The 63,294-nt window shown below is 45.4% G+C and overlaps 3 protein-coding genes across 3 annotated transcripts in view; 1 reads left to right on the top strand and 2 right to left on the bottom strand.

Moving 5' to 3' along the window:
* Positions 1-7,882: 7,882 nt before the first annotated feature.
* LOC116077744 (myosin-3) lies at positions 7,883-31,656 on the bottom strand. Its single transcript, XM_031352507.1, has 41 exons — positions 31,635-31,656; positions 30,806-30,859; positions 29,768-29,979; positions 27,518-27,661; positions 26,886-27,042; positions 26,428-26,455; positions 26,007-26,115; positions 25,437-25,529; positions 24,783-24,846; positions 24,600-24,698; positions 23,126-23,229; positions 22,908-23,046; positions 22,222-22,340; positions 21,988-22,137; positions 20,796-20,966; positions 20,403-20,709; positions 20,216-20,286; positions 18,897-18,984; positions 18,695-18,812; positions 18,206-18,329; positions 17,932-18,068; positions 17,197-17,452; positions 16,776-17,018; positions 16,502-16,678; positions 16,227-16,372; positions 16,037-16,127; positions 14,912-15,301; positions 14,695-14,821; positions 13,661-13,779; positions 13,258-13,454; positions 12,693-12,876; positions 11,888-12,053; positions 11,467-11,591; positions 10,658-10,966; positions 10,369-10,572; positions 10,171-10,296; positions 9,221-9,391; positions 9,007-9,111; positions 8,767-8,862; positions 8,535-8,672; positions 7,883-8,033 (listed from the first exon to the last, which is right to left on the bottom strand). The coding sequence occupies exons 3-41, from the start codon at positions 29,969-29,971 to the stop codon at positions 8,007-8,009; spliced, it is 5,823 nt and encodes a 1,940-aa protein (XP_031208367.1). The 5' UTR covers positions 29,972-29,979; positions 30,806-30,859; positions 31,635-31,656; the 3' UTR covers positions 7,883-8,006.
* A 13,200-nt stretch (positions 31,657-44,856) lies between these two features.
* On the bottom strand, positions 44,857-58,690 carry LOC116077457 (protein SCO1 homolog, mitochondrial). The gene is made up of 6 exons (XM_031352016.1): positions 58,397-58,690; positions 57,452-57,542; positions 54,335-54,532; positions 53,617-53,709; positions 51,713-51,828; positions 44,857-46,268 (listed from the first exon to the last, which is right to left on the bottom strand). Exons 1-6 carry the CDS (start codon positions 58,616-58,618, stop codon positions 46,134-46,136), a joined length of 855 nt encoding a protein of 284 aa, XP_031207876.1. The 5' UTR covers positions 58,619-58,690; the 3' UTR covers positions 44,857-46,133.
* Adprm (ADP-ribose/CDP-alcohol diphosphatase, manganese dependent) overlaps positions 58,576-63,294 on the top strand; it is a 15,491-nt gene continuing 10,772 nt past the window's right edge. Inside the window, exons 1-2 of the mRNA XM_031352015.1 lie at positions 58,576-58,779; positions 59,547-59,645. The gene's annotated coding sequence lies outside the window, so the exon portion shown is untranslated. The remainder of the gene's footprint in view (positions 58,780-59,546; positions 59,646-63,294) is intronic.

Here is a 63,294-nt window from a genome sequence, read left to right as displayed (position 1 = left end):
ACAGCCAGGGCTACACAGAGAAACCCTGTCTCGAAAAACAAAAATAAATAAATAAATAAATAAATAAAAGTAAAACATAGACTGGGGATATAGCCTAGTTATAAAATATCTATGTAGCTTGTGTGAGGTCCCAGATTGGACTTTCGTGATGGAAGGCAGGGGCCGCTTCCAGAAACACGTCAGAGTATGCATTGGTGGCTGGGCTGGTGTGAAAAGACAATCCAGAAAGGCTAGAATTTCAGCAGACGGAAAGTAACCATGTTTATGGGGAATCAAGTGAGGGTACTTTCTTCCATCACAGGTGGGACCCAGTGAGTGTCATTCTGAGACAAGGGTGCTTGACCAACTGTAACAGAGGCCATGAGTGTTTGGACAGGATTGTGGCATGTCAGACAAGCAGGCCTCTAAGGAGACCTCTGTTGCTCTACACAGACTCAGCTGTGACATGATTACCTTGGAGACTGTCCATAGTTCCCAATTAACTATGGCTCCATTTATACTAGTGACAAAAGAAGGTGCATTCAGTAGAAATCATGCTTGGACTTTGAGATGTTGTTGATCCTTTCCCGGGCTGGCAGCAGGACCTTTGATGCCTTTCAGTAGCGGGTGGCAGCAGCAAGCTGTTCCTAGTGAGCCTGATGGCCATGGAGGAAGTGACTAGTCCTACTGTGTCCCCAGCAAGCGAGCCAAGATGTTTGCCAGACTGGGTGATTAAACACATGCTCAACGGCAGCCGTTTTTAGTTTGTTATCGGTGTGGCCCAGGTGCACTTGAACCAAACAGTTAGTAGGGCCATGTGCATCTCAGAGCATAGGATTTTTTGTTTTGAATATTTTGTATTTATTCTTTGACATTTTACACATGTTCACAACGTATCTTGATTATATCTACCAAACCTGAAGCAGAGCGACGGAAAAATCAAGGCCTGGTAAGCAAGCCAGCCTGAGCAACTCAGTAAGAACTTGTTGTAAAAATAGGAATTAAGATGGAGGGCTGGGGATGTAGCTTGTCTCCTTGCCACCTCCTGTTCTTTCCTCGTCTTTCTTCCTTTCCTGTTTGTTATCCATTGAGTCCAGTTAGTGCTGCTTAGTGGAACACTGGCTAGTCCTGTTGGTTTGAGTCACTATAACTGCAGTAAGTCCGTGACTACAACAGACATAGCGTGTTCAGAAACCAAAACTTCACGGCGCTCTGCTCTGTTCTCGAGCTCTTACATTCTTCTCACGCCTCCTTTTTTTTTTCTTTTTTTCATGATGTTCCTTGAGACTTGGGGAACTGGGGTTAATGTAGAGGCCCCCATTTAGAGCTCAAAAGTCACTTACTCTCTGAGCTTTGTTCAGTCTTTGCGTTAACGGCTACCCATTACAGGCAAAGTTCTCTGGCCCATGTGGAGAACAACACTAATATATATATACATTATATATTATATTATTATATATTGTATATATTATATATAATAATATGATAACATATATAATACATAGGCATATATACCCATGAAAAGTACTTGTGTTCAAACTCCTTGAAAATTTTTATTTTTACAATTTAGCTGCAAAGTAATGTATTACCATACGGGTTTTATATACACCTTTAGGTTTTTATTAACCCACACCTACCCCTTCTCTTTCCTCCCCCTCAACCCCATCCTCACTTGAATCTTTAATCCCTGGTATTTTTCTCTCTTATGTTCATATTCCAAGAGATTATGCGTTCTTCTTCTCACCAGCCTTTAAAACCCAAAGGGAGAGTTCAATGAAGTCATGAAACACACTAAGAAAACCTGATCAAAATTGCTCTTTTCATGTAGAGTGATGATTAATATTCAAACTGTCTTTTTAATCTCTGGAGCTAGCTCAGGTTGGATTAGGCCACAGAACCACTATTAATATTTTCTTACAGATGTCAAGAGCCACAAAAAGCCTGGTGTGCACTTCTTGTCAATGCTTCAGACAATGGAGCAAAGTCGATAGATTACTACGGTATTATGAAACAAGACAGAACCTAAAAGAGAGGAAGAAAGGACATTAGCGCTGTGCCCAGCACCAAGCATTCAAGCCTGGGTCAAGGGTTGGAATCTCAGCTTAGGGAACTATTCTGACGACAGGCTAGAAGACGCCTACCAAAGCCAAGGACTCTTGCGGCTGGTGCCCATTCCAGTGTCCAGGTAGGGGGGCTGGCACTGCCGTGCAAAGGACATAGGTAACTGGAATGCATCCTAGCAAAAGCTGCCCCTGATCCTAAGGATGAAGTCATAGTCAAAGTGCTGATTTTTCCCTAAAAGATTAGTCTTTATTCTGCAATGTTTTGGACACAAAGTGTCCAATGTGTGCTTTTGCTCCTACTGACCAAAGATAATGTCAAATCTTATCAGTGGGAACTTATGCACCACAAAGCCCACGGAAGGTCCTGTTAGTGTAGGAATGCTAAGCCTGGGGCTGGACAATAAATCAGGTGAGTTAATCTCTGCTCCCTATCTATGCTCGCTCTTACTTGACTCCCTTCCGTGGGCTCCTGGGCATGGAATGTGACTGACACGGACTTTACTCCTCATTAGCTCAGGAAAGGAAGAGTGTGTGCATGTATGTGTGCCTGGGTGCCTGCGGGCCTGCGTGCGTGCGTGCGTACGTGCGTACGTGAGTGAGTGCGTACGTGGGTGAGTGCATGCGCGCTTACTTGAGTACATGCGCCTGTGCTTGCGTGAATATGACCAAGCCAGCAAGACCCAGAAACCACAAACGCTACTTATGGTGCTGAGTCCTAGATCCCTGAGGCTGGCTGGGAAAACGGAGAAAGAAGACTCCTACGTTTCTAGCTTAAAATGAGTTGTTAAAAAGGGTGAATTGTGCCCTGGAAATGTGCCAGGAAATCTTAGGTCTTCACACCTGTTGCCCGGGGCCTGAGACTTCAGGCCCAAAATAGGTGCAGCTGCTGTAGATGCTCATGTCACCCAGGGCAGAAGCTGAACCACATTTGGATATGTATGCCTCTCTTCCCACTCTCCCGCCCTCCCCACTCTGAGGACTTAAGACAAGGATTTCTCCTCTCCCTATTTTTCTATCTCACTTTCCAAGAGATTTCTGCTCCTGTTTCCCAGTTCTGGGCAATAGTAGGCATTTCGTAAATGACTGCTGTGTGAAAACACAGACCGGAAGTGCCTAGTAGACAACCAACGTGTAGGATGGAGGCTCTGACTGGGTCTCGGGTTCTCAGAGGCAGCACCTCAGCCCCAGGCATCCTCCCTCATACTTGAGTCTGGCTTTCAGGGGCCTGTTGCTTGAGAAGCCAACAAAACAGAGTTCATGACTGTCTGAAAATTTATAAGGAATCACTTCTGAATTGTATTGTCTCTTCCTTACTGATTTGGGAGTCAGAATAACGAGGCAAGAAGTGGGAGCAGAGAGAACAGGTTTTTCCCAAGGGCATCATATTCTCCCCGTTGTTTTCCTTTGACCTTTCCTACTTAGAGCTGGATTCGGCACGGGCATGATATGCCTGCTGCATACAAAGCACCTTGCTTGTGTCTAAAGCTTCCCTTTTGGTCTTTGTAAAACTGCCTCCGTCCTCAATTCTCCACCGCACTAAGAGTTTTCTGTTTTGTTTTTGTTTTTCACTTCTTCTTATCTTTACTTGGGTACTTACTTTCTGTTTACTGTCCTTGGAATTCTGTCTTACTTGTCTTTGTACCATGGGTTATACACCATATAGTTGCTGGGAAGCCCAAGGAGATGGGAGTTCTCCATTTTCTTCATTCAAGCCGAAACTTTTCTTAGTATTGTCGGGTCTTCTGTGAAGAGAGCCAGCCCTATGGGGGTCTACCCTCGCTTGCTCACCTAATCCTCCCGAAAGCTACCCCCAAAGAGGACCATGCTTCCGTTGTTAGAATATGCCCTTAAGAAGGGGCTTCTTGCTCCTATGTGCCATAGATAGCATGACCATCTTGAATAAAAATAGTCAGTACCATCTTGGGCTTTTGGCTCCTGGTGGCGTGCAGCCGAGGACACAAGAGCCTCTGGAATGTCTCAGCATAGCTCCGGGTAACTGGATCGCTGCTCAGATCCAACAAGCACTCTGGGGGCCTCTCAGCCTCAGCTGTTTTTAGCAGTGAGATTAGTGGGAGGGGTGCAAATAGGCCTTAGTGTTCTGGGAGGCCTGCTCTCCCCCGTAGTCTGAGGTACATTTGCTTTATTAAAACTCAGCTGTTGAAGTGACCCAGGCGTGAAGAAATGAAAAGCTACCCTCACCAGCTGCCAATGGCTGCAAGCTGCCCCAACTCCCCACATAAGGACATGTTACTCCTATTAGAAACTGGTCCCTTGGTCCCTTCAGATGGGGGGCACCTGCCAATCATAAATCAACCCTCCAAATAAAGAGCTCTACCATCCCAGCTGGCCTTGACAGCCCTTTTAAAAATCCTATTCTTGAACATATATTTCTTTTATAATTAAAAAAAATACAAAAGGTAATAAAAATAGAAGAACTCTGCAGCTCTGAGATTTGAGACTCAATAAAGAACTGAGCAAGTCAGAGGATTCTGGATCATATAAGGATTACAGGGAGAAAAATAAATCAGTTCTTTACCCAGATAGCAGAAAAAATAATAATGAAAGAGAGAATTGGGGTTTTTCAAGACCTGGAAGGAAAAGCTGGCAGAGGAAACACTTCCAGCCTCTGCCTCATTGTGACCTACAGTTCACGTGACTCACAGTTCTCGTGACCTGTGGTTCACATGAGCCACGTTTCACGTGAGCCACGGTTCACAGGCAGAAACATCAGCGGATGTCATGGATGGGCTTAAAGGTCATCATGTGCCAATGAATGATCCAATGGTCTGTGTGAGGGCAAGTCCCAAGGATGCAATGTTGCATGCGGGTGGACAACAGAAGGCTTGTGATGCAGCGCCTGAAGGAGAGACAGAAACAGTAATCAGAGGAGAAAAAGCACATTTCTAGTCCCATCAACCCCTCCTCCTTGGGGTGATTCCCCTGAGGATCTGGCTGTTGTTCCTGTAGATAGACTTTGCAAGGTAAATGTAGTCTTCGAATCTCAAAAAATACCCCAGCTCTGCCATTTTGACCTTGGGCAAGTTACCATGTGTCTCTGCTTTTTCTGTAGCAAGCAAGTATAAAGAGGCCCGTCTCGTCACCTTTGGATCTTTATACGACGATGTAAGAAAGAGCCTGCAGTGTACACTGTAAGAGTTCAATAGTCGTGCTGAGTTCATCCTGCTGTCCCTTGACAGGTGGGCTGACTCTCTGAGGCTCATGTGCCATGGCTGAGCCTCACTTGGAGGGAGATTTCTGTTCTCATTTTTCTCTGTTCACTAGCAGGGCTGATGTCCTCTATAACTGAGGGTGTTCTTTGCTTTATGGAATAAACAAACTGGTAAAAATTCACCATATTTATAGTTCTTAGAAAGTGATTTTTTTTTTCTACTATCCTTCAAAGAATCACTGCCTAGCACCAGGGTAGCTTCCAGAACTGAACTATGCTTTTGTGCAATGTTCCACTGGTGAGTGGACAAGGCACAGCCCACAACCTCAGGGATTTCCAGGAGTGTGTGTGTGTGTGTGTGTGTCTGTCTGTCTGTCTGTCTGTCTGTGCGTGAGTATGTGTATATGTATGTGTGTGCGTGTGTGTGTAAGTGTGTGAATGTGTGTGAGTATGTGTATGAGTGTATGTGTGTGAGTGTGTGTATGTGTGTGTAAGTATGTGTGTGTATATGTATGTGTGTGTAAGTGTGTGCATGTGTGTGAGTATGTGTATGAGTGTGTATGTGTGTGAGAGTGTGTATATGTGGGTGTGGGTGTGACTGTGTGTGTGTGTGTGTGTGTGTGTCCATTCTTCATAAAGCACATCAAGAGCTTCTTTGGTGAATTCTTAAGTTCTGTCAGCACACTGACTTCCAGCAAAGCTTGCTCATTTTCCCTTCCTTTCTCATCTATAAATGCAGCATAGACTTGTAAAATATAAGGACTGGTTCCAAAACAGAATCACAGTGTCAGACTCTTCCCTAAGGATGAGGTTACTATTCAATGGTGTGTCTCTATATTTTAACAAACTGTCATACAAACTTCTTGGATCTGCAAGATGGCTCAATGGGTGAAGGCACTTGCTACCAAGCTTGAAGGCCTGAGTTCGGTCCCCAAGGCACACATAGTGGGAGAAAACTGACTTCCACAAGCTGTCTTCTGACCACTTCATACATGTTTTGAGCATGTACACACACATGCATACACACACACACACACACACACACACACCACATTTTAAAATAGAGAACAATGCTAATGTTTTAATCCATACAGCACAATTGGCTTATAAAGCCTGTTAAATCTCACTTAATATATAAGTCCTTTCACTAGTCTGTATTTTTATATGCAATGTACTTTTTAAACTCTATTAATTGTTCAGCTGAGCTCCCCATACTGTGGATTTATTGGCTGCGTCTTATATCCCTGATTTGGTAGCAGTCCCATCTGGAGGCCTGATCAGGCCCAGTGTAGGGTGTTGATCAGGAATCCTATTCAAGCAATAGAGTATATGCCCTTAGCCAGGGAGACAGAGAATGCCTGGCAACCTTAGCTTTTTTCACTTCTGATAGCAATTCATTAAGGGCTCCTACTTTGTATGAAAACTGGGACAGCCCAGGTCTCCCATTTCTTCTGCACTCACTACCTAGAATTCCTGCGAACCAGGCTTGCTTTGCCTTCTCCACTGCCACTTCCCACAGAAGGCAGTGTGGAGCAGCCCTCCTGACTTAGGAGAGGAGCGGAGTGACCGCTGTTCTCCTGGCCCCACCTCAGCTCGTGCTGTGGACCAAACCTTTCCTCAGTGCAGTGACTTCCGCTTAGCAACAGCCACCTTTCATGCCACTTGTCAGCCATGGCCTTACCATGAAGATATTGAAGGCAAGTCAAAGAAACATGTTCTTCGAAAGTGATTGGGGAGTCACCAAAATGGCAAACCTGACCCGAACATCACCCTCCTTCCTTCCATGGCCTCAAACCCTAGAGATGGCGACTCGGTTCCCAGCACCGTCAAAAGCCCCTTGGACTTTACTACCCACCTGAGTCAAACTGGGTCACCCAGAATCTTCTAGACCTCAGTAAGGAAAGAGACTAGACAACGCCCTCTGATGAGTGTGCTCATGGCAATCCAGCTGTTGAGCTGATCTTGGATAAAGAATTCTGTCCTGCTGGCTAGTCAGCATGGCAGTTATTCTGTCTTTCTCCACATTTGTCCTCTTCAGCTTGGAGATGTGTGAGGGGCCTGTTTATTTGGGTCTGGAATAAGTTGGATTGCACCCAGGATAGCAAAACTTCGCAGGGGAGGCATATGGAATTCTTTTTCTCTCCTTACTTTTTAAAATGTCTTGTTTGTTTGCTTGTTTGTTTGATTGCAGTGCTGCAAGTTGAACCCAGAGCCCTGTGTATCTGAGATGAGAACTCTACCACAGGCCTCTGTGCTCATGACAGGACCAGACACTGTGGCATTCGTTCATATCTTGTATGGACTCCAACCATTATTTACTAGCTTTGAGACACATTTCCCTAGTAAAATATGAAGTAGAGGAATCCTCCCCAACTTCTAACAAGGTGTCCCTGACCCAAGCTTTGTGTCTCTCTTATATGATATTAATAGATGACTTTCATAAACTCGCCCTCCCCATCCCACTGAAGCAATATTTAGCTGGAAGTATTTTAAATTTTTTAAGTTCAAATTTAAACCAATGCCAACCCTCTACACACACACACACACACACACACCAATTTAATCTACCAAGACAACTGCTTATTAATATTTCAGCATTCAGCATAGAAATCACCAAAAGAGGTATAAATTTCTCTTCTGGAATGAGAGGAAGGCACAAGACAAAACAAACCAACTTGAAACAAGGCAAACTTTATTGCATGTGGAAAAGGGATACATGGAAATTAAGTAGGATTGTCAGGAGCCACGAAAACATACATTCTGCATATCTTCTGCCCTGCACCAGGAGGGCTTGCTCACTCCTCACCTTCATGGACCACCATCTAGAGAGAATGTGGATGCTCTCAGTCAAGTCAGGCAACAGAGACACTTCCTGAACCCCTCCTCCCGCAAGCATCAAGGAGTTGTTTATGTATTTCAATGGGATGCAGGGAATTTGGGGGTCGTTTGGGAGGATGCATGATGGCCCACATGAAGTTCCTCCATAATCTGAGAAATTGGACCTCAGAGAGAGGAGCCACAATGGGCCTGTAGGTACAGTAACTGCAGACACCTTCAGCTACCTCTAGAGGGTGCTCCTGAACAGCTTCTCTCATACCAGCAGGGGGCGCTGAAGAGACAGCGCGGTTTTGCTTTGTTGTTTGTTTGTTTGTTTTTTGTTTTCATTATAAACGTGTTTCTAGTGCAGCTCCACCCAGGTAAGACGACTATAAAGAATGTTTTCTTTGAACTTGAGAATCTCTGACTGGGAAGTAGAGGATCCCCTACAGCAACTTCCAACTCTGACGTGTCTGCATCTCTGGGCATTCCCCAGGTCAGCTTACCCGGCTAGAGGTGAAGTCCCGGGTCTTAGCCCGCAGCTTATTGACTTGCGATTCTGCGATATCAGCACGTTCCTCGGCCTCCTCTAGCTCATGCTGGGCTTTCCGGAACTTGGTGAGATGAACATTGGCTTGTTCATCCTAAAGGCAAAGAGCCCAGAGGGTAAAATCTGCATGATCCGCTCTCGGGTCTCCCCGTGGGAAATGGGCCAGGCCACATATGCGTTGGACTTACAGCCTCCTCAGCCTGCCTCTTGTAGGACTTGACTTTCACTTGAAGTTTATCCACCAGATCCTGCAATCTCAGCACATTCTTCCTGTCCTCCTCACTCTGCAAATGAAGGTAGGGATGTCGTTAAAGGAGAGGGGGCAGTGTTGTACAAGGGCCTAGTCAGCCTGGGGGTGCACACGTGTTCTGTCCAATTCCAAGCTTTGAGTGGTATTCAAACCTTGGACATGTAATCTTTCCACCTACCTGATATGTGAGCTCCTTAACACGCCGCTCATACTTCCTCAGGCCCTTCACAGACTCTGTGTTCCTCTTCTGCTCCCCTTCTAGCTCAAACTCCAGCTCTCTGATCTGGAGAGATGTTTGGGGCATTATTCTAGTGCTGAGCCCTGAATGGGGGGTAGTCTGGGAAGCTGGGCTTGGCCAGGCAGAGGTTCCCCCGCCTCCCCCCAGCAAGTACCCGCGTCTCCAGTTTCTGGATCTGCTTCTTGCCGCCCTTCAGCGCCAGCTGCTCAGCCTCATCCAGACGGTGTTGCAGGTCCTTCACCGTCTGCTCCAGGTTCTTCTTCATCCGCTCCAGGTGGGCACTGGTGTCCTGCTCCTTCTTCAGCTCCTCCGCCATCATGGCGGCCTGAAAGGCAAAACGTGTGGGCAAGGCTCAGAGATCTTGCAGCTGTGGAAGCCGGCATTCCATGGTGTGCAGAGAGCATGCTTTACAGAAAGGACAGCGGGTAAGAACATGAATGAACACACTTTCCTCGTTGAAAGAGGACAAAAGCTACATCTGGGATATACATTTTATAAAATAAACTCTAGAAGGGCTGAGTGAGAAACAGTATCCTGAAACTGGTCTCCTTGGGACCTGCCCAACGCCCAGGTTTTGTTTTGTTTGTTGTTTGTTTTTTAATCATCACCAACACACAGTTGCAAAAGCGCCTAAGGCTTAGAGGAGATTAACCTGAGACGGTAGAATCCCGTCAGGGAGGGACTCAAGAAGTAACACCTACAGGAAAATAAAATAGCACTAGGGTGACATTCCCATACAAGGCAGTAGGTGGCGCCATTATAGCTACAGAACTAGAAAGCCTGGAGGAGACCCAGGAAAGTTCGAGAGGAAAGGAGCCATGTGATGGAATAGCACCCCCCGAGGGCCTCATTTCCAGATGCAAGTGAAAGAAACACCTCTCCAGGGACAGGAAAGAAAAAGTATACTCCTGTCCTGCCTTTCCCCCATCTGCTGGCTTTTAACAGTACAAGAGGGCACAGGCGAGTTTGACGGGAGATGGGAATAGTCTGATGTGTGTCCCAAAAGGGTAGACTTCTACCGGGTATTTGTGGGGTTAGAGGAAAGTAGGGCTTTAATGAGACATGCTATCAGCGGCCACAGTGGGGAGGAAGCAGGAGCCTCACGTCAGTGATGGCCTTTTTAGCCTTCTCCTCTGCGTTCCTTGCGTCCCTGCAGGCATCCTCCACCTCGCTCTGGAGCTGTGTGAGGTCAGTCTCCAACTTCTTCTTGGTGTGGATGAGGCTGGTGTTCTGGGAAAGAGGAGGGAGTGTCATACAGTGCATCTGGGGCGGAACCTCAGACCCCAATCCTCCCGCCCTCACCTGGGTGTGCAGCAGCTGAACCCTCTCATTGGAATCCAGCAGCTCCTGCTCTGCCAGCTTCCGGGCCCTCTCTGTCTGCTCCAGCGTGGCCCGTAGCTCCTCCACCTCGGCCTGCAGCAGGTTGGCTCTGCGCTCCACAATTGCCAGCTGCTCCTTCAGGTCCTCCTGGCCCCGGAGAGCATCATCCAGATGCAACTGGGTGTCCTAGGCAGAAGACAGAGTGTGTGAATCCGAGAGCCAAGGACCACAAACCGTGCCTAGTTCCCCCACCCCAGGAAGCTCCCTCTACCTTCAGCTGTCCCTGGACACTCCGGAGGTGCTTGATGGTCTCTGCGGCCTGGCGGTTGGCATGGCTCAGCTGGATCTCGATCTCATTGAGATCACCCTCCATCTTCTTCTTCAGTCGGATGGCCTCATTCCTGCTGCGCACCTCAGCGTCCAGGGCACCTTGCATGGTCTCCACTGTTCTCTGGTAGTTCCTCTTCAGCTGCTCGATCTCTTCATCCTTCTCTGCAATCTTTCTGTCAATCTCGGATTTCACCTGGGTCAGTTCAAGCTGTATCCGGAGGATCTTGGCTTCTTCATGCTCAAGAGCTGCCTTTAAAAGACAAAACAAACAAACAAAAAAAGAAGAGTTTTAGTGCTGCTCTAGAGCAGATCACTCACTCAACCTTGGGTCAGAAAAGCTCCAAGGAGATATTCCTAAATCAAATTCCATAATAGTCAAAACTACCTTTAAATAAACTAACTTACCTTTAGTGCAGAAGTGAAACATTTTATGCTTATTCATTTACAATTGTGCACTCAAACACAAAAAGTATTTACAATCTTCTGGCCATTTAAAAGCAAGCAGCACCTTACAGCTATTCTAACTTCAGCTAAGGGGTTTGTACACTTTCAGGTGTAAACCTATTGTAATGTAATGATTTTCCCCAATAAGTTAAGTTAAGTTAAGTTAGCTCACAGGCATGGTCTCACTCAGCTGCACAGTCATAGGGAAGGAGCATTAGGATCATGACTCCAGAAGTGTGAAGTGTGAACATCTCTGGCACAAGCTGTCGCCTCTGCTCTGGCTTCTGCCTCCCAACCCATCCTCACCTCTGCTTCCTCCAGCGCCATCTGGATGTCAGCCTTCTCCAGCTCCATCTGTTTTCTGGATTTCTCTAGCTCATGGATGCTTTTACCGTTCTCGGCAATTTGTTCAGTGAGATCTGCTATCTCTTCTGCAATGAAATGGGTCTGCATTGCATTTGGACGCCTCTGCACAGGCTCCTGGCAATGTGAAGCGCCCACTAACTGCCTGTTGATAGCACTCTGTAACTCTAAAGACCTCTGCTTCTCAGAGATAAGACATTGTATAGGGTCTCAAAACAACAGCTTGTGAAGAGTTCTATAGGTGCATCTGCAGGCCCTTGTGGAGGAGCCTGAAGAATGCAGTCTCATCCACTCTCACACACTCTGGCCGTGATGCATGAAGCAAAGGATTTCCCACAACCTCAGACAGTTCAGATTGGCTTACGTTCTAAGTTCTTGTTCTCCCGTTTCACGGTTTCAAGTTGATCCAAGGCTTCCTCATAGGCATTTTTCAGTTTGAAGAGCTCAGTGCTCAAGGACCGGGATTCCTTGAGAGCCGCCTCCAGCTCCGCTTGGCTCTCCTCACACTTTGTCTTCCACTCAGCTAACACCTGCCACAGCATCGTGGAAAGGCTCTGTTAGTGAGCTCTCTGCCAAGCATCTAACATAATGTCACCCCTGAAGGGGCTACTCCCAGAGTTAGGGTTCTCTCCCGTTGCCTGGTCTAGATTACTGAATGAGCAAGGTTCTCATTCCATCAGCTTACTCAAGATGACCTATCAGTAACTACTGTCATATCCAGAAAGCAAATGAATTCTTAAAGAAGGAATTAGCTAGACATGATTACCCTTTTCCTAATTAAAAAAAGAAAAAGAAAGAAAAGAAGAAAGAAAAATGGCCCTGAATGAAAGTATTTCATTAAAGCACTGCTTCAAATCATGTTTGTCTGTCACAGGGAGGGACCTAAGTTGGAGTCTGAGCCACGTAAAGGCACGTGTATGCGGGATGGAAAAGATCCTGTCCTAGTGGAAACGGTTTCACTGCTACCACAATCCTCAGAAGGGACTTCTGCCCCATCCCATTCCCCGTCCATGTCACATATGGAGAAACAAATTGCTAGTGAAGTCCGGGGAATTTTTTTAAGGCCACTGTGCTAAAGAAGGGGAAAGCGGGGAGCCTATCCCTTCCTCCTACAGCCCCCACAACATACCCACACTGTGGAGCCCAGCCAGCACAGAGCGTCCCCGCACCTTGTCAAAGTTCCTCTGCTTCTTGTCCAGAGCAGCAGCCAAAGAGTTGGCTCTCTCCACGTCCACCATCAGGTCCTCCACTTCCCCTTGCAGCCTCTGCTTGGTCTTCTCCAAGGAGGCACATTTTGCGTTCACAGCCTCAACCTGCTCCTCTGAATCCTGAAGGCGCTGAGCAAGCTTTTTTCTTCAAGAAAAGGAGAAGAAAGCCGACGACGACATTAAGTTTCAATCTTCTCCTCAAGCCTCAGTGCTCACCAAGCTGGAGATACCAACTGCGTGGCTCACATGCCTCTGCGCATAAACCTTAAGGGAATCCCCCATCTGCTCAGAGTCTCTGATCAATGGCCTTTCACCGGGTCTAACCGGGATCAAAGCTGGTGTTTAAATGAACTAAGTTCATTCCGTTACATTTTACATTACAGCCAATGTTACATTTAAAGACTGGGGTGATGGGGAAATCTCCAGTAACAAAACAAATTCATTCATTAGATTCACCCCTGTGTTACTCTGGAGTCAGTGTGCTAAGCCATGAGTTCTCTTACGGGTTCTAATTAGAGACACATACTTGGCTTCCTCCAGCTCCTCCGTGCGCTGGATGGCATCCGTCTCATATTTGGTCCTCCACTGGGCCACCTCGCTGTTGGCCTTGGACAGTGCCCTCTGCAGTTCGGCTTTGCCTTCCTGCTCCTCCTCGTACTGTTCCCGCAGCAGGTCACAGTCGTGGCGGGAGGACTGCAGGGCGTGGGCCAGTGCATTCTTCGCCTTAAAAAAAAAAATCAAAAGACACCCCGGTGGATTAGGAGTGCGGGTAGCACACAAACCAGATGTGCCCTGCTCTCAGCAACTGGCTGAATCGTCATTTTTTTTTTCAATCTTGCTTCTATTTTGCAGATGCCATTTGAAAACAAAAACAAAACAAAACAAAACAAATAAACGGAGATCAAGAAAGCATCCTTCAGAGTGGGTACCTTGTTCTCTTCCTCCAGCTGCCTCTTGAGCTCCTCTATCTGTTGAGTAAAGGCTTGCTTGCTCCTGGAAAGCTGAGAGACTATGCTTTCCTTTTCTTCCAGCTGACGACTCAGCTCACCTGTGCCAGGAAGAAAACAGTTCATTCAGTCAGCCATTCATACATTCACTTGATGACCAAGTGTGAGACATTGGACCACATTGGGGGGCTGTGCAAGTAATAAAGGTGAGGCACCCACACACACACTCTCTTGAGAGCAGGGGTGTGTCAATGAAAAGGAAATAACAGCCTAATAAACGATTGCTATAAACCCTACGAAGCCAGGAGTGACCTCTGCCAGTAAAAGCTGAGAGAACCATTATGCATTTGCACATCACCAGGGTGCCTCTCCGCTCCCCGGAGCATCCCCCAGTGCCTGATGATTCCTGCTGTGTCACTAAGGAAAATGCTTAGGGCTTCGTCTCCTCTCTGGAAATGTGAAATTATACTCGGGCAAATATGGTCAGCTGGGGCGTATGCAGAAGTCAGAGGGGAAAGGCGGGCAGGTGGTAGAAAAGCTGGGCTCCTCCCTGCCCCATCCAGGTTTTGTCAGATGGAAGCTTGTGTTACTCATGGAAGCTTGACCATCTGCTTGCTTCCTGTTTTCTCTGAGGAGACTCGGTGTTCTCCTCCAGGAGGTGTGGGGCAGCCTCTCCTGTGTGTTACTTCCATTTACTTTTTCTCTGAAAGTGTGTTTTTAGAAATCCTCCCTCACCAGGGGTGGTGATGCAGGCCTTTAAAAACAGGGTTTTGCAAGTAGAAGCAGGCAGACATCTCTGTTAAGTTCCAGGCCAGCCTGGTCTACACAAGGAATTCCAGGCCAACAGAGTGGGGAACCCTGCCTTTAAAATAAGCCAAAGCAAAACAAAACAAAGCATTCTCCCCCCGCCCCCGCAAAGGGGTGCTGCCCCTGGGAGGGAAAGCCTTCTGGCATTCCAGGTTGGCATCTGGACATAGCATCCGGAGCTTGATTGAACTGAACCAAGCTTGGCTCACCGGCCTCTGTCTGTAGCCGGGACTTCTGTGTGGTCAGCTCACTTAGGCTCCTCTGTGCCTCCTCATTCTTGCCCCTGGCCTCACTTAACTGGTCCTCTAGAGTTCGGCATATCTTCTCCAGATTGGCCTGCAGATTGGAAAGAGGAGGGAGGTCGCAGGTGGCCTTAGGTTGACCCACTGCAGGTGCCCCTCAGGGTCTGCTCAGCCGGCCCCTCACCTTGGATTTGGATACGCTCTCCACACTGCTGGAGAGGTCGTCAATCTCCAGCTTGAACTCGCTCTTCTCCTTCTCCAGCTTCTGCTTGACCCGCTGCAGGTTGTCGATCTGCTCCGCCAGCTCCGCCGCGCTGTCCGCGTGCTTCTTTCGCAGGGTGGCCACCGTGGCCTCGTGCTGCAGTGTGGCCTCCTCCAGGTCCCTGCGCAGCTTCAAGAACTCAGCCTCACGCTTCTTGTTCAGTTCAATCTGGGTAGAGGTGACACCGCCCGCCTCCTCCAGCCGTTCACTCAGCTCCTCCAGCTCGCGGGCATAGTCGCTGCGCTGCTTCTCTGTTTTGGCCCGGGTGGCCCTCTCTGCCTCTATCTCTTCCTCCAGCTCCTCGATGCGAGCCTATAGAGAGCAGCCCAAGAGACTCTCAGGGTCACAGCAGCTAACTTGGCAATTGAATAGGTGTCATCAACCCACGAATGCATGAAGAAGACATCCTTTACTTAAATGGCACATGACTCATCTAAAAAAAAAGAATGGAGCTCTACCATTTGCAGCAAAATGGAGGACACCAGACACCGGAAAAACAAGTGGTGTATATGTGAAGAATTTGTTTAAGTCGATCTGAATATGAAACAGTGATTATCAAAGGTGAAGAAGAAGGTGGGGAAGGTGGTTAAGATGGGGCTGGGTCAGGGAGTACTATAAGCACGTGATGAACTAGCACATGGAAGCCTATTAATATATAAAAATTGATGATGATGATGATGATGATGATGATGATGATGATGATGATGATGATGATGGAGAAGAGGTTGCGTTCCCACCAGATGAATCTGCTCATGGATGTTCCCCCAGAGAAACATAAATGCTGATGATTTTTCTTCCAAATGAATCTTTTCCTGCACCAATATGGTCACTAACTACCTTGGGAATTTCTCCATCCACCCCCATGCATTCTGTTGCAAGTTTAAGGGACTCGGTCATCGCTGTCATCACTGCTAAGTCAAGCCTGTCAGAGTGAGGTCCCATGAGGCAGCCACACAGTCCTACCTTACCTACTCTGACTTTAGCAGACACCACTCAGCTTTGTGAGCCACCCACACGGGCAGGGGAGAGCTGACCACCTCTTCCTACCTGTAACTCTTTGATTTTCTTCTGAAGCTGGAGGCTCAATGTCTGCTCATCTTCCACTTTGCTTTGCAGCTGACTATATTCAAAGTCCTTCCTGCGGAGGGACATAGAGAACTCGTGAAGACGGGATCCACAGCCACTCAGAGAACAGCGGAAACTGTGTTTGGCGGGGCGGGGGGAGGGGGGAACATACTTCTTGAGCCTCTCGTCCAGCTGTTGCTTGTCGTTCTCCAGATCTAATATGGACTCTTGGGCAAGCTTCAGGTCTCCCTCCAGCTTCCTTTTGTTCCTTTCTAGGTCCACACGCAACTTCTTTTCTTGTTCGAGGGAGCTCTCCAGCTGCAAGAGGGCATCATTTCCCCGTCAGGATCAAATGATTTCTGATTGATAACCCCAGCCCCGCCCCTGCCCAGGGCTCTTCCGCCCTGAAGCCTCGGGAGACTCCAGAGACTGACACCCAGTGCTCACGTCATCCACTTGCTGCTCCAGCTTGCTCTTGAGCTTGCTCAGAGAATTGACCTTATCTTCCTCAGCCTGGAGGTCGTCCAGGGTCTGCTGGTGGGCCTCTTGGAGGGCCTTCTTCTCCCGTGTTAGCTTTGCAATAGTTTCATCCAGGCCTGCCAGTTCTTCGGTAAGGTTTTTTACCTAAAAGAAACCGCAGCAGTTAGAACTAGTAGAAGCAGAGCGCTTGGTTAGCCATGAGTACCTTGAGCTGGAGAGAAACCGCAAGAAGAGCGAGTACCTTGTTCTCCGTGGCGTGCTTCTCCTTCTCAACCTTGGCCAGTGTCAGCTCAAGGTCATCGATGTCCTTCTTCAGCTCTGAGCACTCGTCCTCCAGCTTCCTCTTCTTGGCCGTGAGCTCGGCGTTGATCTCCTCCTCGTCTTCGGCTCTCTCGGTCACCTCTTTGATTTTGGCCTCCAGCTGGAACTTGGCTTTGATCAACTGGTCGCATCGTTCCTCAGCATCCAGCAAATTCTCACTCTCCTTTAAAAATAAATCGCAATTCCCTTTAAGAGGTGAAGGTTTGAGAGACACTGCCATCTTTCTTTGTGAACTCCTCCACGAAGCACCCCAATGCCCCACCCTCGGTTTAATCCAGATTTCCTAAAATTGTGATCGAATCTAGGAAGGATTTGAAAAAGCAAGATTCCTAGAGACATACAGCCTGTACTTGAAGTTGCAGGTCATTCTTCTCTTGTACCAGAGTGACCAGCTTCTCCTCCAGCTCCTTCCTCTTTGCCTCAGACTTGGCCAGCTCATCTTTGGTTTTCTGGAACTCCTCCTTCATGGTGGCCATCTCCTTCTCCGTCTCCGCGCTCTTCAGCAGGGGCTTGATCTTGAAGAAGAGTTTCATCCAGGGCCAGTGCTTGACGTTCATGAAGGCGCGGATATTGTACTGGATGCAGAAGATAGACTCCCTGCAAACAAAGCCACGATGGCTCAGCAGAGAAAGGTGCCCAATCCCATGCCTGACAGCCAGAGTTTAATTCTCAAGCCCCACAATAGTGGAGGCAAGAACTGACTCCTGCAAGTTGTCCTCTGACCACTGAAAGTGAGCCTTAGCATACATACTCACACACATAAACACAAAGCATACATAGACAGACAGACAGGCAGGCAGACAGACAGATGGGTAGAGCATAATTAAAAAAAAAAAAAGAGCAGCCTGGCAGTGGTGGCTCATGCCTTTAATACTAATGCTTGGGAGACAGAGGCAGCCAAATCTCTGAGTTGTCAACTTGGTCTACAGAGTGAGTTCCAGGACTGCATAGGGCTACATAGAGAAACCCTGTCTCAACAAACAAACAAACAAAGCATTGCTCCTATAAGGAATTCTCTCTCCCCTCTTCCACCTTCTTCCAAAGAGCTCATGCTTAAACCAAAGACCCCACTCCACCTCCTCTGCATCATCTTCTGGAATTCCACACGCATGAGAAACCCTCTGCACACGGCTTGTGTCCGAGTGATCAGTTTGGCCAAACGCTCATCCCGCATCTCTTCCAGGGTTCCCAGCAAGCCAGCCTTAAAGAACACCTTCAGAAAAAGTAAAAGAAAAAGAAAAAAGAAAAAAAGAACACCTTCAGAAGGATGGATAAGAAGAATGAGCCACCCGGCTCATTGTGTTAAGAGGATGCAAAAGCCAACAGCACAAGGCAGAACTGATGCATTACCTTGGTGTGTCCAAATTTGTACTGTGTGTGGTCGATGTCGATGGAAGCCAAGAGCTTCTCACAAGCTTTCTTGCTGTCTATGAACTGGCCCTCTGGGATGGCACTGGCGTTCAGCACTCGATATCTGCCATTGTGGACACAGAAGTGATCAGGATGTTGGCAATGATCGGTGATTGCAGGCCTCCCTTCCTACAGACCAGAAAGCCTAGTTCCCAGAAAGTAAAGAAACTTGCCCATAGTCACTTTGCCAGAATCTAGGCCTTGGGACTCTTGGGCCAGGGCTTTTTCCCTCCCCTGTTATATATCAGACAAGTTCCAAAGAAATGTAGATGACACAGAACGTGAACCTTGACCAAACCATAGGTTATTTCACATGGAAGACCAACCACAACTGCTCTTTTGAAATAGGCCTTTTCATGTGCTATTTTTTCCCTCAAATCCCAGCCCTTATCCATGTCAAAGGACAATCAGAGAATTTTGATGATGTACCTCTGTTTAAAGTCTCCATACAGGATCCTGTTGGGAAACCCCTTCCTGCAGATGCGGATACCTTCCAGGACCCCGTTACACCTCAGCTGGTGCAGGACCAGGCTGTGTTCCATGGCCCCTAAGAACACAGGCAAGACACCTGAGCTTCACCCAGAAGTCCTTAAAGACTGAGCAGCAACTTCAGGGCTGGCAGGTGGCTCACCTGGGGTCTTGGTTTCATTGGGTATTATACAGCGCACAAAGTGTGGGTGAGTGGTTCTTAAATTGGACATCAGCTTGTTCAAGTTTTCCTAGAAAACAACAACAACAACAACAACATTTCTTTTGGCAGCCTACTGTAAACTTCCACAGAGGCAACTAGTTGCATGGTGGTGAAACTCAACTATATGGCTTCAACTTAAGAATTGTGAAATTGGGCTGGTGAAATAGCTCAACGAGTAAGAGCACTAACTGCTCTTCTGAAGATCCTGAGTTCAAATCCCAGCAACCACATGGTGGCTCACAACCACCCATAATGAGATCTGACGCCCTCTCCTGGTGTGTCTGAAGACAGCACAGTGTATTTATTTATAATAATAAATAAATCTTTGGGCCGGAGCAAGCAGGGGCTGAGTGAGTGGGTTTGACCGGAGCAAGCAGAGGTCCTAAAATTCAATTCCCAACAACCACACGAAGGCTCACAACCATCTATACAGCTACAATGTACTTGTATACATAAAAATAAATAAATAAATCTTTTAAAAATTGTGAAATTAACTCTGTCCTTGAATAGCCCCAAACCCAGAGATGTACACACTTGCCATAACTTGGACATCTCCATCTTGAAAATCTAAAATCTAAAATGCTCTAAAATCTGAAGATTTTCTTCTATAAATCTGAGAAAATTTTTTGAGTACCAACATGACACACAAATAGAACATCCCATCTCATGTAGGCAAAACAGTAGTATGCTTCGAATATGTAGAATGATCTACGTCCTTCCTGTAAAAGCCATATGTGGAACACATGAATTGTGTGTTTAGATTTGGGTGCCATACTTATATAATAAGTATGTGTATAATCTCATTATATATGGATTAGTCAAAAAACAAAAACAAAAAACTGAAGTCTGATTTTTGGTCCCAAGCACAGGGATGTGACCTGCCTCAGTCATCTTTCTCCCAGGTTGCAAGATGGTCACCAACTACAAAATGATTTCCAAAATTAAGACAGAAAATGTGTCTGACCCTACCAGGGGCCTGGGTGCTACCATGGGCATACTGAAGGCAGCGAGATAATTGGAACTGAGAACGCACTGCCCCCAGCCTGCCAGACCTGTTAGTTACAGTGGAACAAACCCTCACCCCAGATTTGTTAAACCTCATCTGTATATTGTCAGACGGTCCATGGGTCTCACCCCGAGAGAGCCATCGGGCAGCATGACTAACTCACCCTTGAATAAATCAAGCCTAGGATCTCAACATGGCTCATTCTGCTATGACTCGGGTGAACTGTGAATGGATTAACTCAAATTTGTCCTACCCTGAACAGCGCAGACACCGTTTGGAAGGAAGAGCCTTTCTTCTTAGCGACTTTCTTCTTCCCACCGTCCGCTGCAAAACACAAAAGGGCCCAGTCACGGTGAGTGGGTGTACCGAGACTTCTGTGTGCTGTGGGAAAGGGAGATTACGTGAAGACAAAGCTCCTGTCTAGGAAGTCTGTTAGTTACCATCTGTTGTAGCAAAGGTGGCATAAAGATGTGCCAGGAGTCTGTTGGAGGATTTCTGGTAGAGCCCCACCACGGTCTCATTCAGGGGGTCCTTATTCTTCTCCAGCCAGCCTGAGACACTGTAGTCCACAGTGCCGGCATAGTGCACCAGGGAGAAGTGGGCCTCGGCCTTGCCTTTGACCACCTTAGGCTTCTGGAAGTTGTTGGATTTTCCCAGGTGCTGGTCATACAACTTGTTCTTGAAGGAGGTGTCTGTCGCCTTGGGGAACATGCACTCCTCTTCCAGGATGGAGAAGATGCCCATCGGCTGGATTGAAGGCGAGGCAAAGCAGCTGAGTAAATAAGAACGGAAAGTACATGGGAAGGGGGCACAGAGCGGACGGAGTGGGATACCTTCTCGATGAGCTCGATGCAGGCCGCCAGGTCCATCCCGAAGTCGATGAAGGTCCACTCGATGCCTTCCTTCTTGTACTCCTCCTGCTCCAGCACGAACATGTGGTGGTTGAAAAACTGTTGCAGTTTCTCGTTGGTGAAGTTGATGCACAGCTGCTCCAGGCTGTTATACTGATGCCAAAACATAACGTTCATGTGAAAGAATTAGGCATCCTTCAAAATGGAAACGCCATCCTCATTCCTCCTCATGGGTCAAGTCCCACCCGCTCCTCTGTGTTTTCAGAGCCAATCATGAGTCTTCCACTTACATGGTTCTCCGCTTCTGCGTCCCTCTTGTGCACTTATTTTGTGTTTATGCTTCTGCATGCCCTACAGGCTTCTGTTTCTTCTCAACTAAACTACAAGCTTCCCCTCTCTCCCCCGCCCCTTGCATGTCCCCTCTTTCCCCCGCTCCTTGCATGGCTGCCACCCCGCAAACACTGAAAACACATTCGCTTCTAACTCAGAACCAGCCAGATAACTATATCAACTAGTACACAATTGACAATATCAACTTCTCTGGCCCTCTATTTGATTTTTTTTTTTAATTTTACCTATTTGGTAGTACTTTTGAAAGTCTGTTTAAAAGACTATAAGTCTATAGTCCCGTGTGTATCAGCATGTATGTGTATATTCACATGTGCACAAATATGTGTGGCTGCACATGTGTGTGTGTGTGTGTGTGTGTGTGTGTGTGTGTGTGTGCATGCACGTGCCTACAGGGGCCAGATGACAACTTTGGGTGTCATTTCTCAAGCAACATCCACCATCCAGCTTTTCTTTCTTTTGGACAGGACCTGTTTGCCTGGAAATTTCTAGGTAAGTAGGCTGACAGGCCAGTGAGCAGCAAGGATCTGATTGTCTCTACATCTCCACTTCTGAGAACACATCACCATGCCCAGCATTTTTGCTTTTTCATGCAAGTATTCTGGATATCATACTGAGCTCTCCCTACTTTCACAACAGGCAGTAAACCCTGAGTAAACCCCGGCTCTCCAACTGTCTTAAAACAACACACAGTGTCCTGATAGGCTATCTCTCTCCTATCCAGCTTGCTCTTTCTATCCTTCCTGCAAGAAAATCATCCTAGTGCTCTTGTTAGGGTTGTGAAAACTCCCATGTGAAGATATAAGAAAACAGAAACAATACAAACCTCAAAAATCTCAAAACCTGCAATATCCAAAACCCCAATGAAGTGCTGTCTTGGTAGCTTTGTATCCAGCTGCTGGTTAATACGAGTGACCATCCACAAGAACAGCTTCTCGTAAACGGACTTGGAGAGAGCATTCACAGCGTGGTGAACCTAATGGAGGAGAGGCCAGCAAATTAGTAAGAAGACCATGGCCATCAGGGTCCTACGTCCCTCCTGAACTTGAGGCAGTCTTACCTGGTCCACAGTCTGGCCTTTTGTAACGTACTCATTCCCAACTTTCACTCTGGGAAAGCACAGGGCCTTGAGGAGGTCTGAGGAGTTCAGGCCCATCAAGTAGGCTGTTTTGTCAGCCACTGGTCAGAAAGGAAAGATCATGGTCAGAGAGGTAGGAGGCAAACCATTTTCATATTCCTCGTCCCTGAAATGTCTCTGCGGGACCCATGACACTACACCTTCCAGTGGCAGACTTCATGGAGCAGCAGGATTGGACCCCAGAAAGCCCTGGCCATGTCACATTGCATCTGGAATAAGACCTTTCTAGGAATTCACCAAAAGTAAGTGGAGGAAGCAGAGAGATGGCTCAGGGGGTAGATGCATGGGGCACCAGACCTGACAACTGAGTTTGATCCCAGGGACTCGTATTGCGGAAGCAGAGAATTGACTCTTAAAAGTTGTACTCTGACTTCAACACATGAGGTATAGAATCCTTACACACACACACACACACACACACACACTAAACTAATAAGTGTTTTATAACTAGATGGTGATGCTTCCTTATATTTATTGCAGGCCTAGAAAAGGCTCATCCACTCTCCAGAGGGGAAGACAGATTAATCATTTTCAAAAGACTCTCTGGATGGCCCCAGGGGAGTGAGCTCTCTGCTTCCACTCTGTAGCCTGCTCTGGTGACACTGTACCTTCAGTGCCATCTGGCTCGGCTTGCTCCTCCCGCTGCTTCTGCTTGAACTTCATGTTCCCATAATGCATCACTGCCCCTGTCAGTTTATAAAGTCCAGATTTCTCCTCCGGGGTGAAGCCCAGGATGTCAATGGCACTCTGCAATGGAAAGGACAGCTTGTCTGCCCATGGCCCTCACTATGTGGAGGCTCTCCCACCTTTCTGTGGTCCTGCTTACATCTGTAGCCAACAGCTCCTCAGCATCGTCGATGCTGGCCACCAGGATTTCACCCTGGCTGATGAATGGGTAGTCGTAAGGGTTGGTCGTAATCAGCAGCAACTCTGAAATGAGGAATTCATACATGGCTAATGAAAACTCCACTAGGTGGCAGTGTGCTCCCGAGCCCTGACCTGGGACTTCAACCACTGGGGTCAAAATTAGATGCGGAAGTAAAAAAAAAAAAAATCTCTAGAGCAGTGGTTCTCAACCTGTGGGTCGCGATCCTTTTGGGGTTAAATAACTTTTTCATAAGGGTCACAATTGGAAAGCACAGATATTTTATTAAGCATAGCAAAATTATAGTTAAGAAGTAGTAATAAAAATAATTTTATAGTTGGAGTCATCCCAATATGAAGCACTGTATTAAAGGATTCCAGCAATAGGAAGGTTGAGAACTACTGGTCTAGGGGAAACTGCAGTTTTCCATGCCATACAAGTTGAAAACCCTAGAAGAAAAAATATTTGTGTTTTTGCTTTTCAAGTGAATGTTGTATTGCCAGTGTGTGTTGGGGACAGTGAATAAGAAAAACTGGATGACTACTGTGTGCCGGGGCAGGAGCCCAGGCTAGGGAAAGCATAGGCTGTTTGGGATAGGTTTTCTAAAGTTGGCTGGAAACTGGCAGCCTGTTTTCAGGATGGAGGTCAGAAGACTAAGCTACGATAGACTGAAAATAAGGAAGGTAGTGAGCACGCAGGCAGGCCTCTGTTAGCTGAAAAAAAAGATAGACACAGAAATGACCCTCCCTGGCTGGGTCGTTAATCAGTTTGCACTGGCCTTCCGTGAGCTGAGATTGGTTCCTATGCTGAAACACAAGGGGGCGCTCAAGGACCATTAAGTGCTCAATGGGACGAGCGAAACCTCCATCCCACTCAAAGTCTATCATGGAACCAATCATGATTTTGCCCCATTACAGCACATCTGATCAGGTTTTTCAAATTGGTACAGTGAGCCCGGGAGGGATGGCTCAGCATGTAAAGTGCTTGCCACGGAAGCATAAGGACTGTAGTTCGAATCCTCAAAACTCATATAAAAGTTAGGTGGATGTAGGGGTTTCTGCTTGTAATCCCCAGCACTCAGAAGGCAGAGACATGGGTCCTAGCAGCATTCTGGCAAGCTACAGTAGCTCCAGGCTTGGCGAGAACCCTTGCCTTAATGCACAAGGTTGAGAGAAATCAAGAAAACCATTCTCAGGCATCAGCATGCACACATGTACACGCACACACACATACACCAGAAGACAACACACGCACATACTCACATAAACACTACATGATTTTAGAAACTGATACAGTTGCTGCCCAAGGAGCCAGATCCCGTGGTTGATACAAATCTGCGATGGCTGTAGAGTCCTCTACAGGCACAACTAGCTCTCCTGGGTCTGCCCAAAGGCTGACTTTACCCCTTCTCCCTTACCCTACCCTACCAGCTCACCGATCAGCTCAGGCTTCTTGTTGGAAAGAATCTGGTAGAAGATGTGGTAGCTCCTCTCAGCCTTCAGCTGGAAGGTGACTCTGGACTTTTCCAGCAGATCTGGAACAGAAGCACAGGGCCCGTCAGGGTTCACAATGCTCCCCAGGGCACAGAGACTTCACCCATCCCACTGAGCGTACTTACAAGTTTCAATATCTGCAGAGGCCAGCTTCCCAGTGGTGCCGAAATGGATGCGGATGAACTTGCCCTGCATAGAGGGAGAGGGAAACCAGTTCCTTCCACGACTGAGGAATTCCTCTAGATTCCCGAGCACCTCCCGTAGGAGCCTTTCCCTCAGTAGTCTTCCCGCCTGTCCCTTCTTCTCCCATTTGGTGTTTCTGCCTCTTCCTGGACTTCCCAGATCTCATTAATGGAATAACTGGGATGCTGAACCATGTCACTTCCCTGATTACAGAATCCTTCCTACTGTGCTTAAGACAAAACCCAAAGTCTTCCTCGGGGCTAATGCCCTTGTTAGTGACAGGTCTCTTCTCCATCTTCTGCCTCTGCAGGAATGCTTCACACACCACCCACCCTGGGGAGCACGAAGCCATTCTTCCTCTCAACCCTTCCTTACCCTGCAGCTTTGGCTCATGTACCCAACTCCCTTACCAGCCAGCCCTATCTGTTGAGGAACTGGTCCCCAGTTTCTCAGTGAATTTTTGAGCCTCACATACACGTGGCCTGTGCATTTGGTACTGTCTCTTCCCGCCTAGCTGTAAGTTCCCCAAGCTCCCGCACTAGGACTTTTCCAGCAGGCTGAAAGGAAGAGTTTATCATACTCAAGGCCAGACTCACAAAGCGGGAAGAGTTGTCGTTCCTCACTGTCTTGGCGTTCCCAAAGGCCTCCAGCAGGGGGTTGGCGCTGATGATTTGATCCTCCAGCGTCCCCTAAGCACGAAGTACAGGAGGAAGGGAAAACATGTTTGTAAGCCACGAAAATGCTCATTTTAAAAATCGTCATCTGGGGCTGGCGAGATGGCTCAGTGGGTAAGAGCACTGACTGCTCTTCCGAAGGTCCTGAGTTCGAATCCCAGCAACCACATGTGGCTCACAACCACCCGTAATGAGATCTGACGCCCTCTTCTGGTGTGTCAGTAAATTACGCCAGAGCGAGCGGGGTTGGCAGAGGTCCTGAGATCAACAGCAGCCACACACATGATATCTCACGGCCACCTGTACAGCTACAGTGTACTCATACATATAAAATAATTTTAAAAAAAAAATCGTCATCTGCTCTGCTTTTCCTGCCTGCCTCGCTTCCTGGCTGCTCCGGTGACTTGACTTAAAGACCAATCGACCCACGGTCAACCCCACGCTATCCCTCATGCTCTTCCACCCTAGCCCTTTCCTTGCTCCTATCCCCACCTTCATTTTGGAGTCCTTCTTCTTGGCAAGGTCCCCAGTGGCTGCAATTGTTGCAAAGTACTGGATGACCCGCTTGGTGTTCACCGTCTTCCCGGCCCCGGATTCTCCACTGTTTAGAAGGATGGAAAGACAGAGAAATTAGTCCTGTTCATAAACCAGCACCTGAAGATGTCATCCAGAAGTCTTCCACACATCTGACACACACATCCAATCACTATGAGCCACCACACAGAGGGGCAGAGGACCTGGCTACAGCCTGAGTTGATCCAAGCATGGGTATAACTAGTTCTCTGAGGCTTTTTTACCCACCCCCAATCTGCCTTTTCACCATGGGCTTTGCTCTAAGCACTGTCTAACGATCAGAGCTGAGGGATACATCTATGGCCCCAGCTGAGAAACCTCTCTAAGCAGAGATACTCACGTGATCAGGATGGACTGGTTCTCACGATCTATGAGAGGGGAAGAAAGCAGAGCTGAGGGCTATGTCCAAAGAGGTTCTTATCCATCATGCAAGCAGTGGGTTTCAACTATTGAGTTCCTTTCTCTTTATCTATTTACTTGTTCTTTTGTCTGCTTAGTCAGAGGTGGGGATTTAAAGAACATCTGTCCTGAGAATGGGACTCAGAGAAGTCAAGGCCTTGCTGAAAACGGAGGCTTCTCTCAGCCTCTGACCTCAAAGATGGTCAGTCGTTGCTTCTGATCCATAAGGATATTCTTTCCTATGGCCTAACCCATACTTAAGCTAAATGCAAACTCCCTACCCCAAGAACCTACAGCTTTTCCTCCTTGCCTCTCCTTCTCTAGGGCCTCGCACCAGAGTGCCCCTGAGCCTGTCTAGTGCCCACTCCCTACACCCATACTTCCTTCTCGAAAACACACCCGTCAGCATGAACTGGTAGGCGTTGTCAGAGATGGAGAAGATGTGGGGCGGGGCCTCCTGGCGCTTTTTGCCTCGGTAGCCATCCACCACCTCAGGGTTGTACACCGGCAGCCACTTGTAGGGGTTGACGGTGACACAGAAGAGGCCAGAGTAGGTCTATGGAAGAAAAAAAAATGTACATACTTACACACATCATATATATATATGTACATATATATGTGTATTGTTTGTGTAATATATATACACACACATGTTTTGCCTTTACTAAGGCTTGTTTTGATAACTCATAAAGAAATCATGATTTCTATTGATGAATGAAGTAACTGGAATTCAAGGGAAAGTAGCTAGTCCTCCCACAACTAATACCATGCTCATGGTGACCCCAGCTTTCTGGCTCTTTGGGGCTCCTCCTCCCAACCTTTGCTCCTCTTCCACTTTCCTCCTCCCTGCCTCCCTTTCTCCAGCCCCTCTCTTTCCTATCTCATCCATCTCTGGCTTGTCTGGTCATCATTCACTTCTCTACTTCATCTCCTTTCTTTTGGCCAAGAAAACAGGACTCTTTCAAAGCGCCTTCCTCCCCCCTCCTTCTGATATCCTGAATAGCCTGTTGGCGAGTTGATGAGCCACTCACGTAGATCATCCAGGACGTGTATCGGTCCTTAAGATTGTACAGCACGGCAGGCTCGTTCAGGTGGGTCAGCATGGCCATGTCCTCAATCTTGTCAAACTTGGGGGGGTTCATGGCATACACGTCCTCTGGTTTAACCACCAGGGTCTGAAAGAGAAGAGTCCTCTCAGGTTTACCTAATGTTCCCCAGCCATCGCACTGCTGAGTGTGTCTGGCACCCTAAGAGAGACTGCAGTCCAGGTGAGCAGAAGAAATGCCTGGTGACAGTGGGGAAAAGCAAGGTTATGACGGTAGGTGGCAGTGGGAAAACATGAGGTCTGCTCCCACATAGGTCTATAGGAGCAAAATATATGCATACATACATATATGTATATACATATACACATGTGTTGTATATGTAATGTGTGTAAATGTTGTATATGTAATATGTGTGTGTTGCCAGAGTTCCTTTGATAACGCATAAAGAAGTGATTTCTATTGAATGAAGTCCACTCATGACTATTGATTCTGCCTCTCTGTCTCTTCCTGTGTGTCTTTCTCTCTGTCTCTCATTGTGTCTGTCTGTCTCTCTGTCCCTATCTGTCTCTCAATCTCTCTCTATTTCTGTGTCTCTGTTTTTCTCTTGGGCCTGGGGTTGGGGGATGGTGACCAATGTGATGAAAGAAGATTTCCGAGGACTAACGGGGGTGGGGGGCTATGACACAGAATCGGAGCCAAAGGAAGTTGTTTGGCTATGGCACTGGTTGTCCCTGTAGCTCTCCTACCTCCTCAGAGAAAAGAGCATGTCTGCAGCAGGCCTGACCAGAGACAACAGAGAATGAGAGAAGAGGCACTGTAGCCCTGGGCTACTGCCCATAGAGCCTGCTAACTTCACTGCCCTGTAGAAGCAGCTGTGCAACCCTGAGAGCCACGCCCCATCTATATAAAAGTAGCTGTCCAACCCTGAGAACCACGCGCCTATGTAAAGCAGCCAACCAGCCCTGAGGACCACGCCCCCGTCTATGTAAAGCAGTCGTCCAGACCTGAGAACCACGCCCCCGTCTACGTAGAAGCAGCTGTCCAACCCTGAGAGCCACGCCCCATCTATAAAGAAGCAGCTGTCCACGCCCCATCCTACTTCCTTTACCGCCTTCCCTGCTCTTGGGGAAGAGCCACTGGCCCACCCTTCCTTTTCTGCAATATCCCTAGAGCTCTGCTTTAAGAGGAAGACTTCCACCTAGGGCTGTCCTCTATGGAGGGTCTGAGGCCCGGCGGGTGGGGCTGTCAGCCCCTGCCCTCCTTTCTCTTTAGGAGTGATTTTGGAAATAGCTCATCCCTGAGTACTGTGACCCACAGAGCTACCTTCCTTCCCTCCCTTAATCCACTTGGGCCGTGGGCTCTCTTGACGCCTCTCAGGCACGTTCTCCCTAGAGCCCGTGAAAATCCTACATTGAGTCTAGCTCCTGCCTTCTGTCCTGTTCTGGAAGCCCATTCTCAGATTTTTAACCTGAGATATGAGGAGATGTCTTCCTTCTGGGAGCTTCCACACTGCTGCTGCCCATTTCCTCCCCTCTCCACCGAATGGCGCCGTTCTGTCTCTTGTGTCTTCTCTCCTCCTGTCTCTGCTTCTACCTCCATTACACACACCCTCACACACGTGGTGATTGAATGTGATGATTGAATGCGGGACTTTGCGTATGCCAGCCTCGTGCTCTATCACTGAGTCATACCCACAGCTCTTGTGTTTTCTTCCTTGTAACATGACACATTTGCGATCTTCTAAAGCCCCAAATTCCTCCCTTCCTCCCACAGAGTTTAGTGAACTCAGTTTTCCATGCAGTTCCAGATACAGAGAGCCTGGTTCTTTGACCTTGTTGTCTTTAGGATCCCTTATACATCACCCTTCCTTCCTTGGTTGGATGACCACTGACAGAGCTAGGCAAACCTACAAAGGGTGGGTTCTAAAAGCACTCCACCCTTGAGACAGTGAGGCTGGTTCTCTGGTCCAAAACAATACAGTGACAAAAGACACCCAAAACGAAATGCTTTAGTCAGCCACTAGGGGTCCCATCTCCCATCCTTTGATAGAGGCTAGGGCATTCCGCTTTCTCCTAGAGTCTGGGATGCCTTAGCACTGTTTCAGATGCTGAATTCCAGATCCAGGCTCTGGCTCCAGAAGTGGGTGGAGGAGGGGTATAAGCTTATGCAAAGCCATGTGGGGAGCTTGGGCCAGTGTTGAGGGAGAAAAAGAGAAAGAACAAATGTCTTACTTACCCTGCTGTCTTCTGTCTCCACAGTGACTTTCCCATCCTGGCTACTCTTAATTTTCCCCTTGACATATTCTTCCTTTGAGTCAACCACAAAGCAATAGGTTTTGGCATCAAAGGGCTGGTTCTGAGCTTCGATCCTCTCCTTTTCCGACTTGCGGAGGAAAGGTGCGGCTATGCCAAACACTTCCATCTCTGTGTCGCTACTCATGGTGTCGGCTGCAAAACAAACCACTGGTCAGCCCTGCTGCTCCCTGGGCCGGCAGCCGACAGCCTCCTGCCCATCCTAGTATCAACCTGCCACCCTGCAGTGGATGGAAGCCTCTCAGACAAGGTCAAGGAGATCTGGCCTGTCCCATGCCCAGTGGAGCTTCCCACAAGGGTTCAGCACTGGGAAAATATAATCCGCTCATATTCGTGGAATTGCTACTGAATGCCATGGGCTTAGATAGAATCTGTTTAATCCAAGTGTCTCCATTCCTTCAAGTCTTTGAAATGCCACTTTTGACACTTTGTCTCCCTTTTCTGAGAAGCACAAGTAGAGTAAACAGAACATTTTTGAATGTTAAATATCGTGAAAAAAAAAATAAGTAAAGGCATTCCTCAAAGAGAGAATGCTAAGCAGAAAATGGCAGAGACAGCTTTGAACTGTTTTGAATCCACATGGCTTCTTCCTCCCATGCTAAGACTAGACTGAAGGCCAGGCATGGTGGTTTGTGCCTTTAATCCCAGCCCTTCGGCGGAAGAGGCAGGTGGATCTCTGTGAGTCTAAAGCCAGCCTGGTCTACCTAGTGAGTTCTATGCCATCCTGGGCCACACAGTGAGATCCTGTCTCAAAAACAACAACAACAACAACAACAACAACAACAACAAACCACCACTAAGACTAGATGGGAACCTCTAGCTGCAGCCCTGGGGAGGAAACCTGTTCTTCTGTGTTTGAGCTCTGTAAGTCCTCAGGGGCACACAGGCATGAGGGGGCAATGGGTGATCTGGGTTGACCTTAAGACTTCCTGAAGCCCTGGGATGTGGCCCCGATACTCACCTGAGTCACACCAGCAGGACAGCAGAAAGCAGCAGCGCTTTGGACCTCTGGGTCCTGCAAGAGCATGCACACAGAGTTCAGTGGTCACCATGGTGTCTGCTTCTGTGATGAACCAGACCTTGGTGAGGCTCAACTAAGGCACACACAGGTCTAGACAGTTAGGAAGAGCCTTAGTTAGCCCTGAGGCTAGCCCTAGAACCGCAGGCAGGTTATGGTCTATAGCTAGGCATAGCTACCAACTGCCTGGCAGGTTGGCTCCTCCAGCCCACTCTGACAATTTCTTCAGACTGCAAGATCCATCATTGTGAGCAGGGCAAGGATTCTAAATGGATTGAGAAGGCCAATAGAAGCTTCTATTAGCAGGTGGGAGGCAGGCCTCCTGGTTATCTGAAACCGGAGACAGTGCTGAGATGAGCTCATTTGAACCTGGTGAGCAAGCATGTGGTCTTGAGGCAACTAGACACCCAACAGGTATAGGGTTCAGGTAGGGAATGCAGAGTGCCCTGTTCACTCTATGGATCAGAGAGGTAACAGGAGAACATGGAGCTGTGGTGGACTGGCCCATGTATGTGCAATGGGATCTTTCCCAAGCAGAGGAAAGAAAAGGCCATGCAGGACCCCAGCTTCGATGACCTGTTAGAGGCAGTGGGATGTTGGGCACTGAGCCTCGAATCTCACTCCACTGTATTCTTTGAGAACACCTTGAGAAGAGAAAGGAGGCTCACCTGCTATATCAAAGCCAGGGAGGGCCACAGTCCAGGGCAGTGGCCAAACCAGGTCTAGAAGCAGCAAAGGCCAAAAAGAGATACAAGAAGAGTGGAAGACTTACCTCTGACTGTGACAGAGTGAAGCACAGAGGGGAGCCTCCCCCTGGGCTTTTATAGGCCACCACTAACCCCCTGGGCTCATTCTTCCTCTATATTTGGAAAGAGAATGACTGACACCACAGGCTGAGAACTGGCCCCCTCCACACGTATTTTTTACCGTTGCCAAGGGAAAAGTATATATAGAAATGAGCAGGGTCCGAAACCATCTTTCCAACTGTAGAAAGCTGGGAATTTGAGATGCCTTGCTCTGGACTCGGGGCTGCTGCTTCTCCACCTAGTGCAATGGGATTGCCTTTGCTTTAGGAGTCCCGCCTGACTCCATCCTGCAGGTCATCCCACCCTGAAATCGGCTGAAGCCACTACCACTTGGGAACAGGGAACACACAATTGTGCTACTTGCTTAGAAAGCTCATCGATGAGAAAATGGATAAAATGGGATTGAACCTGTTGAGCCCCCCTCGAGGTCATGAGCCAGACTCAGCACAACCCAAGGTTGTGGTGGGCAGTTTGACTGTGAAACTTGTGCTGTTAGATTATTGGTTTTCTTTTCTCCTTCTCCATCTCTCTCCTTTCCCTCATTACTTTCTGTCTCATTACTATCATTATTTACTTAATCCTTTCTTAAGCACTGGCAGGACCAACAAGCAAGTTAATGACAGGGAGCTATGCCACCAACCCATGTTCATAGTGACAGCTGCTTAGGGGCCTGTGGTTATCAAGACATATTACCAATTAGGAAAGGCCAGCTGCCAGCCTAGATGGGGGCCGAGGGGGACAGTAGTTGCCTGAAGAGAAAGGGGGGATGTGTATCACCTAACAGATGCTGTCATTTCTAAATCAGGACTGGAAAATTAAGCCTTAACAAGAGAATTAGGTACAGTTGAAATTTTTGTCCATTTCCATTCCTCTGTTTGTTCCCTGGCCCAGTCTTTGGGGCAAAGGTCTGAGTTGTATGGCTCCATGGTTGTTCTTTTAATAGAGGACTTCATGCCAATATATCCCATTTGAGAATAAGGGCCATCCCCTCACAGCCTACCCATACACTGGTAGGGGAAGAAGGGAGAAAGCAGGACCAAAGTCTTCATAGAGACCATTATTAAACATCCTCTGTATGTTCTTTCCTATCTAGGACTCTTCAAGAAGATTGAGTGGAATTGGAAGATAGTCTTTCCCCAACATAAACCATGTTGTGGGTGATGAGTCATACAGCCTTCATATATTCCCTTCCAAGATTTATCATAGCAGAGAGGCCATGCTGAGGCTCACTGATGCCTGACCTTAGCTAGCCATCAGGCCACAGTGAAGTCTTCTCATTGCCCCTCTTGCTCTAGTTGGGACTGAAATGTCCATCTTTCTTCTAGTACCATTAGTCCTGAAGTGTCCATCCATCACCTGGAAGAGTAGAGTCTCCTGGCTCTGAGTTGCTTGCCCGGTGGCACATTGTCACAAGCTTCCACCATATGTTCTGTTCAGATCCTGTGAAGATGTGGGCAAGACAGACATAGGTCAGCTAGGCATCACCAAGGGAGCAGATGTCAACAGATTCCCGAGGACAATGCACAGCAAGAGGCTGTGGCTATGTCTTTGACATTAAGCATACCTAGGTGGAGAGATGGGTGCCTCCAGTTTCTTCTTTGTTGGCAGTCCTTGTTGGATGGCACTTGTCCTATGTAGCCATCTGACATCTGTATAAACGGAGCCATTCATGTGCCCAGTACTCAGAAGAGAAATACTCTGCCCGGGTTGCTGGTACCTACTCATCTTTTAAAGTCAGCTATCCTTTCTTCTTGCCATCAGACTCATGTGTCACCATCAAGCAGATCCTGGTAGATCCAAGCCTAGCAGGAAACACGGTGGAGTCAAAAATGCCCCATTGAAGGATCCAAGAAGTCACTTGCTAAGTACCCTCCTTTACAGGTAAGGATTTGAAGGTGGGAGAAAGAGGAAGGTTCCCAGGACTGTGAGGAGAGCAGCACTGGAGACAGAGGACAGCTCTTCAGAAGTCCTAAGGAACATGGATGGCAGCCATGACTATGACAAGAAAAGCAGGATAAAGAGAGTGTGTAAGGAACCAAGAGGCTGGTCTTTGGGGAATTCATCTGTAGAAAGGGGAAGGTGTGCTCAAAGCAGTGGTGGCCATGCCTTGCTGCAGGAAGAATGTGGGGCTGAGATTAAGATATACCCCAGTCACCTACTCCTAAACCATAGGATAGGATGTGTGCTTCGGGGACCTGTTTCCTCATCTGCCAAATGAGAGTGTTATGTGTATCTTGTGGACTAGTTAGGTGCATCCTGTAGGGTATTCAGGTATTTGGCACACTGTGGGTGCTCGGCACCCCGACGTTTGTCAAATGGAAGTTGTTTCCTCCATTTGAATGCACTATGGTATGATTACCTTCCTAAGGGGTAAGCTCGAGTGGATTATTCTGAATTTGTGTTTACTGAACTGCAGACAAGGAAAGAGATCAGATAATATATTTTAAGGTGTCTATCTAAAGAGAAAATCTTAGACTTTTCTTACCACCAGAAGAGGCAGCCTTCAGAGGCAAACTGGATGCTCTTTTGGCATGGAATTCTTCCTCTGATAAGCAGGGGACAGATGACATATAGTATATTATTAGCCATCTCTGGGGAACAGAGGAACCCTTGTTCTTTGAGCCATCACACAGGCAGAGCTAATCCCCACAGCCGGAGCCCAGGGCTTCATTTATCCCTCAGGAGCTGGAAAAAAATGGACCGTGTCTCAGGAATGCAGGCAAAGTCAGGAGGCCAGGTGCTCCCCACCCGCCCTGTGAGGCCTAGCTGCTTCCTCCCTGGCTATCTGCCTCCTGTTTGATGTCTGAACCCACAATGTGGATGCTGGGGCTCCCAGCCATGAAGCAGCATTCCCAGGACCACTGTGTGCCAGAGAATGAAGTCAGCTTCAGTGAGCACATGTCTCCTGGGTCAAGTGCCTTCTCCATGTCCCACGGTGAGGGGAATTAGGTGTCACTGGAAATGAGGGACTCCATATTCTAGTTCAAATCCATTCCCTGACTCTGAGACGAAGCATAGGGACGCTGAGCCAGGAAAGAATTCAAGCAAAGAGAGGCCAAAGCTCTTCCTTCGGTTCAAGTCAGCAATGCATGGTTTTCCTATTTTGTTTCTATTACAGATAAGTTCAAAGCAACACAATGTGTTGTGCAAAACAACACAGTGCTTAGCCAATCTGCTCAGTTCTTCTGTCTCTCTTCCTTCTCCCTGTCCCCCTTCTCCTCTTTCCTCTCCTCCCCCTCCTTTTCCTCTCCTCCTCTTTTCTCTTGCTTCTCCTTTTCTCTTCCTCTTTTCTTCTTTTCTTCATCTTCTCTTTCTCCCTTTCTACCATTTTGCTATGTATTTGTGGATAAGTAGCAGCAGACAGGAAAATTTACTCTTCATTATGTGTCTCCTAAAGAAAAGGGCCTTTCCCACAAGCCATTTCTCCACCCAATACAGTGAACACTAATTTCTATATCGTTTCTTTTAGTCCATATTTAAATTTGTCCCATTGTAGATCTCTTCTTCCCAACATTAAGAGTGAATCTCCTTAGGGGACTTTGTGGCTACATCTCTTTATAGTTTTATAGAACATTTTTCCATCTGATTTTTAAATCCATTTTTGAGTGATGGAAACATACACTGAGCATGATTTACACACAAGGCATAGACATAACCGTGCAAGGGGGAAGACCGGAATGAGAGAAATATCTGTCTTCAAGGAGGTCTTTATCTCTAGGGGTAAAAAGAAGATAAGTCACTAACCCTAATTGTGTAGGACAAGATGGTGAGTGGCATTAACCCGCACCCCACCCCCCATTCCCCATGCTTTCTGTTACTCTAAGTAGACCACTGTCTGAAAATATTATTACAGTGTTTGGCTGACTCTCTCCCATCCTCCCGTTTGAAGCAGGAGCTCTCTATGTAGTTCAACCTGGCTTCCAACTCACCACCCTCCTGCCTCAGCCTCCTGTGCTTAAGGCCTGTTCCATCACACCTGATCTTGTCTGGATTTTCAAAAGACAGAGGCTACATCCACACAAGTCACTATTACAGTTTATTACTATGATTTGGCTTTATTCATATTGCTATTAATGTCTGCTTAGGCCAAGTTTATAAATCCAACTGATCACCGCATGTACATATAGGAGAAGATGACCTTTGTGTTAGATTTGGTACTATCTGTGGCTTCGGGCATCCTCCGGGGGTCTTAGAACATATCCCACAGGTATCAATGAGAGGCAAAACTAGAGTTAGTGATGAAAAGGTTTGGAGAAGGTCTTTTGAGGGGAACAGCAGGACCCAAAAGGACAGAAAGAGGAAACTTGCAGCGATATAGAAAAAAAAAATAGACCCCAGTAAGCTGGAGCCCAGCCAAAATGATCCCCAGTCAATAAAGAGCTTCTGAAGCCTCGGGACTTCTCCTTTCCTTTGGAGGGAGAAGCACGTGGCTGAAGAGACGGAGGAGAGACATGGTTTGCCTTTTTATACTTTTGAACTGGCATATGTGTCACCTGTTCTAAAAATTAATACATTCAAAACACAGTCTTAAAAAAGCTCCCTATTCTGCCAATGGAATAAAAGTTAATCTATCTGCATTCCACTGTGTGACCTATTATAAGTACTCACTATGAATACACGAGTAAAAATTACTAGCATTTTCAGTCTCCTTTGGGCACTGCTCTAAAGATTTTGCAGGCACAATTGGTGCACTATTATATAAACCCTACTCAGAGGGCACTGGTATGAGCTTTGACTATTGAAGAGGAAGCCGAAGCACGGGGAAGGAAAAGAAGGCAGCATGGGTTTGCAGCCAGCCAATACCATGTTAGAATCAGAATGCTGAAGCCAGGCGATGAAGCACCTCATTAACTAGATGAGCAGAGAGCCGAGACAGTTGATTGGGAGATTATGCCACAAGCTGGGATACCTGCAAGATTAACCAGAAAGCTGCTTCTGGGAAATGTCAACTCTTAATCTGTCAGAGACAGCGCTGGTGTTGAAAAGTGAGCACATAAGGTCACAATGTCACACTCTGGTAAAAACAGAAGGAAAAGACAGGACGGGAGGGTATTCATCTGGTTTGGGACATTCAGCTGGCTCAGAGGAGATGACAGCTACATTGATGACAAGTCTGCATTGGACTGAGATGATTGATGGAGGCTTGTGGCTAGAAGCATGGTGTGCCCTGATGGAAGTGGATGAACATGCTCTAATACAGTGTTTTTGTGGGTCGCGACCCCTCTGGGAGGTCAGATGACTCAGAGGGGTCCCACATTAGATATCCTGCATATCAAATATTTACAATTCATAACAGTAGCAAAATTACAATTATGAAAGTTTCAATAGAATTTTTTTTTTTAAGGTTGGAGATCACCACAAAATAAGGAACTGTATTAAGGGGTCTCAGAACCATTGCTCTAATGGGGCAGGAGAAAAGGAGTTCTAAGACAAGAAACTTGCAAAGAGGTAAGGCCTTACCAGGAGATTCACTAATAACAATGAAAGGTACAGCAGTGCCACATGAGGAAGATATCAGCCCCTTTCCCTTCCCCCCTTCCTCCCGCCCCCGACAATAGGCAAGCATGGAGTACAGAGATCAGAGTTGTCATCAGGTTACCAATGCCATGAGATAGAGAACAAATGGTACCGTGACAGCAGAACTCAGGAAGAAAGGTCGCTGAGATAGAGGGTGCTAATTAATCCCAGCACTTGGGAGGCAGAGGCAAGCAGATTTCTGAGTTTGAGGTCAGCCTGGTCTACACAGTGAGTTCCAGGACAGCCAGGGCTATACAGAGAAGCCCTGTCTCGAAACAAACAAACAAACAAACAAACAAACAAACAAAAGATTTAAATCATAGTCCTTGCTGTGATTTGAATAAGAATGTCCCCCACCCCCCCATTGGCTTACATGTTTGAATGCTTGATTCCCAGTTAGAGGAACTGTTTGAGAAGGACAGGAGTTGTGGCTTTGTTGGAGTAGCCATTGGGAGTGTGGGCTTTGAGGTTTCAAAGGTCCACACCAAGGTAGTCTCTGTCTTCTGCCTTCAGATCAGAACTAAGCTCTCAGTTACTGCTCCAACACTATGAATGCCTGCTGCTGGCCATGATGACTATGGATTCACCCTAACTAAATGCTCTTTTCTTGTAAGTTGCCTTGATCATGATCACAGAAATAGTAATCCTAAAACAACCCTTAATTTGAAAGATAACATGGGCTTGAGGGTAACCTTAGAAACACAGCCAAGGAGCTGTGGAGAGGACATTTGCATGGCATGCTCAATGGCAGAACTCCATAGGAAAGAGAAGACCCAGAAAAATGGATATAATTTTTTTAAAAAAAAAATTAAAGAAAAAAAACTGAACAGGTGGATAGGTGTGTGCAACCTATGAGTGCTGCTACAGGGGAATGACTCCACACCATAAGACTCCAGCCATCCCCAGGCTAATATGGCAAGATTAATTTGAAACACAAAGAAAAATACCAACATTTTCCCCCTGGAGCCCAAAAGTCAATGTTGAATTTTATACATGAATGATAAACAACAAAATAAACAAACAAAACAAAGAAGAGACAAGCCACAGGGATGCCATTCCAATGATTACAACACAACCCACAGCCTGATATGGCAGTGTTTGCCTTTATTCCCAGCACTCGAGAGGCAGAGATAGGATCTCTGTTTCTGTGAGTTGGAGGCCAGTCTGATCTATGTAGTGAGTAGTGAGTTCCAGGCCACCAGGCGTACATTGTGAGACCCTGTCTCATAAATAAATAATCGATAAATAGCCAAAATGAAGCCAACAAAACATGCCACAGTCCACACAGAATGGAGTCATACTGTGCATGAGGACAAAGGGACAGGACAGGAAGTTCAGACAGCAGCTCTGGAGAGATCTGAGGAACACCAATGGACAGCTGACGATGAAGGCAGCAGCGTCTCAGGTCCAAGATGGACGCCGATGAGCAGTACACCATTCAGGAGAAGGGAGATGGGAAGCATGCCTGCCAGCACACATCAGATTAAACAACATGTCGGGTCCAAATATGAAGAAACAAGTACTAAGGAAAACCTGGGTGTATTTCTTCTTATTCTGTGCCATCTCGACACTCGAGCAGAAAGATTCACTCACGATAGGAATTTTCTAAAAAAACTGCTGCCATGGCCTGAGGAAACAGACCGGCCTCACCAGTCTGTTCTGAATCAGAGACAGGAAAGGGATCAAGTCTCAGCCTTGTGGTGAGACCTTCCTCATGGGTTTCTCAGGTTTAGTTCCAGCCACTAGCTTCTCCCCTTTTTCCCACTTCTCCCTCCCCTTCAGTCAATTGGGGAAGGAGCTAAGGTTTAAGAGCCAGACTCCCCGGGTAAAGATTGGAAATGTGATTTCCTTGTATGCCTTCTTCCAGTCTGCTGGGTCACTGAAACTCAGGAAATTTGATGGTGAGGAGGGAAGGTGAGAGACCCAGATAAAAACCTAGGGAGAAAGCTGCTTCTTTACAAATCACCTGCTCATGTGACCTCTCACAGGAGATTGCCCAGTGTCCTTAGAGTCTTTGTTTGACTCAGCCCCCTCCATCCTACAGTTAGCTAGCATTACCTTGGGTCATGAGACCAAGGCTGAGCATGGTGGTGCACTCAGAAGGCAGAGGCAGACAGCTCTATGTGAATTCCAGGCCACACTAGTCCTATGTAGTGAGTTCCAGGACAGCCAGGGCTATGTAGAGAGACCCTGTTTCAGAACACCCACATTTTTTTTATTTTTTATTTTTAGAAAACAATCATGCATTTTATTCTAAAAGACAGGTCCAGATTTGGGTGTGGAATACTTTTTCATAGTTCTGACCTTGAGAGGGTTAAGGTGGCAAATCCCCCAGAGAAGGTCCTTGAAAAGGAGGGAGCATGTAGAGCTTGAGGACCCCTAGGCTCAGGTTTACCTGTGGGGTGCTGGGCTGGTTGGAAGCTCTAGAGCCCCATAACCTCCAGAACTTTCTCTACTGGGTGAGGGAAGCCAGAAAAAGAGAGGTCTTAAAGTCAGCATCATGACAGTTTTAAAAGGTTGATAGCAAACAAAATCGGCCTAGTCAAATCACAAATGACAAAATACAATAAAATATCCAGTGTATTTTATTTCTTTTCCATTTTTTAAAAAGATTGTTACTTAAAATTTTAAATTTTAATTAAAATCCAACTCTTGTCACTTTCCCCACTTCTATTTCCTCCCCTAAGCCCCTCCCACGTCCACCCTCACTCTATCTCAAACAAATGGCATCGCATCACTGTTACATATATAAACGTATAAATATATAAACACAACCTGCTGAGTCCATGGTATTGCTTGTGTGTACATCGTCTCAAGGCTAACCCCTTTGCACTGGGTAACCTATTAAGGGGCTCTTCTCTGGGAGAGACCAATTTTCCTGCCCTCAACAGTGCTTGGTTGCTTGTCCTTGTCTACTAGAGTTGGGACGCCGTGAGATTTCCACCTTCTGTGTTAGCATGATTATTGGTATTGTTCAACCTTTGTTTAGACATCTGTATTGTTGAGGTCTCAGGGGTACGGCTTCCTTGTGAAGTTGGGTGTCTTGTATTTGCTGGCCACCCATATTCTCATCTTCACATCCCCTTTCCTCTTTCTCTCGTGGTTCTTTTTTTTTTTAGGAACTTTCATAGGTCAAATGTCTAAGTAATCTTGTGTGTGTGTGTGTGTGTGTGTGTGTTACCAAAGCTTCACTCATTTGTTCCTGATCTTATTTGAGCCTTGTCTCAATCCCAGGGAATAGGCAGAGCAGGTGGCCATATCCCCACTTAATTGATGGAGAAGCTGTGACTCAGCATGTGACTCAGCAGGAGTGCTACACAGGGGGATGGGGCCTTGGAGAGGTCCTGGTCCTTGCTCTGCGCTTGGCTCACGTAGCTACCTCAGTGCCTCAACACGGAGAATAGCCTTGGATTATGGATGAAACAACTTTCCCCTGTAAAGTTTAAACTTGCTAAATTGACCTTAGTTTCTTTCTATGTAAAAAGAAAAGACAGAGGGGAGGTAAACTAATAACTAAATCCTCATCTCCAGTCTGTCACTCTGTCACTTAATGAGTACAAAAGAGGTACAAGTCTGTAGGTATGTTGAGGGGAAATGTTGCCTGTCACAATATATTACATTCTCTAGAGTGACATGACAGCCTGTCACCAAAGGCATTTCTCCCAGGGTCTTCCCAGGCTGTATGAGGAACCCAAGTCATATTATGCCTCTCTCTAGTCAAAAGCAACCAAGCTCCCAGGGCAACAGTAAACCCAGCAGCTCACTCTCATGGCTGGTGGGAATTAGATCAAGATGGCTACTCCCACAACCCCTGCAGGGAGATATTACCAGTGGATCACAGCACGATACCTGATCCTGCTCTTATCACCACGATCTGTCTCAGAAGCATACTGTTGAAGCAACTGCAATGTGATTGAAGTCAACACAGAGATGAACTATTTGTCTTTCTTAGACTTGACTTTTCCTAGAAGTTTTTTAAAAATTTACTTTTTTGTATGTTGTGTGTGTGTGTGTCTGCGTGTGCGTGTGTGTGTGTGAAGATGCATAGCCCCTTGTACACATGTAAAGGCCAGAGGACATTGGTGTCCTGCTCTCTCTCTTCTGCTTTATTCCCTTGTGACAAAGTCTTTCTCTGGATCTAGAGTAAGGCTGGCACTTAGCAAGCCCCAGCTAGTCTCCTGCCTGGCTTTGTTTTATGTGGGTGCTGGGGATTTAAATTCAGGTCTTAGTATTTACTGTTGAGTGTTCTTGCCTATGCAGCCATCTCTTCAGCCCCAATGACTCATTTTATAATATCATCATTCTTATAAACATAATGTATACATTCTTGGAAAAGCTAAGAAAACAGATGATGATCAAAAATAAGGAAATAAAATTTATTGTTGAACAACTGTTGACATTTTGGTATTTTTTGTGTTTATGCAAAAAGAGTTCAAATTTTTGTGGCTTACTGATTCAAAGTATGTACTGAATATCTTTTCATACCCTTAAATACTAATCAACAATCCCCCTTTTAAGCTTACTTAAATGTAGTTATTTTGTGCTCCTGTGCCCTCACATACGCTAGCTAATTGCTTTATCACTGAGATATGTTCACAATCCCACAACTCCATTTTAATGATCCTGTGGCTTTCCATTTATGAATGTTCCACTGTTTATCGGTTGTAGTTAGCCACCTAGGTAGCTCTGCATTTCATACTAATTTACTTTATTTAATAAAAAAAAAACATTGCAATAGCAAATGTTTGAACTTATTCCAGTTATTTCTGTGGACAAAGCAGAATACTAGGCTTATTACCTATTGCAAAAATCACCATCCAGATTTCCCATAATTTCTCTACCAGTTCTATGCAAGAGCCGTCATTAACAGATACCATTTTGAGACAAAATTCTGCTGTCTTAATTCCTATTATTGATAACTAGTAATGCCACATTTTTCATCTACAATTTACCTGTCATTCTTCTTTTGGGAACTATGCATTTATGTTCTTTGCCTGGCTTTTTCTGAAGTTATTCACATATAATTTCTCTATGGACCCATGAATATTTCTCATCTGCTGGTGTTAGTAATTATTTATGTTTTTGATGAAGCCTAGTGACTTACTTTATGTGTTCTGTCCTTGCTGTCATGTCATAACTGCATTTCTGGGTATTATGGTTTTATGAAACAAAGGCTCACCCTTCGAAGCTCTAGAGAAAGAACAAGAAGGGAAGAACTAAAAGCATTGTGTAGTCTGGACCTAAAACTGGATGTTCAAGGACTCCAGAGCATTTGCCCCCAAAAGTTAGAATCACAGCAACGTGGGAGAAAAATATTAGGCCATCTATAGATTTAAATTTTTAGACAGAGAGAGTAAACACATATGTAGGTCCATGCAAAAGTATGTATATCCTGTTTATAAAGTAATAAACTGATACCATGTTATAGTTTGCATTTGCAATGTCTACCAATGTTTTATTAGTTTTTCTTTTTCTTTTCTTTTCTTTTTTCTTTTTTTTTCTCTAGACAGGGTTTCTTTGTATAGCCCTGGCTGTCCTGGAACTCATTGTGTAGACCAGGCTGGCCTCAAACTCAGAAATCTGCCTGCCTCTGCCTCCCAAGTGCTGGGATTAAAGGTGTGTGCCACCACTGCTCGGTGTTTCATTAGTTTCCCAACCAACCCAAAGGGACCCACATGGGCCCTTCCTCTCAACACCATTACAATGATAGACCTGATACTGTGCTGGTAGGACAAGTTCAAGATCATCACTTCAGTACCCAGGAGAAGCAGAGGGGAAGGCTCTCTTTCTTACTCTGCCTGGGCTCTTAAATTTGCATCATCCTTGGATGGAAAAAGGATAATGAGCTGCCAACTGCAGACCCACCCAGAAATACTTCAGATGGCTGGACTGTAAGGGCAGTGTTTCCAGTCCATTCCACAAAAAGGAATTTAAATGGGGAACAAGGATCACTAGAGTGGTCTCACTGCTAGGCTGACACTGACCAGCTGTCTCTTTCCCTGTTCTCCCCTGAGATTCCCTAAAGGCCTCTGAGCAAACTCACTGCCTTAGTGGCATGACAGTTCTGGGTGCTGTCCTCCTGCCTAGGGGTGGATTGGGGGGGTGGTCTCTGGAACCACCCTATGCCATGAAGTGGGAATGGTAAGACTGCATATGGGCCCTGACTCTGACATGGTACCAAGCCCCGTCTGACCATTCCCCTCCCTCTGGGTTTGTTAAACTTTGCTGAGAGCTCTGCCTTCTTCAGTCTCTTTTGTCCCTTTCTCGCTTGGGGTAGCCTGCCCTTGCATTAGTCAATTCTACTGCGCTAAGTTAGAGCAAGTCGCTAAGAGTTGACTCTTACATCCCAGACATTCACAGGAACTCTTCTTCCGCTGTGTTTTGAGGTGTAGACTGTAGATAGTGACAGGATAAACCTTATACTTCTGGGTACAAGAGCCACTATAAAGCTGAAGGCTTCTCACTCTGGAAGGGGCCTTGTGTCTGCTTCAATCAAAACCAATCACACCAAGTCCTGGTGGAGGTGTGCTCTCTTCTGGTTTGCCCTCCACCATCGGATATCTTCCTAACACAATCCTGGCTTTACAAATGAAAATCCTAACAAGTAGGTTGTTGCCTTTGCTCTGGTTTATACTTGCATCTTCAGTGCAATATGCACACAGTTACAGTATGATATGGAATGTCATGGTTCCTGGGAATCAAAAGACCAATGTATAACCCTGACTTTTCATTAACTGGATATTTGAAGACATTTAATAATGGTTACTGAATCTTAAATGTCTCTAAAGGGGCTGGAGAGATGGCAGAGCAGTTAAGAGCACTGACTGCTCTTTCAGAGGTCCTGAATTCAATTCCCAGCATCCACATGGTAGTGCTCAACTAAGGAATGGACTGTACTGGTTCACTGCAGCTGACTGAGTGATTTAACAGAAAATATTTGTTTTCTTAAGGTTCTGGAGACTGGCAATCAAAGATGGGGGGTGGGGAGCGTCAGTTGTTTTTTTTCCAAGGCCAGGGATGGACAACTGTGCTTCTACCTGTTCTTCTGTGTCCTAATTCCTTACACTTTTAAGGACACCAGTAGTATTGCTTTAAGGAAGAGCAAACCTAACAGCTTCATTTAAATTTAATTCTCCTTAAAGCCTTACTCTCCAGCTGGGCAGTGGTGGTGTACATCTTTAATCCCAGCACTCAGCTTTTTTTTTTTTGGTTTTTCGAGACAAGGTTTCTCTGTATAGCCCTGACTGTCCTGGAACTCACTCTGTAGGTCAGGCTGGTCTTGAACTCAGAAATCTGCCTGCCTCTGCCTCCCAAGTGCTGGGATTAAAGGTGTGCGCCACCACTGCCCGGCTTAGTCCCAGCACTCAGGAAGCAACGGCAAGTGGATCTCAGTTCAAGGCCAGCCTGGTCCTGACACCAAGTTCCAGGACAGCCAGGTTTACAGAGAAACTCTGCCTGGGGGAGGATGGGAGAATAGGGGTGGGGAACTTATGTTCCATATTCAGTCACATTCTGAAGTGACTGATCCAGGATTTGAATATATAAATTGTAAATGATATGATTTGGCCTATAACAACTACAGGTGTTCTTTCATGGTGACATAAGTACTTCTATTAGGCTTCATGTAGTACCGAGAAGTTAAAAAAACAGAAGATAAGCCTTTATCACTTGCATATAAACTTAACCTGTATTTGGGAAGAATGGTTTCCAGCAAGGCTTATTTGTAGCATCTTTTGATTCACTGGAAAGGTTCAAGTTGAAACGGTGACAGCCAAACCCAGGTTTCAGAGAAGTTTAATTCAGGAACAAAGCCAACATTCAGTACTCAACAGGAATTTTCTTTCTTTTCTTTCTTTGGTCTTATTAGGTAGCCAAACACTCTATTAGACCAGACTGGCCTCAAACTCGAAGAAGCACCTGCTTTTGCCTCCTGCGCACTGGGACTAAAAGTTCATACACCGCACCCAGCCTGACAACCCTCCCTGGAATAGCTGCTGACACTCTAAGAGATGGTTATGCTTGTTACTTCTCCATGGAACAGATGATCCAGGTGTGGACTCAGATCATGGGATATCAGTCACTTACCCCTGGAAACCCAGGTCTCCGTATGCCACTCTGACTCAAGAGAGTCCAGTTCCTGGCCTGTAAATCTACATTTTAACAAGCACTTATTTAACAAGCACTTCAGTCTGTGGCCTCTGCCCCTACAATGGTGTGCTAGGCACCCATTCTTCACAGAAGCAAAGCCATGCTTGTCTACGTTGCTAGACTGACCACATCTTTTATTTCATACATTGTGTAATCTGGTATATAAAAATACCAGATCATAGTCATGATAAAGATTCTCATTTCCATTTGGCTTACCACTGGAAACCAGTCAAATCACTTAGCTATTAAAAAAATAAAAAGGTGGGGACTGAACCAACAACAGTTATGTGCAAACAGTTTTCTCCTCCAGCAGTCAAAGCAGCACCTGCTGTGGGAATGAAGTGCAGAACTGACAGTCACACTCCTTTTCAAAAAGCTGAGCTTCTACTCTCAAGTATAAAGATGACTTGAACACCTATGCTGAGCACACAAGTTGAAACAGCAAGAGCATTTCAGAAGTGACACTCTTTCCTGTAGAATCTGGTCCCCATGCCTGAGCAAGCAGACACCAGCGAGGCAGCAACACTACTCCAAGAGTGCCATTCCTACAGATGTGCATTTGTGTGCCTCTCTGATGGATCTGGATGCCTGCTCCCCACTGGCTCTGCCTACCCTGGCCCTTTGACTCATGGTAGCTTCGTGGCAGATTGGGTTGGCTGAGCCCTAGGGTAACATCTCACGTAGAGTGATGTTCTTAGGGTATGAAGTCCATGCTGTATGTTACAGTATATAGAAGTTCCTCTGCAAGGCAAAGCTTCCTCTTCAGCAAGCCAATCCTGCATCTGGAGACGTGGCTCTGGCTACCTCTTCTTCATGTGTGACCTCATGTGTGCAGCAATTGAGCCAGCTATTTCTGCCTTCTTCTTGTTTTGTCCAAAATAATCAAGAAATTCTCCATCTGGTCCAATCAAGTACATTATTATTGTATGATCCACCTGTAAAGCGGAGGGGGAGAAGAATATGTGAATGAAGATTACAAAAATGCTGCAAGGTAAGAGAAGTTAGCATCGGTACGTACGTACATAGCCAGAGCAGTACCCAGTCACCAACGCATGGTCTACCAACTGGGCCTGCACCAACTCCAGTGCAGGCACAGCCATGTTCTAGAAATGGCTGCTGCTGTGGTTCAGTTTGGGATTCTTTTAGTACCATTCTTCACATACCCACCATACAGTCTCGGAGAGAAGAATTCACCTTCTACAAGCCTTCTAAGTAACCTATGCTGTGGAACAGTAAGACTATTTTGGAACACTTTCCACTTCTGACTGGGAGTTTCTTATCTGACCCCTTCACCACTCATAGAGTTGTCACACAGGAGTCGAAGCAACGGTGAGTGAGTGCCTAGGTGCCCACTCTCATTTTAAGGAACTGCCTAACTCGACTTGCCACACTTTATGAGAAGCCAGAAAACCAACCACTAGCTGATGCATGTGATATAAATCCCAACAGTGATTTAATCTAATATTTGTTATCCCATCAAAAACTGTAAGATGTTTTTCTGCCCTGGGAAGTTTGAATTTGCTATCCTGAGCTTGAGCTCTGAAGCAAACTGCTTGGAAATTCCCACCAGCCACAAATGCTACTCTTTAGGAGCCTCTTCAACCCATTATCAATTTTTCCATTAATTTCATCATCACTCTTTGGATACTCATTTCTATAATATTTTAAGAGTAGATCTGCCATCCTGAGTCCTTGGAATTTGTTGAAGGCTTGTTTGGCAAGACAGAAAGATAGGTATGCCATCACACATACCAAAGCGGAAACACCCCTGAATATACCCCAGCCCACATTATATGGCTGTGAGGCTGTTACCTTTTTATACACACACATTCATAAGGAGAGAGCTAATGGAAAGAGTCACTCTCCTGCCATCGGGAAAGAATGCCATCAAGAGCTCAGACAGCTGGTGATTTCATGTGAAGAATTTACTGTAGGAGCCAGGCAGGGCCTGGAATTTCTTCTCACACTTGTCAGAATCAGAATTAAGACTCTGGCTTCCCCTCAAGCCTTTCTGTGCAGAGTACACCTTCTTTCCTTCACTGCTTCCTTTCTTAGAAAAGTTTCTGATGATTTCATTTACACAAACAATATAGGTCCCCTTTCCTTTTTCCTCTAGTTACTTTCCTTTTTAAAGAATAGAACTGGAGTATATTGGACTTACTTCATTACTTCAAAGGATTCTTAATATAAATTACCAACTCATATATAGTAAAAGACATTCTCTACCCTTGTCAAACTTCTCTGTGGCCACTTTTCAATATTTACATGGTTATCGTTGGGACAATCAATACTTGTTCTTATAAAGAATTCTACAAATTCTAGTAGTTTGTAGTATAGAAAAACAAACTAGCAACTACATATCCTTTTCCTTAGTGTGTGGTATATGTGCACATGTAGGTGTGAGCATGCACACACAGAGGATAGAAGGGGATGTTGGGTGTCCGCCTTTGTCAGTCTCTGCCTGATTCCCCTGAGACAAGGTCTCTCAGTAAACCTGGAGCTAGGTTGGTAGCCTCAGCAAACTCCTCTAGCAGTACAATAGTGTGGAGTTTCAGGAGCACATGGCCATGCCTGGCTTTTCATGTGGTCACTGGGAATTTGAACTCAGTGCTTGTGCAACAGGCACTATTACCCACTGAGCCATCACCAAGCCCCTCACTTCATTTCATCCTGAGACAGGAGTCCTCTAATATACACCACTAAATGCCTGATCTAACGTTAAGATTTAACATGTCTAATTTCAACGCATGCATCCTTTTCTTATCACCATGTTGCCACTATTTCCAATTCAACTAGAGGTGGAGACTCATGTCTTAGTTTCCTAAAAAGGAGCTGCATGCATACAATCTCCTGGACTCCCAGAATCCCTTCATTGTTCTCCCATGGAACCACTGTCACTGGTCCCTACTGTATTCTCAGAGTAATTCTCTGTATTTACTGTGCATTATACCCAGTACTACCTACTACTGTCACACAACTGACACTTTATGACAGTCCCTTGTCATGCAACACAAAACAACATTGTTCTATATCAAGACAGATAAAGTAACTCTTCAAAAAGGGTTGCTTGGGTTTCAGTCCTTAGTTTTTACCAACAATACTGTAAGATTCACCTATAAGCTAATTTCCACCTAGCAGCAGCGCTGGCAAAGCAAAGGTTAACTTCCCCTACATTGTGTTCCAAAGTGGACTTATCAGATTCATTCCCATTAGCAATGCATGAAGTCAAGACCCCTGTTGTTTCAAGTTCACTCCAACCGCACACGTCCCACTTTTCCTAGACTGACAACAGTATTTTTAAACTTTCCAATCACAGCTAAACTTAACAGGTTTAAAAAGAGGAATATCATTAAATAATCCAAATTTTTGTTATGAATTTGGTGGTCTTCATTTAGATTTAAAAGCTGTTTCTATTCCCCCCAAACTATTTTCTAGCTAACATTTATACATAACAATGTGCTCTTGTGCGTATAACTGTGTATAACATGCAAATTTAGCTTTAGATGCTAACTTTGGATGCTCAATTTGTATATAATATCTACAGATGCTACTTTTATCACTTTTGTTTGAAATTATGAAAACATCATCCCATTATACCTCAAGGTTAATCTTTAAGCTCTGCCCCCTTACTCGTCTTTAAATTTCCATCTATCCATGGCCTCAAGACATAAGGAGTCACTTAAGAAAAACTAAAAAGTCATAGAGTATCTCCCCCTGTAGGCTGATCTAGCAAATGTACAGCAATGAAGTCAGAGCAGTCTTAGGGCATCAGAACAATATGGGGAAAATGGAGTCTAGGATGCCTCCTAGGAGGTCAAGGAAGCCTCCATAAGATGTATGTATCTCTACTTTAATCTTTAAGACAAAAACGTCAACTACATTTTAGATTAACTGCATCACAAGTACATATTTCAAGACCTAACATGTGCTTGGTCTGCTAATGTACTCACTGGCTCAGCCTGTGCACCATGGTGACTTACTGATAATGTACTCACTGGCTCAGCCTGTGCACCATGGTGACTTACTGATAATGTACTCACTGGCTCAGCCTGTGCACCATGGTGACTTACTGATAACAAGGAAATGGTAACTCTTCCTACACCAAAGGCAACCAATTGAGGTGGACTATGCAATGAAGGGTTGAACTAGCAAACTGTGAAGGGCAGTTGACAGTATTGAGGGACCATGTGGACTAGTAGCCTTGTCCCATTCCTGTAGTAAGAGGAGCTTTGGTTTCAGTAAAATACTTGTGATTTGAATGAAATGTTTTACTTACTTTTATTTTTGAGACAAGGGTCTCACTATGTCGCATTAGCTAGCCTGAAACTTGCTGTGTATACCATGCTGACTTCAAAGTGACAGTGTGCCACCATGCCTGGCTACACTAAAATGTTACAAATAAAATCAGCCATTTGATTATCTGCAAAATGTCCTTTTTACTTCAAAACAAGACTGTTACAGAATTTAACAAAACTTGTTTATGGTGAGATGATTAGACCCTCCTACTTACTTCCTCTGGCACTCTTGAAAGGCCCATGTCCCTGTGGGTCCTAAGTCCCCTGCGGGTCCCATATCCCTATGGGTCTCCTCTTTTGGCACTTGTGCACTTTTCTACTTCTCATACCTTGCAAATGCAACAAGACAAAGCCACAGGAGAGCCTGACTACTTCTCTCAAACTGGGCTTCAGGAAAAGATATTCATTTTTCTCTTGTCCTTTTCTTCCATGAACTCCAAGTTTTCCCAATGCTATGAAGCATTAGGTCTGGAAAATATGATACTGTGTTGGACTTGAGGCACTGTGGTCAACAGCCCATTTTTATTTTGGCCAGAGGGTACACAAGGGTACACAAGAGGCTACAAGTTCAAAGGGCTAGAGGGTGACTAAAGCCTAGTGTCCCGTTGCGTGCTGTAAAAGCACAAGCATTCGAATCACTCGAATCCAGGTAAAAGCCAAGTATGGTCACACATGCCTGTATGTGTAGTACTGAGAAGCAGAGACAGGCAGATGCTGGGACCTCCTTTGTCAGCCATCCTAGTCAACCAACATGTACACCCACATGCCGGAGAAAGAAAAAGGTACAAACCACAGCGGGCAGTGGAGAAAACAAACACTCTGCATATGGCTCTAGGGACAGGTCACAGGGAACTGGCAAATCAATGTCTTAGTGTCCTACACATCTCCCCCCACACCAACTGGTTTTATAGCTACAAGGAAATCATTTATGGCTACTCATTTTACTTAACTGACTTTATAGAAAACCCAGAGTATGACAACAGGAAAAAAAAATTCTATAGCAATACTACTGTACAGTGTATCTCAACCTTCCTAATGTTGAGATTTCTGATACAGTTCTTCATGTTGTAGTGACCCCAAACATAAAACTAGCTTTGTCTGCTACTCTTATGAATCATAATGTAAATATTTTCGGCTTTTAATCGTCTTAGGTGACCCCTGTGAAAGGGTTGGTCAACCTGCAAAGGGATAGCAACCCACAGGCTAAGAATTGCTGCTATAGCACCATGCAATTCTGATGTGCTAAGAAACAAACACCTGGGTTGAGAGGAGTCTGCTGTGTACATACCATGAAACCACCAATCAGAAACAGCCCAGTTGCTGAGGACCTCCCAGACAACAATGACTAACAAGTAAATAGATCCTTCATAGAAGAACCACAAGGGTAAACTGGGGCGGCAGTCCATCTCTCACTGTTGAACCCCATGTTGAACTGAACTAAGTCCAAAGTCAGTAAAGCTTGCAAACAGTCTGCCATTTTCTCTCTTGCTTTTCAATGAAATAAATATGACTCCCTAAGGCTTACAACTTACAAGTGTGAAAAGGAGCACATTTTCCCCCTTCATCAAAGACATAGGGAGAAACAACAGGATGCTCATAAACTAAGACTGAAGTAGAATGGACACCATGTAATTGTATATATAACTAGGGAAGGAAGTCAGACAGTTTATAAGAATAAATATAAATAATAAGCAGTCATCTTTCAAATATATTTTCAAATTATCCAAAATTCTTAAGGAATTTACAATAGCCTCTTTTTTCTTTTTAAAGAGATTTTTGTGTCATGTGTTAGAGTGCTTGCCTACATGTCTGTTGTATACCACATATGTGCCTGGTGTTTGTAGAGTCCAGAAGAGGACATTGGATTCCCTGGAACTGCAATTACAGTCAATTGTGAGCCACAAGGTGGATTCTGAGAACTGAACCCGGATTCTCTGGAAGAGCAGCAAGTGCCCTTAATCACCGAGCCATCTCTTTAGCCTTTCAGGTTTTTCCTTTATCTCAGAGGCCAGTCAGGGATGTAAAGTCTGTGAGACCTGGGATTCCAGGCCAGGCCAGACATTCAAAGCTGAGCATTTACTTACTATGTAGTCCTCATCCTCATCCTTAGGGCCAGGGCTGTAATACACCCTGTATGCTCTGGCCACTCCATCAATCTCTTCTTTCGTGCCAGTCAAACCAACCAATTTGGGGGAAAATTCTAAATATAAAAACAAGACAGTGAGAATAAGACAAGAAACATAACAGTCTTTACTCAAGAACAAAACGACAAGAACACCAAGTATAAACGAAAGCCCTACTGTCACTATAAAGCAGCTTTGAGGCCACTTTATTCCTGAGTCTCCAAACACTTTTCTGCATGCCCATGATATATGATGGATCTTCTTGTGACTATTATAGGGATCTGAAGGAAATGTATTCTAGTTATTTAAATCATGTCTTAAGCTGATTTAGTTACAGGTTTTTCATTGCGTCATATGGAAAGAAAGCTAGTTCAAGAGGCTGTCCAATGGCTTAGTGGTGTGGGAGGTTTGGGAGACTCAGCCCGAAATGAGACGTCTCCATGTTCCTATCCTCTCAAGGCGCAGGGTTCTACATGGAAGAGGAGGTGGAACAACTGTAGGAGACAGGGTGGGTGACTCCTGAAGACAACAGGAATGACGGCCACATGAACTCAGACTCTGTGACAGCACGCACAGGGCCTATTTGAATGTGAGCACTGAGAAGGGGAAGTGGACACAGCATCTCACCTAGCCAAGAAACTGTCTGCAATTGATACAGGCTGGGAAAGGGAAAAGCAGCTCTCTCCTGTGAAGTGTTAGTGGGAATACCAGCCAACTCCAGAGTGGGCCACATACCTAGGAGTTGGTAGCCAACACAAAATGTACCCCACCCTCTTTTGGAGCTTTTGTTTCATTGTTTCAGTGTTTTCTGTCTTCTTAGTATTTTGTTTGACCTTCTGTTGTTTTTAAAAATGCATTCTATTTTGTTTTGGAGATGGGAGGAAGAACCCAGAGGTGGATAGGTAGGGAAGACTCAGGAGGAGTTGGTGCGGGGGATATGATTAAAACATACTGTATGAAAAAACATTTTTTTTTCTGAGATTTTTGAGACAGGGTCTCTTTATGTAGCCTTGGCTATCTTAAAACTTTGTATACCAGGTTGGCCTAGAACTCATAGCTCCCCAATGCTGAGATTAAAGGTGTATACACCATGCTTGGTTTAAAAAAAACAAAAAAACCCCCCAAAAACCAAAAACAACAAAAGATGGCTCAAAGGATGCCTGTAAGAAAATTCATGCTATGATATAAAAAAAAAAAAATTAAAAAAACCCAAAACCTCATGGCTATGGGTAAATCAGTCATAGAATGTATGTGCTGTTATGTTTTTGAGAATTTACATAATCTTGGAAGTCTCTTAAAATGACTGAATTAAGAAAATGGTTTACACTTTTAATCCCAGCAATCTGGAGGCAGAAGCGGGTGGATACCTCTGTGAGTTCAAGGTAGTCTAGTCTACAGTGAGTTCCAGAAAAGCCAATAGTAGAGTTAAACCCAGCCTCAATAAATAAGGAAATAAACAAACAAAAACAACATAAAGCCTGAGGTAAAAATTTGTTTATGCTCCAAAATCCATCTTTAATCTCCCATTGCATGCACTCCTGAAGTATGTTTCCACACTCTAACAAAAACAAGAATAAGACACACAGTGAAAAGCAACACACCCTTACTCCCCATTTAACTTAGGTAATAAACATGAAGTTCCAATAGCTCCTGCAATAAAAGTAAAGACCAGAGCACCAAGAATGGGGAACTCTGCTGCTTGTGTGTCAACAAATTGACACTGTAACTGAGCTTCATTGTTTTATCTGCCTGCAAAACTGACAATACCACCTGTCTATCTTAGGAAGCATTGTTAAGTATCAGATAGTTTGCTACTGCATACTGTTAAGAAGTGAGTATGTATAAATTATCAGTAAAAAACACACCTTTCACATAGGTCGCGATGGCTTCTTTTGTGTCCCTTTCTGGGTCAATGGTGATGAAAAGTGGAGTTAAATTTGGCAGGGATGGAATACTGTCTGAAAGAAAGGTCCAATTAGTCAATAGTCACCCTAAAGAAAAGACAGAGACCCAGCAATACCTGGAGAAAGTGGTTCTACAGCAAAGCATCAGGGCAACAGAGGGCAGATTAGATTATCTGGAGTGGAGGAGGAGGGGTTTCTGTCTGAAGGAGCCAGACAGATGTGCTATCACACACGTAGATACACAGATGCTGTTACTCCAGATCACCTCTCATTGTCATCTTACTTCCTAATGCAACCCAGTCTCTGTAGTTTCTCTACCATATCGAGAACAAGGTATAATATCAATAAAGACTGAATAGGCAAAACAACTTAAAGAGGTATGCTTCCTTCAGATTGCTTTTAATTGACACTAATAAAATATCACTGACCACTCTAGATTTCCTACTCTAACCATCAGTGTCACTGGGAAAACAATATGAGAACTCTCCAGTAAAAGTAGATGGAAGCACGATGCCATTTTTAATTGACCTAACACTTGGCACCTTAGCAAGGGCCCTAGAATCAAAACAAGCTGAACATGGACACTTTATGCCCTTATAGAGCAAAACATTAAAACACACTATAGAATGTGAAATCAGTACTAGTGACTCAGTAGTGCAGATTGTGATTGGTCTCTCACCTATTTCCTCCACGACTTCAATCATTTTTTCTAGTTCTTCTGGACAGATATCAGGGCAATGAGTGAAACCAAAATAAATCAATACCCATTGACCCAGGTAGTCCTTGTCAGTTTTGGGCTCTCCATCGTGAGTTGTGAGGGAAAATGGTCCCCCTAGTAAAGGCTTCCCAATGCTGCGATGCCGTTGTTTCTCCAGCTCTAAGAGATGCACCAACAAAACAAGTCATTGTAACCAGAGTCACTGAAATATTTGACATAGTTAGCATAATACTAGAAACAGTATGTATGGGGGTGGGGAATAAAATAGGAGAAATTTCAGAAAAGTAAGCATAAAAAAAGAAAATTGAATGCTATCACACATACAAGCACTGTAACAAAGTGGTAAAAAGTGTTCACCCAGGAGCTGGGCAGTGGTGGCGCATGCCTGTAACCCAGCACTTGGGAGGCAGAGGCAGGCGGATTTCTGAGTTCAGGCCAACTTGGTCTACAGAGTGAGTTCCAGACCAGCCAGGGCTACACAGAAAAAAAATCACAAAAAACCAAAAAAAAAGGTTTTCACCCAGAACAAATCCAGTCCTAATCTGTTCAGTGTGGGGTGAGAGAGCTTTGAGGCTGAGTGTGCTAGAGGTAGCTTCATGAGCAAAGGCAGTAGTGATGGGATCTTAGTTTTATAAAGATTAATTGAACAAACAAACAGGGATAAGAGTGTTACTAATGGAAAGGAAGCCAGAACTGAGGCCAGAAGAGAACAGGAATGCTCTCTGTAGTGCTAAGACAATCAGAGGTCCTGGTGAGAAACGCTGAAGTAAGCTGAAAGGAAGCACGAACAGAGCCAGTGGTACAGGGAAAACCCAAAGGCTACTGAAACCAGGATCCTGTGCCAACAACAGACTCTTCTGGTTTCATTTCTGATGCTGTGATAAAATATTCTGTCAAAAAGAAACTTAAATGAAAAAGGTTTATTTTATCTTACAATTCCTGGTAATAGCCCATTTGTGAGTCACAGTGGGAGGAGCCTGCACCCCTTGTCACAACAAACCTGCAGTCTAGAGGAGAAATAATCTATGCATGCAGTCTTTAGCAAGCTTTCTCGACTCTTACAAAGTACAGGACCCAAACCAGGAAGTAGGACTGCCTGCCACTTTCAGGCTGGGTCGTCCCACATCAATTAGGACAATCTAGAGAATCCCCAAGGTCAAGCTCATATATCCACAGGCCAGCCTGATCTAGACTCCCCTCATTGAGGCTCTTCCCAGGTGACTCTAGGTTATGTCAAGTTAACAATGAAAGCAAAGAAACAAACAAAACAACTATCATAAGCTCCCAAGAGATACTCTGAAAATTAAAAGAGAACAGATCACAATCCCTGAACATATGGCAAGTAAATAAACCCAGAGTGATGAGAATGGTACACACACACATGCATGATTAAACATACAATTCATACGAGGAGGCTGAGATGTCTTAGATGATGCAACATCACCAATAATGGGACAAGGAAAAATCATGATGCACTCAACCGCACTCGGTATCATTTCTGTGACAACCCTGTCAAAGGCTGCAGGGCCTCAACAAAATCCCCAGAGAAGATGAGGACGGTACAGGAGGAGGAACAATTTACTAAATAACCGGCCTGGGCTTTTCAAAGTTGTCAAGGTCAGCCAACTCAGGTGAGGCCTGAGAAACTTATAATCTGCAGAAGTTGAAGAGACAACCAGGAACAAGGAATGGGTCTGAACTGATGCTTTTATTGCAAAAGCAATATAGTATCAACCTCAACTGAACCTGAGACTGCCTTAGAACAATGGTTCCATAAGGGTTAATTTTCTAAATGTTGATGGTTCTGATTATGTTGAAGGAACACAATGTATGGGTCAGTAAATAACCAAGTAATTCTGGAACACTTTAGGTCGGTCTCATGGAAATTTCTAACTAAAACAAACTTATTACACATGAACTTCGAAGCAAAAGCAGCTTACATTAAGAATAATTTGTCACTACCTTCTTAACTTTTCAACATTTGAAAACTCATTTCCTTAGGTACACTTGGGAATAAACTGAATGCCTGTTAAAATATTAAAATTAGAAGCTGGAGAGATGACTTGGCAGTTAAGAGCACTTATTCTTGCATAGTACCTGGGCTCAGTTCCCAATACCAATGGCAACTCACAAACACCTGTAACTCCAGTTTCAGAAAATCTAAATGCTCTCTTCTGACCTCCACATGCACAAGGCACTCACATAATTCACGTTCATGCACATGGACAAAACACACACACACACAAAATAAGTAACTCTAAACAAACATGAAAACTTTATCAATTAAAATACTCTGCTCATATCAATATAGAATTTATATATTACTGAAGTTCTAATGCCTGTTACCAAGTCCTCATTCCCATATCTTAACATTTCTCTTTATTTAATGGCATCAAGAGACTCTAAATAACTGGCTCAAACAATATTTATTTAATCCTCTGAAACAAATCTTAAAGTCCTTAAAATAGCCACTAAAATGTAAACTTTTAAAAGTGCCTTCAACACGTCACAATGGTATTTCACAGCAGTTCCTGGCTTCCCCTCCATCATAGCCAGCCTGGTCTTGCCCAATGCTGCCACCTCGACTAGTTTGCTCTACATGCCTGACCCCTAGGAAGTCTTCTCAGATCCCATGACCAAGACTTCTTCAGGCCCGCACAGACCCCTGCACTGCTCTCTGACCTGGAAAACAGCATCTAGGGAAATCCTTGACTTATTTTAAAACAAAAGGTTTAAGAACAGGGTTGGCCAGTAGCCAAGTAGATAGATGTGCTCGATATAAAAGCCTGATTACCCAAGCTCAATCCCAGGAACCCACCATGGAAGAATAGACTAGCACCAACTCCCCAAAAATTCTCTGGCCTCCACCATGACGTGCACACATCTGCATGTGCACATACAATAATTAAAAAAAAAAATTCTCCAAAGAGTAACCACTTACTTTCTATCTTTTCTTTCTTGAAGAATACACTAGCACCAACTCCCCAAAAATTCTCTGGCCTCCACCATGACATGCACACATCTGCATATGCACATACAATAATTAAAAAAAAAGTTCTCCAAAGAGTAACCACTTACTTTCTATCTTTTCTTTCTTGAAGTATTTCATTCCAGCCAATAAGGATCCTCCAATGGCAAAAGTGAGTGCTAAAGACTTCCAAGAAACAGGCTACTGGGGCAGAGATTGAAACAATAAAGTAAGTAAGATACCAACACTTAACCACACTGTATTTATTACCTTCGTTTTCATGGCAAGTCCATACACACAAACCACAGTTACATACACTGAATGTTTCAAGTTACTTTTGGATAAATCATGCAAATGTTTGTGAATACAGTTATATCTACTACAAAAGCACTCGTTTCCAAGAAAAAGTTACCCAAGTTAATTTACAAACCGATTAAGGGCTGGAGATGAAGCTCACCTAATTGGTAGAGTGCTTGACTGTCATGTACCAAGCCCTGGGTTCCATGCCAAGCACTGTATAAAAGTGGGTGTGGCCATGCACACCTGTAATCTTAGCACCCTGGGAGGGGAATTAAACTCAAAGTCATTCTTGGCTACATATCGAGTTCTAGGCCAACCTTCTCAACAAACAAAAAAGTAACTGATGACCGGCTTATGCCGATACTGGAAATAAAAATAAATAAATCTGGGAAGATTACCCAGCTGGCTTCCAAAATGACAGCAAATCAAAAGAAACCAAAAGTGGGGCTTCCTAAAAACTAACGTTGAGTTATTTCTCTGTGCTCTTTAAAGTTCAGAACTGATTTTTTTTTTTTTCTGGAACAAAAACCCGAGTTGTAACCGCGCGGAGGGAGAGTGGGTTCTCAAGTTCTGTAAAGGCTGGGTGGGACCAGGAAACAGTTCTGTCAAGGTTGGAAGTATCGCTGACCAGGAAGCAAGGAAGGGATTCCATGGCCCTTTCACGCCAGGGAGTTCCTGAGGTGTGACCTTGCAGGATACATAGATGGAAGGCTGCAGAGAGCGCCGGGCCCCGAAGGCTCCATGCGGACACTCACCCCAGGCTTCAGGCGGTGAGACCCGGTTTGACTGCCCTTGGGCTCCGGCCCGGCCCCCGGCGGAGGCGGCCCGGCGCTGAAGGCTCGGCTCCCCAGGCAGCAGCGCGCCTCCTCCGGTCTCGGCCTCTCCGCCATATCCCTGAGCCCATGGCCGCGAGGAAACAGACGCCAGAGCTGGCGACACTGCGACCGCACCACCGCTGCCCGTACAAGAGACGCCATGAGTTTAGGAGACCGCGCCTCCTTTGGGCCGCCTCTCCATTTCCGCTCGAGCTTCCGCTTCCGCCGGAGGTCGAGCGAGGCCGCTCTTTCCTCTTAGCTCGGTTGGTGACGCTGTTTGCCCTCAGATTGTGGAGGAGTCTCGGGTCCTGCCGCTGCTGGCGGTAGGTGGTTCTCAGGGATGGAGAAGGGTGGGGCGGGTTGTGGGCGGAGAGGCTTGGGAGATGGTTCCTTGGGATCCTGGGCTGGGCCTGGTGGCGGCTGGAAAATACAAACATCGCAGGACCAGAACGGTGGGACTAGGTGGCCTTGGGTCTTCTAGCCGGGTTCGCTTCTCCCAGCTGCAAGAGACTGAGGGTCCCCTCCTACTGCCCAGTGTAAAAACCGGCCAGGCGGAGCTGCGAGGTCTCGGACCTCAAAGTGGAAGTCGTCCTGTAACTTTTGAAATAATCACAATAATCCATGACTTAGAAAAAAATAATAAATAAGACTTTGAGTGTTGAGGGTAGTAAGATGACTGAAGACCAAAGTGCTGGCGCTTCTAATTGCGGTCCAAACCGCCCGGTAGCAAGGCACTGCAAAGGTGTGTGCTACGTCATACCCATCCTTCATTTAGTCTCCAGTGGCTCATTTCTTTAAAAGGTCTCCCACCCACCCACCGGTCTCAGATTTTAAAGTTTATTGAAGGTGTCCTCCTCTGGGCCGCTTAGTTGGCTTACAGCCACACACTTCAGCTTTTGATCCTTGAGAAATTTTAACTCGTATTCATTTCGTTTGCTTATTATTATTTGCTGTGCACGTGCTGGGCGAATGATCCCCATCTTGTTGCCTTCTCACCTTTGCTTCTCTCTCCTCACCCCGCCCTGTGGTGGTGTGTAAAACAACTTCCGCCCTTTAATTAAAGCACTTTTTTTTTTTTTTTAAACTCCAGGGGGATCCCAGCATTGCTTCAGTGATTGTTTCTTTGGAGTATGATACTGTTTTTCTCCGTGCTTGGCTTTTTTGACCTATTGTGCTGCTCTCTAACACCGTAAGTATTGTAGTTTAATGATTCTTGTTTAATGATTCTTGTTTCTTGGTCGGGTTGATCAGGAATCTTATGAAATTTATACTCAAAGTTAGTAGAAGTTTTTAAAAAAAAAAAAACACAAAGCATTGTTGAATTTTATGAAAAGATTTTAACACAAATTGAGGAATATGGATTAATAGAGAGATGCTTAGGAGGAGAATGCACACCCGAAAGCATGGGCTTTTCAGGAGTGTCACACTTTAATATTTTTATAACACACACACATGTGAATATAAATATATACATATATATGTAAATATATAAATACATATAAATATATGTAGATATAAATATATATGCATATGTGTCTGTGTGTTTCTCTGTGCTCCTGCCTTAAGTAGCTTCCTCTTCCTTTTCTCTCTTGAGAGTTGGGCAGATCCTATTTTTTCAAATCTTTCTGTGATTCATCACTTTGTCTGACACTCAGACATCATTTTCAAACATGGGTGCTTTCTTCTACAGACTAACTTTTTTGTTTGTGTGTTTGTTTGTTTGTTTGTTTTTTAAGACGGGGTTTCTCTGTGTAGCCTTGGCTGTCCTGAAACTCACTCTGTAGACCAGGCTGGCCTTGAACTCAGAAATCCGCCTGCCTCTGCCTCCCAAGTGCTGGGATTAAAACCGTGCGTCACCTTTAATATATATATGTGTGTGTGTATAAAATTTGAGTGGCTTCTGCAGGTACGTCTCAAAAGATTGTCAAACAATCTTTTCCTTTTAATCTCATTTTTCTGGGTAATAGATTATAGGCTGGCCCCTGGGGTACACTGGATAAGATTACACAAGGGCCTTAGGACATGTTTGATGCAAATAAAGTTTATAGTCTTGTTTGTTTTCCAGAAAACTGTAGCTTTACATCTGAAAAAGGAACAGGACCATACTCCAAGGTGATATGTGCTTAGGCCTTAAGTTTATTTTATTGCTGTTTTAACATTCTTATTTAAAATCTACGTAAACGGAATATCACTTCTTTGTAGGCAACCTTCATAGCAGACATTATGAATATCAGGGAAAATCTTGGTTCTTAGGTGGCACGAGACCCCAACCAGACTCTGGGCTTCCTTTTCCTTCTCATGTCTCCTACCTCATTTTCCCTCTGAGACTGATTCCTTCCTTTATCTTAAGAGTTGATGGTGGTGGAAGATCTGTTTCCTATAACTATTTGCTGAACAAGGATGTATACCCTGCCTATCCAGCCATCAACTGTCTCAAGCTGTCTCATCTAAGTAGAATGTGTTGTAGACTATTTGATTACATTGTGAACCTCAAGATTGTGTTATTTACTAAAAAATGATGTTTCTAGTTGTGGTGTGGCTCAGCCCTTAGTATATACCAGTAATCCCAAACTATGAAGGTAAAGTTAGCTTGTAGAAGAAAAACACCCATGTTTGAAAGTGATGTCTAATTGAGTGGCAGACAGAGTGATGAATCAGAGAAAGATTTGACAAAATAGGATCTGCCCAACTCTCAAGAGAGAGAGGAAAAGAAGAGGAAGCTACTTAAGGGAGCAGCTCAGGGGAGAGAGAGAGAAGGCAGTTTTACCAGGACAGCTGTACAGATACAAGCCGCCAAGAGAGAGAACAAGCTAGACACGGGTGAAGACAGAACAAGCCAGAGAATGAGAAGGAGCCAGAAGATTAGATCACTAGAGTTGGTTTGAGACCAAGCAGAGCAATTTAGGAGAGTCTGAGAGAGACAAGCCGGACTGAATCAGTTAGCTCAGAGAGGAGTTTGAGCCAGAATCAGCCAGCCAGAGAATGGAAAGAAGTAGGAAGAGGTGAGCTTATTTAGGGGCAAATCTCAGAGACTGAAATTATTTTAGGCCTAGATTAGATTATATGGAGGCTAGAAGCTTCCAGGAGTAGGCCTGGGTTAGCAGTAAGCCTCCAAGACAATAATTACTACAGGAGAATAACAGCTACTTTTACAGAAGTGAGAGAATCTGAGTTTGTAGATTGTAGGATCACTGTTCTATGGGCATGTAGAAGGAGAGGGTGCAATCACTCACCACATCAAACCACATAAGCAGTGAAGCACACAGCAGATTGTTAGGCCAGGTCCTAAGATTAGCACTGAAGTAACCAGGCCTTTTTATCACATGGTAACTAAGACCTTTGATATTTGTGAATTGTGGTGTGTATTTGGAGGATTGAGGATAGGTATCTGAGTTGTCAGGTGTATATTCCCAGCACTTTATTGGTGGCACAGGTTCTCTTTATGAACAGACTATCAAGGCCCATTAGCCTTTGTAAGTGGGACTGTCCTCATCTTAACTTTTGGGTGTAGGATTTAAAAAAGTAGACACCTAAGCCAGGCAATGGTAGCACAGGCCTTTAATCCCAGCACTTGAGAGGCAGAGGCAGGCGGATTTCTGAGTTTGAGGCCAGCCTGTTCTACAGAGTGAGTTCCAGGATAGCCAGGGCTACACAGAGAAACCCTGTCTTGAAAAACCAAAAAAAAAAAAAAAACCAAAAAAGAAGTAGACACCTGATTATATACTAAGAGTGTGGGAAAATACAAAGAACAACTCCAAGAAGAATTATTTGTTGTTTTTTTTTAATTTTTAAAAAATAAGATTTTTTTAAATTGTGTATGTATACAAGAGTACAGGTGCCCAAGGAAGCCAGAAGTGACAGATCCCCTGAAGTTGGAGCTACAGGTGGCTATGAGTCACCTGAGATAGGTGATGGGAACTGAACTCAGATATTTTGCAAGAATACTCTTAATTTCTGAGCCATTGGTCCAGCCTATGGATTTTTTTTTAAAGATTTGTTTTGCCCTGTGCGCTTCGCACGCACGCACGCACGCACGCGTGTGCATACATGCACATACTCACAAACACACACACACACACACACACATGTACAGGCATTTGCATGTGTGTGTGTTGCCCTCAGATGCCAGAAGAGGGCTTTGGGTCCCTTGGAGGTGGAGTCACAGGTAGTTGTGAGCTACCACTATGTGTTCTGGAGTCTGAACTCTGTGTTTCATGAGAGAGCAGCAAACACACCTAACTGCTGAGCCATCTCCCCAGCCCCCAAGAAAGATTTTAGTGGCTGTGTAGATTAAAAAAAGGCAATAGTGTAAAGCATTAACCATTGCGTATGTATAGTGCCAACAGCGCCTAAAAGAAAAACGGTGAAGCCAAGCAAAACAGAAAGTCAGACTCCAGCCACTGATAGGCCTTTAAGTGAGGCTTAGCTTTGGTTTTAGGAAGATAAGGATTTTTCTCTGTTGTCTGCAAAGAGCTTTCAGGGCTTCTCATGCTTTGTAGGTCCAAGAGATCTTATCATGGGGCACTCTTGAAGCAGTGCTATATCAGGGACTGTCATCTTGTAGCTCCCGAGTGGGGCAGGAGCGGGAACACAGCCCCATGCTACTGCCCACAGCAGTCTTGAGCACTCATTGCCGAGTCCTCTAGGACCTCTAGATCAAGCTAGGATTCTTGGGTGCTGAAAGGAATTTCAGGATGAATCAGTATGACACATTCAGAGTTTGTGATGAGATTTTACAGATGTAAAATTTAACAGATTTTACAGAGTTAATTGAAAAAAGATGCTTAGGGGGAAGGAGAGCCACGAAGGCATGGGTGTGGCTTCTTGAGTAGCTAGAA

This window comes from Mastomys coucha, unplaced genomic scaffold, assembly GCF_008632895.1.
Source record: "Mastomys coucha isolate ucsf_1 unplaced genomic scaffold, UCSF_Mcou_1 pScaffold5, whole genome shotgun sequence".
NCBI classification, from domain to species: Eukaryota; Metazoa; Chordata; class Mammalia; order Rodentia; family Muridae; genus Mastomys; species Mastomys coucha.
Note: the sequence above shows the minus strand (reverse complement) of the source record. Positions and strands in the feature narration are given on the sequence as shown.

Coding starts and splice junctions, on each gene's coding strand:
- LOC116077744 (XM_031352507.1), bottom strand. CDS start 29,971: ATGAGTAGCGACACAGAGATGGAAGTGTTTGGCATAGCCGCACCTTTC. Junction 15,302..16,036: donor AGAAAATCAAAGAGTTACAG/GTAGGAAGAGGT, acceptor TGCTCTCTATAG/GCTCGCATCGAGGAGCTGGA. Junction 13,780..14,694: donor CCGGCTACAGACAGAGGCCG/GTGAGCCAAGCT, acceptor TTCCTGGCACAG/GTGAGCTGAGTCGTCAGCTG.
- LOC116077457 (XM_031352016.1), bottom strand. CDS start 58,618: ATGGCGTCTCTTGTACGGGCAGCGGTGGTGCGGTCGCAGTGTCGCCAG. Junction 57,543..58,396: donor CTCACCGCCTGAAGCCTGGG/GTGAGTGTCCGC, acceptor CTGCCCCAGTAG/CCTGTTTCTTGGAAGTCTTT. Junction 46,269..51,712: donor ATGAGGATGAGGACTACATA/GTAAGTAAATGC, acceptor TCCGCTTTACAG/GTGGATCATACAATAATAAT.